The sequence below is a fragment of the Siniperca chuatsi genome, linkage group LG17, assembly GCF_020085105.1.
Source record: "Siniperca chuatsi isolate FFG_IHB_CAS linkage group LG17, ASM2008510v1, whole genome shotgun sequence".
NCBI lineage: Eukaryota > Metazoa > Chordata > Actinopteri > Centrarchiformes > Sinipercidae > Siniperca > Siniperca chuatsi.
The window spans coordinates 4,170,419-4,242,507 of record NC_058058.1 but is presented as its reverse complement, the minus strand read 5'-3'; the positions used below and the strand labels follow the sequence as shown (position 1 = coordinate 4,242,507).

At 39.3% G+C, this 72,089-nt stretch overlaps 1 protein-coding gene across 1 annotated transcript; it reads left to right on the top strand.

Annotated features, from left to right (window-relative positions):
* The first annotated feature begins 37,541 nt into the window (after positions 1 to 37,541).
* On the top strand, positions 37,542 to 70,717 carry LOC122864783 (voltage-dependent calcium channel gamma-7 subunit-like). The gene is made up of 6 exons (XM_044172430.1): positions 37,542 to 37,843; positions 50,794 to 50,989; positions 53,162 to 53,248; positions 56,249 to 56,389; positions 66,471 to 66,616; positions 69,384 to 70,717. The coding sequence occupies exons 2-6, from the start codon at positions 50,794 to 50,796 to the stop codon at positions 69,903 to 69,905; spliced, it is 1,092 nt and encodes a 363-aa protein (XP_044028365.1). The 5' UTR covers positions 37,542 to 37,843; the 3' UTR covers positions 69,906 to 70,717.
* The last annotated feature ends 1,372 nt before the right edge of the window (positions 70,718 to 72,089 follow it).

The window sequence follows — 72,089 nt, the reverse complement described above, 5'->3', positions numbered from 1 at the left end:
TTGAAAAATGTATTCTGCGTTCAGGATGTTCATTGGCTCAACGTATCCTCATACAGCGGTTCGTATGATATCTTACGAAAATGTATGCACCATTTTTTGTGTATAATCCTACAAATGTCCAGCAACCAGCAACAGGTGTACCGGACCTTCGTCGTCATGGTAACAATAAACATGTGGTTAACGTTTTGATACGGTCGTAGTTTGGTTAGGTTTAGGAACCAGAACTACTTGGTTCAGGAAAAGATCATGGCTTGAGTTAAAAATTACGTTAGTAACAATAAACACGTGGTTAACGTTTTGATACGGTCGTAGTTTGGTTAGGTTTAGGAACCAGAACTACTTGGTTCAGGAAAAGATCATGGCTTGAGTTAAAAATTACGTCAGTAACAATAAACACGTGGTTAACGTTTTGATACGGTCGTAGTTTGGTTAGGTTTAGGAACCAGAACTACTTGGTTCAGGAAAAGATCATGGCTTGAGTTAAAAATTACGTTAGTAACTCACAGTAAGTCACATGACGTAAATCACTTACGTAGGTTATGTAACTTACCTACGTAACTTAAAACAAATAAGCGTAACTTAAAGTAAGTCAAGTTTAATTTTGATTTCACACAGGACACAAACCCCAGTCTCCCGAGTGAATGTCCTATGTTCAACTCATCCACCCACCCTGTCCACCTCCCAACTTGGACTTTAACGCCTTTTATACTTCCTCATCTGACTTCCACAATAAATGTAACTGCCTCGTTGCTCCCAATTATGTGGGTTATATACAAATTTTTCAATTAATTTTTTTTTATATAGCGCCAATTCATAACAGAAGTTATCTCATTGCACTTTTCCTATAGAGCAGGTCTAGACCATACTCATACAGAGACCCAACAAATCTCACCATGAGCAAGCACTTGGCGACAGTGGCAAGGAAAAACTTCATTTAAGAGGCAGAAACCTCAAGCAGAACCAGACTCAGGGTGGGCAGCCATCCGCCGCTGCCGGTTGGGTTGAGGGGGGGCACAATGCAAATTCCACCTAGAATTTTAAAATAATAATAATGTAATGGTAGTGGTAATATTAATATTAATAAAATAATAATAGGAATGATAGTGAAATAATGATGATAATAATAATAATAAGAAGAAGAAGAAGAAGAAGAAGAAGAAGAAGAACAGCAGTTGTCGAGCAGGAACACAGAGGCAGCAGGTGGCCCACAATCACAGATCCAGACTCTGCAGCTCCAGAGGCAGAAATACCTGCTGAAAGCGACAGAAGGAGAGAGGAGAGAGACGAGAAAGCACAAAACTACGGGAGAGAGAATGTCGAGTTAGTAGCATGCATTAATGGGATAAAAAGGGATACAGATGGAGAGAGAGAGGAGGAGAGAGGAGCTCAGCGCATCATGGGAAGTCTCCCAGCAGTCTAGGCCTATAGCATCATAACTAAGGGATGGTTCAGGACTTACCTGAGCCAGCCCTAACTATAAGCCTTATCAGTCTTAAGCCTACTCTTAAATGTGGAGATGGTGTCTGCCTCCCGAACCCACACTGGGACCTGACTCTGGCTCCCATTCTACTTTTGGAAACTCTAGGAACCACAAGTAAGCCTGCATAATGGGAGCGCAGTGTTCTAGTGGGGTAACAAGGTATTACAAGTTCTTTAAGATACGATGGTGCCTGACCATTAAGAACTTTGTAGGTGAGTAGAAGGATTTTAAATTCTATTCTGGATTTTACAGGGAGCCAGGGCAGAGAAGCTAATATTGGAGAAATATGATCTCTTTTCCTAGTTCTTGTCAGTACACGTGCCGCAGCATTCTGGATCAATTGGAGAGTCTTAAGGGACTTATTCGGGCAGCCTGATAATAAGGAATTGCAATAACCAGCCTAGAAGTAACAAATGCATGGACTAGTTTTTCGGCATGATTTTGAGACAGGAAATGCCTGATTTTTGCAATGTTACATAGGTGATTTGTATAATAAACATTGTATTATTATACTGTACATACTTATCATCAACCAGTAAATCCACTTTGGTAAATCCACTTTCTACTTTACACTTATTTTAATTTTATACTTATAACCACTTTGTACTTAATTTATCTTGCCTGTATTATAGTGTATTATATTCTGATTTGCTTAGAACTTCTATCCCTGTGTGCACTGACGTGTTAGTGAGCTGCTGTAACAAAAGAGTTTCCCCTCAGGGATCAATAAAGTATTTGTGATTCTGATTCTGAAAGAATGCAGTCCTTGAAGTTTGTTTCATGTAGGAGTTACAGAATAAATCCTGATCAAAGATAACTCCGAGGTTCCTTACGGTGGTGCTGGAGGCCAGGGTAATGCCATCTAGAGTAACTATATCTTTAGATAATGTGTCTCGCAGGTGTTTGGGGCCAAGTACAATAACTTTAGTTTTGTCAGAGTTTAACATCAGAAAATTGCAGGTCATCCAGGTTTTTATGTCCTTAAGGCATGCCTGAAGTTTAGCTACTGATTGTTTTCATCTGGCTTGATTGATAGATATAATTGGGTATCATCTGCATAACAGTGAAGGTTTATGGAGTGTTTCCTAATAATATTGCCTAAAGGAAGCATATGTAAGGTGAATAGAATTGGTCCAAGCACAGAACCTTTTGGAACTCCGTGACTAACTTAGGCATGCACAGAGGACTCACCGTTAACATGTACAAACTGAGGTCTGATTGATAGGATTTAAACCAGCTTAGTGCAGTTCCTTTAATGCCAATTAAATGTTCCAGTCATCTAGGATGTGATGATCAATGGTGTCGAATGCAACATCTTACAAGACAAGTACAGAGACAACTCCATTGTCCGATGTAATTAAAAGGTCATTTGTAATTTTCACCAGTGCTGTCTCTGTACTATGATTCACTTTAAATCCTGACTGAAAATCCTATCCCATAACTATTGTTATTTAGAAAGTCACACAACTGATTGGCGACTGCTTTCTCAAGGATCTTAGAGAAAAGGTAGGTAGGTATAACTACCAAAAGTGAATGAGAACAGTTTGAGTGGCTAATGTTGATCGTAATCATTATCATTTTCCTCAAGAAAAAACATGTTTTGTTGAGATCACAAAGCAACTTTCTACAGTATCACAAAAACAAACCTTTACCCGTGTAGCTCTGTAGTTCTGCTTATAAAATAACTGTTGTATAACTACATTTGTTTCTTCCCAAATTTTCCTCAACACATACTGTATACTGGATGTGATGATGGCTATATTTATCTCAGTAAACCATTGTAAAATATGATTGTCAGTTTTGTCACATACTCTCTGAGACTCCTGCCACTGTGGCTCTACCTGCCAATGACAATGTGTGCCACTGTGACAGGTACTGTGCTGCACTTTTTTTCTGTGAGAGTATGAATGCTGTTTTGAGATTGTATTCCTGGTGAAGATATATTTATGTATTCTTTGAATATGGTTTGGTGCCATAGCGAAGAATAAAACACAAAGAAAACATGCTGTTCTTTGTTTCTATCGCTGGTAGACAAAGTGGAGTGGAAATCAGGCCAAGGTAGAGACAGAGAGAGAGACTCAGTGAGATAGATCGACAGAGAATGACGGGAGAAAAGGGAATAACAGAAATAAAGAGACCAAGATAGACCTGGAGAGTTAGGGGGAAGTGAGAAGAGATATTTTTGATTGTGAGAAATGGCTGATCGACAGATAGGCTGAGGCAAAGTGAGAGGGAAGACAGGTAAAGAGAGAAAGGAAAACTAAGGACTACAGAAAGAAAAAGGAAAGGGCTAATGGAATAAGATGTGTATTTTCTCCTCATCACCTTTTTAAAGACCTTTTTCCACTATTGCTATTATCTGTCCTTATCTTTGCCCTTCCTCTCATCTTTTCCCTTATGTCTCTGTCTATTTGTCTTGCTGTATTTCATTTCTTTACACTTTATTATTAATGAGATGTCAACTTTGACTTTGAAAGTGTCCACTGTTTTTGACCTTTTTTATGACAAAAGAGTTGGAAACGTCGCACCTTGGGACTTGTATTGTGACTTTTCATTGCCATCCGTTTTGATAGTAATTAACTTGGTGTGTAAAATATTATCATCTGGGGATTCTGCCACGTCAACCCCCTGTTGCTCCATATTATTTAAACCAGTGATTCCCTTTAAAGGGGTCGCAAGAGAAATCTGACGGGTTGGTGAGATGATTAATAGGATAGAAAATTATATAATAGAAAATGATATTTATTTCTTCAGACTTTTTTCTAATCTTTGCTTTTTTATATGTGAATTACTGGATCATTTTACATTTTCAGAGTTGGACTTGTAAGTACAATGTTGAACTGAACACTGAAAAAGATTAAAGACAGTAATTAAGACAATATATTCCTGCATCCACAAATCTACTGTGTTTGTTTCTTGCTTGTGTTTGCATTGGTATGCAGTTGCATTGTTTTCATAGTGTGACTGGGAAAATTAATATTTTTTATTATTATAACTTTATTTCACAGCACTTTTCAAAACTAAGTTACAAAGTGCTTTACATGGACTGCAATGAGGCAAATAAAATCAGACAATTAAAAATACAAAAATAAAATGGAATGAAATACCCAACAATAGTATAAGATAAAACAATAAAAACAATGATAACAATAAAAAGGATAAGACATGTTTGAAATAAAACAGCGTGCTAGCATTAAGAAAAGGCTTTTTTAAAAAGGTAAGTTTTAAGCAGTGATTTAAAAGATGTCACTGGGACTGGGACATATTCCTGGGATCCTCAAGAATGTGAAAGGATTTCATTTGTTTACAGTACAAGGTAAATTCTTAGCTTTGACTGGCACCCCATCTAATAATAGCTACCACTATATGAGAAAAATGGTGTCTAGTGTGAAGCAGCGAGAAGTGCTGGTCCAATAGGCAGATCTCAGGATTGAAGATGTTCCAGCTTGAGACATGTCTTTGAACCGCTTGAACTAGAGGACCTGTCGTGACGTATACGAATGTGGATTCCTTGTTGACTTGAGGGGTTTTGTCTCAGATCTAAGAAATGTGTCAAAGACAGGTAAATTGTGGCAGATGTCTTGTAGTCTGCATTAGCAACCAGGCCCCTGAACAAGGAAGAAACTATATGTACCACCAAAATGAGTGTAGTTATCTGGTTATTAAAGTTGTAAATCTAACACACACACACGCACACACAAACAAAAGATTACACACAACTGACAGTGAGTCTTTTAAAAAATAATTTGTTTAAAAAAATATTTTGTCTCAAATTTGTCTCTAAAATTCAAGAATTTCATTATAATATTGAGTTGGATAATAAATATAATTATTAGCCAGGTCTACATTTTCAAAGAAACCTAGGAAAGGTAAACACTGGTATCTTAATAATCTTAATTTCTAATTTTTATAATATTTCTTTTGTCTTGGTGATCTCATTAACCATCTCATTATCATTGATTGTTTTCTGGGTAGAGCAGATGTAATATTTGGCGCTCATTGGGTAAATATTAAAGATGCTTTGTGTTCTAAAACAGAAGCACAGTTGTGAATTACTAACAAAGTGATTTCTGGTTGAAGCTATCAGTCAACGTGACCCAGTGTCACAAAAATGTACAATGTACATAAAATGTACACAATTAGTGACATTGTATTTATACTGTACTTCACCATCTACCAGTAAACCCACTTGGTACTCGACACTTAGTTTATCTTATACTTATACCAACATGTTACTTAATTTATTTATTTCTGACCTGTTTATAGTGTATAATATCGTTTTCTCCTGTGTGAACTGACGTAAAGGCGAGCTACTGTAACAAAGAGTTTCCCTACGGGGATCAATAAAGTATTTCTGATTCTGATTCTGAAGTGGAGCAAACATGTAATGATTCAAGGATGTAAAGTATTACTCAGTTTTACTCAGTTTTCAACAAAAAAGACAAGACCTCAAAGATGTATTGAACTTACTGCATGAGAGGAGATGAGACGTTGAAGGGTCAGTGAGTGCTGTAGGTCTGGTGAATAAGATGAATGTAGCAAAGAAAACTGGATGGGATGAAAGAAGGAATGAGTAGGAGAGTGAAAATGTTAAGCTTCAGAGAGAGAGAGAGAGAGAGAGAGAGATGGGTTCAATGCTCTCTTTCAGCCTCATTGGATTTTCATCATTTTAGTCGTCATAGTCTCTATGGTAACTCTCTCAACCAGGACCTAATCTGAACATTTAACAGCGCCACGGACAGCGTCAAACATCTCCAACTCAGGCACATTTGAAAGCAACATTTAAGACTTCAAATAGTGGCATGGATTTCCAAAATATACATATAATATACATATGACAGGCAGTTCAGATCATTTGAATGATGTTTTTACCAGATATTTTTCTTAGGAGTATGTGGAAACCAAAATAGAGCCAAAAAGGAGAGTGAATATGAGACTTACATTCATCAGGTGGTCAGAAGCATAACTCCAAATGAATGCTTTGTGTCTGCTGGATGTGTAAATAGGCTAATGTTTGCTAACATGTTAGCAATATCAACTTTTTAAGGTGATAATACATCAGTGTTGTTTACAGCTTGTTCCACTGCCCCAAGTGGCTTTCAGTATTTTTCCCATCAGAAAATGATGACTGAAAGCATCTTGGTTAAAAATGAAAAAGAAGAGCTTGTTCTGACTCAGAATCTTTGATGTCTCACCACTGTATAGCTCCTCTGAGGACTGGACAACCAGCAATCAGAGCAAGACTTCACTTGACAGTAGAGCAGAAACATATCAGTCATACGACACCAGAACACAATACACAGTGATACATGGTGAGGGAATGACAGGACCTCACATTGTGGCAGCTGGCTGACGATAAGCAGAGGAGATCATACATCAAGCACTGAACTGGAAAGGTACATGGTCAAATAAAGGTGTTGATATTCTATAAATGGTGAGTTTTTTCGTGGTGCCTGGAGGGGCATAGATGCCCAGAGCTAATAAAAAACGTTAAATGACAAGTGACATCTCATACACATTGTTGGATTGTGTGTTAAATGCATTCCAGGAATTATTATGTTAAAATTATTGTGTGTGGGTGGAGAAAATGTTCTCCTATGATGGATTTCTTCTTCTAGGGGTGTTGAATGTCTTTATGAAAGTCTCAAGATTAGAAAGAATAATTTATTTATTATTTATTATTGATGTTTCAGATATCTGCATGTAAGAAATTTTGGCAATCACTGTATAATACAAGTGAGAAGAGTGACTTTAAACACAAATTGTGGTACTGTATTTGTAAACATGTCCATATGGAAAAGGATATGTAGGAAAAACATCAAGAGAACTCAAACAAAGAATTGCAGAACATAGAAGTACTAAGATGTAGTAAGATGTAAAAAACAACAACATATCTATCCTGTGGCAGCACTTTTATGGAAGTTAATCATCCAACTTCTTCCCTTAGATATATTGGAATTCAGAAGGTATGTTTGTCAAAGAGAAGGCGAGATTTAGAGAAGTTGTTCCTTAAGAGGGAGACATTCTGGATTCCTAAATTGTGCAGTTTGAGTCAGAGAGGGTTAAATGAGGAACTAGACTTAAAGCAATTTTTGTTCAGTCTGCTGGATTATATTTGTTCTAAACGAACAATGAATTTCATGAGAATAATTGTAAATGTAGTTAAGGTTTACCGCATTGACTTTGAAATTAGTTTATGACGTCTATTGCCTACTGTATTTTGACTCACTTTTAACATCCTACAGTCATTTTAGTTCCGGCCAGATGAACATCTGGTATTTCATGCACTTTAACACCTAGCATGATTACACAAGTCATATAATTTTAAACCCCATGTCCCTGGATTACTGCGTTCATCTAGTAAATTACTTTATCACCTGCATGACAGTTTGTAATTTTTAATGTGCGTGACCCAAACCAACTGGCTGACCTCTCCTGATAATACTAATGATGTCTGGAGAGTGCTTTTGTCAGTGCAGCCTCTACCTGAGTCTATTAACACTAACATTGTGAACCTGACATAGGAAGCTTTTTATTTCATGATGGTTCTACAACAGCTGATTTCAATGATTCGATCCTACTTTCTGTTACAGTCGTTCTCACAGAAATAAGCTGCAATGATGTTTGGTTCAAATGACAATCTGCAGACTCTTGAGACAATAATTGGAAAATAGCTGTAAACTACACATTGGCACTGTGTTTCTTTGAGCTAAATGGTATGAGCATTCAGGTAGCATAAAGTACAATATGCAGGAAAACTTCCCAGGATTGTGAGGTCAGAGCAACAACAAATGTTGTATATCAAAGCCCATTAAAAGTTTATATCCTAACATATTTGTAGTAAGGAAGTTTTTTTTGAGTGAATTTAATACTTTATTCTTAATTAAAAAACAGCCTAAGGCTATTGATCTATTGAAGGTATCGCTTTCTCAAGTTCATGGCGCAGGTTTTGTTCTAAAGTGTTTTAAGTATTTATTCAGCAAAACTCTCAAGATAACTCAAACAAGTTTCAGTTTCATAGCAGCAACTGCAAGTGTTACATTTGTCAGATAGAAGATCGCTCATTTTGGAACAAAAGCTGTCAAACTGTGTCAGTTCCCGGTGTTCTTGTTGAGTTCCCTTCCTGAAAAACATCTAACTTTACTCTGTGTCAGGGATTCTGTGAAGGCGATAATTCCTTTAATTTTGTTAAGGTCATGAAACAAGAAAGCGCTCTGGAGAGTAAATTAATCCACCAATCCCCTCAATTTACCGCCTCTTCTCCTTCCTTTCCTCAGTTTTTTCTGTCACTTGGCATTGGATCTCTCATTACTGAAAATATACAAAACCTGTCTGTGTCTGTGCACTGGTGGGCAAATATACTTAAAGTAGAAACTAGCTGGCTTATATTTGTATTGGCTGACTTGACTCTCAACACCTGAATAAACGACTAAGTTGTGTGATTGATGGACTGACTGGTGGATTGAATTAATGAACACATATCACTCCAAATCTCTGCAAATCTCCCGATTGTATTAATGCTGTGAATTGAGCTACTATGGCCGCTAAGTAAATTGACTTTTTTTGACTTCGCATATTTTTAATTTGCACACAGACACACTTTAATGTAGCCAAAATGTTTTTTTTTTGTAATTGGTTTTGGTGTGAAGTTATACAGTGTAAATCAGTGCTAAAAGATTAGTAAACTGTGCAGAAAATGATATCTTTTTACGTGTGCCTAAAGAACAGACTATTAACAATATTTGGACATATAATGTTTGCATTAACTATCAAAGAAAAATGTAACCGTTCTGGAAGTCAAATTGTCGCCACAAGCGCACAACTTTACTGAGTGCACTTTTCTTCTAAATTAATATTTTTTTGTCCTCACACACTTCACAAACTGTGTGCTCATTTCACCACATCAGTATTTTAAATGTTGCTACCATGGAGGCTGTTCTCATTCACTTTTCGTAGGTATACCTACGAAAAGCGGGTCAGGATTATCACCTGGGAGATTGGGGTTTGTGTCCCGTGTGAAACCAAAAGTCAATGTTGAGAGAGTCAAGTTACTCTTACTTATGTTAACATTAACTATGTTAACTATGTTACTCTTACTTATGTTAACATGCGTAAGTTAAGTCATGTGATTTACTTCACGTAACTAACTTATTTTAACCATAACTGTGAGCTTTTCCTAAACCTAACCAGTAGTTTTGGTGCTTAAACCTAACCAAACTATGACCGTTTCACAACGTTAACCATGTGTTTATTGTTACCATGACAATAAAGGTCCAGTACGCCTGTTGCAGGTTGCTGGACATTAGGATTATACGCGATGCATTACTTTTCGTAAGATATCTACGAACCGTTGCATGAGGATACGTTGGAGTACCATGACACCTGTGGGGCTCAGAATGAAGTTATTTGATAGAGAGAAGATAGAGAGAGTTAAAAGGCCAATGGAAACTCATTTTCAAATATATAATGGGATTTATTTAATTTTTATTTTATTTTATTAGTTTGACATGGACAGTGATCATTGATCAACAGAAAAAAACTGTAAATGAGCCAGAGTTTACAAAAAAATTCATTGTCATCTGTTTTCCATGGCTAGATTTGAAATGTGTTCCATGTGTATATTATATTGTTTGTATGTTTATTATTATTGTAACTGTCACTCCCAGTCAGTCCAGCAGTAGCCCTTAGTGTGGTCCCACCTCTTCCACTCACCTTTGCCTGATGCCCACAGCCACCTGCACACCTGCTCTTCAGTTGCTCATTAGTCCCTTATACCAGCTGTCTCTCACCAGCACCTTGCCCAATCATTTATTGCGCAGGTTATAGCCATTGTGTTCCAGCCAGTTCTTGTTTGCGTGTTTTCAGTTTTCAACTTCCCTCTCTGGATTTGTTTGCTTTCTCTGGCGTGCATGTTGCCAACCTGCCTTAAATCTAGACCAAGTAAACTTAATTCAACCTCCCCCTGCTCTCTCTCTGAGTCGCATTCGTGAGTCCAAACATCTACTAAATATATTATATGTGGAGCAACAAACAAATGAAAAGATGTACAAGGTGTTGGGCTCTCACAGCCCTAACGGATGGTGTTGTCCGATTGTCTTTTATAAATCGACTAATCAAGCCAATTAAAACAGACATCAGGAATAAACTATAAAGAAGTTTCCTGAGAGTAGTTTTGTTTTTATTCCAACATGGACAATAAACCATAGAGAGCAGTTTAAAAGCCAGAACTCTCAGCACCCACAAGTCATTTGTATTGATCAATAAACCTATCAAGCTGCTGCAGATATAATATTATGGTCATTGTGAACTTTGGTGTAATAGAGACCTTACTTTTTGCCCCTGTAGCTGGGCAGACCAAATAATAATCTCCCCACTGACCAGAGGAGGGCAGCCTGGTTGGAGTTCACGCTCCCTATCAGCTCCTCGCTGGCCTCCGGGTGACTGCACAGATCTGCAGACAGAGATACAAAATGAAAAGGAGCATCTAGTGACATACTCATCATTTACCACACACACACACACCAGCCCATGTCCTGTATATGAACCTCATATGTGACATCCACCTACAAACACTGACATACCTATAATTGAAATCCTTCGATGATACACTTCTACATGCACACACATGCATAATAGCCTTGAATGTACCATGAATGATCCATCTCTAATTACAGTGAGGCAAAGTGAAAAGAACATGTGTTGATGGAGAGGCCGGAGCCAACAGGAGAGAAACAAAAAAAAGAACAAATAGGGAGGCAGAAAGTATTACCATGAACATGGATCTATTGATATGACAGCCTCTTCTGGTTTCAGCCTTTCCATCAGATGTTGGACCCTGGCTGCAGGGATTTGCTCCCATTCAGCCACAAGCGCATCGGTGAAGGCCAACACTGATGTTGGGTGATAAGGTCTGGCGGTGTTCCAGGTCATTTCAAAAGTGTTGGATCAGGTTGAGGTCAGAGGATTGTGCAGGCCAGTCAACCTTGTGGAGAGTAATCTTTGCATCTTTTTGTCTTGAACAAAAAAACAAAAACAATGAGCAACGCATAAGCATTGCTTGCTTAACAACCAGCAAAACAGCTGCAATTAAACCTTGTATATACTTCTGACAACTGATAATTTTATGGTTTCACTTTATTTTCATCAGTAAAGTCACCATCTCTTGACTCGTAAGGATTCCTTATATTGTCTGAGTTGATACCTCTTAATCGTTTGTCTTTCAATAACAACAAAACAGAGAAAAGTGGAGGGCTTTTGTTTTTCAAGTAGCTTTTCTTTTCTGATTTTACTAGTTTTAGATTTGGGGAAGGTTCTTTGGGGTGACAAAAACATGCATCTGGTATCAAAACCACAACATGAACCAGATCACTTTGGGGAAGGCTGGTGACATCTGTAAGAAACAAATGCATGCTCTTTGTGTGTATATGTACCGTTGGTTTATTCTTGTATATTTTTCTACTATTTTGATTCCTGATTTTGGATTCTGTTTTCTTGCACACACATAATCTTTTTGCCTGATGAGTCCTTCACTATTTACTGCTGCGAGGACTCATCTTCCTCACTCAGATCAGTAATCAACAAGCTTCATCACCTAACCAAAAAAGTCATATTTCAGCTAATGCAGCAGATAAAGTATATTTTATGACTATGTTCCAGTACTTGCAGTTCAGTATTTCATCCACTAGAGGGTGCCAGATGCAGTGCTTTTCAGAGGAGGGGGGGAGAGGAATCCTTTCTTGCACTGCCTTTCTGACTACCTGCCTGAGTGACTTACTCACTGCTTCAGCCTGACCTAATAAATCACATTACCGGGGCCAGCAGTGTAATTACTGGCCAGCTGTCACGCCTCTTTTTTAATTTTGGGCTGGACTGTGTAGACTGGACTGCATGAGAGTCAGCACAGTGGAATGGACAGAAATCTATGGAGTGGACTGAGCTGGACTCATGTGAGTTACAATGAAGAGAGAATGAGATAGGAAGCGCCATGATCCAGATCAGCGCACCTCCACATCCAAGATGACAACTCTACTGTGCTGTCAGAGGCTGGTAGGTTTCATTTGTGTGTGTGTGTGTGTGTGTGTGTGTGTGTCAGACCTGCAGTATTTTGGGATCCTTTTTGAAGACAGAAGATGCCGTTTCAAAGGTGTAACAAGTACTTTCCCACGGCACAAAGTAACCACAATATACAATATCTGCGAGGCTTTGACAGCTTGGTTGAGACTCATACAATAGTTTATATTTCCTTGCTGCATCCTATTACTTTGGTAGTTGTAATGACTCAGCTGAGTCATACACCAACAGAGAGGAAGACACTCAGACAGGCAGAGAAGAGTCTCAGAGAGGTTAAGGGAAAATTACTGTTTATTACAACTTGGTTATATTTTCTGTAAAACAGTGTGGGTTGTAATTTTACTGTTCGCCTTTGTTTTCACTATTTAACCTCTGTGATTATCTGACTTGTGTTTGTTGCTCCATTGAACCTATTTTTAGCAATGTTGTCTCAAACATTGTAATAAACCATTGTTTTTCTTGCCTGAAAATGCCTTCTCTGCTCTGGCTGTACTGATGTGTCAAGTAGACAGACAGGTTTAGGTCAATTTCCCTGCTACATAGACAGAGTTCTCTGTTAAATATGCTTCTAATGCTTATTTCCACTACAAAAAAGACTGTAGGTGTAACAGCAGGAGTTGAACTTAGAATGTGTGCAGTTCAAAGAAAAACAGACCACATTGAGTTTCCTTGCAGAACCTGTGAGTCACGGCATTAATATGATAACATCACAAACTTCTGAACCTGCTTCAAATTTACTCAGGAACATTTTCAACATGGAAAATTCTTCTAGAAACATAAAAGCAGCAACTATAACAAAATATATGCAAAAGTATAGTTGAAAACAAAGCTTGGCATGTTTCACGTCTGAAAAAGCTTTGATGTAATGGTACAGACAAACAGCTCTGCTTGTTTGGCTGATTATTCAGAAATTTTCTACCAAGATCAGTTTCTAAAGCAAAGACCAATGTGAGCCAAGCGAGTACTGCATTTGTCCAATCACACAGAAGGGCTCTTGCTGATGTCTCAGTTTAAGGACAGGGAGTCTCAGTTTAAGGACAGGGAGTGCCTTATCATGTGTTTCTTGAAATGAGGTCTGTCCCAAACAGATGCCCACTGAGCCTGTCCAGACCAAGATAAGTGAAGTGTGTCTGCCATTACAAGGCCTTTATTATGAGGAGCTACTGTCATTTTTCAATTCATTTTCATTCATAACTGATGTTTAAAATATGCAGAGGTTCAGACAGCAAAGTCAAACTGAGATCAGGACTTTAAGGACCTTGAAGAGAAAGGGACAATAAACTTCCTTTAATCTGATCTCATGGTGTGGTAATAAAGTCAGAGCTGGCTGCCTAATATTGGCATCTGCAGGAGGGCAAGAGAGAGACACAGTGTGTTTACTGTGTGTGTATGCGCATGTCCATGGTTGTCTGTGCATGGATGCAGAGTTTTGTGTGTGTGTGTGTGTGTGTGTGTAGGTGAAGCCTTGGCTGATGACAGGCAGCAGGAGATCCAGCACCCCCTCTGAGCTCGACTCCATCAGAGAGAGAAGAGAAGACGGGCAGCAATGAGGACGATGGAGGGGGGTGAAAATGTGATTCTGTGACTGTGTGTGTGTGTGTGTGTGTGTGAAAGAGACAGAGATGTAGCCAAAAAACAGAATAAATGGTTCTGTTTGTCAGTCATGATTATATAACTATGTATATACATAAAATAGGAATATGACGTACAATGTGTGGCTTGTCTCTGTGTGAGGCCGTCAGCGTGTGTGTGGTTGGGCAGACTCTCTCATAAGAAGTTAAACGGCAAAATAAATTTGTATTTGCCCTCCACAATGACACATATAAGCATTTTCTGATCTGACTCCACTATGGATAAGTTTTGTTTAGGTGTAGGCACAAAAATGACTTGCTTAATGTCAGGACAAACCTTCTTTTGGGTTAAAATAACTACTTGGTTAAGGTTAGGGAATGATCATTGTCATGGTTAAAAGAAACCAACATTGACTGTCTGAGATGGGAGAAAGCTGTTTGCTTCCTCTTTCCTACTAAGTCTTGACCTCCTCGCTCTGCTGACAATAACAACATGATACTACTTCCTCCTTTGCTCCCGACTGACGAGTCATAATTCCTCCGGCCCCTAGAGATCTTTGTTACTTGAACATAAACACACGTCATTTTGGGGTATTTGCTGAAATGACTGATGCTGTTGTTTTTCTCGTAAGGACAGTCTCGAGCTAGCATTTAGAAAACAATAATGTGCTAGAAGTGGCTGCGATTTAAAGCATCACTGCGATGACTTACAACTTTAGTCTTGCTTTTTTAGTTTTGACCTTCATCATCAGTTCTGATGACATTGTACTCACCAGATTATTTGTTGGGATTTGAGAACAGAGTGACATCGCTACAATGAAGTCTGACAGGACAAGAAACACAAGCAGGCAGACAATCAGACAGGTTGGACGCATGTGACTTTGACATGGGAGACGTCTCATTTCCCATTCCATTTCAACCTATGCTGTCATTTTTCTTGGAGGAAAGTCTCGAAAAAAAGAAGGAAGAAAGGAAGGAGGGAAACAAGAAAAAAGAAAGAAAACTGAAGATGGGGAAACAAACTTTGAAAGATTTGTTTGTCCTTGGAAATAAATGCAATCCAATTTGGCACAGTCAGAAATAATGTCACAGTATAATAATCACACACTCAGTCACAAAGGGTCAAGATGAACTGAGGCTTTATAGTTCTGTTTGAATTTTGATAAACTTTCACGCTAAAAAAAAAAAGACTTTTGGAAGACAAATTCCCTTGAAATTCTTCACATAAAAGATGCCACTTCCAAACATTTTATTGACAGACTGACTTCAAAATGCTAGGACGTTAAAGCAGCATCTAATTAATACCATTTCAAGTTGACTGTAATGTTTTATTATACAAAACTGAATGAGAATAGAGCTGAGACTTTCTCCTGTGAATGTGGTGGATGGAAAAAAACACTCCCAATGCAAAACGATGCCAAATCTGAAGCAACAACAACTATAAAAATAACTATCAACTATCTGTGTGACAGAGACAACTCATCATCGCCTAGCTGTTGCTGATGCTGATGCACCATGTAGCTAACTAATAAATGAATGTTCCCCTGAAAATTAATAATCTCAAAGGGCAGGCCTGCCTTTTAGGTGTGTGACACTGCCATACATCACTGCAGCAATTAAAACATGCAAATTAATGGACGAGTTAATGAGCTCTGAGTTTCATATCAGGGTCGTTAACTGGCCTCGCCTGGCCGGTAAAAACGTACGGACTGAATATTTCCCTGTCTCATCTCTGGGATTGCTGTTTTAGTGTGTGTTTGTTTGTGTGTGTGTGTGTGTGTGCGTGTTAACGGGTGTAAAGGTCGTTAGGGGGATAAGACGGCCACCTTGTACACACTGCATCATACATGAGCACCTCCACCTGGAGCAGCAGATGGTGGCAGCTCGTAGTGACACCTGACAGAAGGTAAAGTGTTGTGGGCTCTGACCACCAGGGGACACAGTCTGGACCTGCAAACGATTAATTTCACTGTCTGCGAACTTTTAAATTTTAAAATATACAGCTGACAAAGGTGGACAGATTGATGAGGTATTTCTTTAATTCACTCATTAACTAAATCAACAATTTTTTTGTCAAAACTATGAAACAGAGATACCAAGAGATACCAGTGTGCAAACATCCTGAGGGGAAATATGATGCAGGAATAATGTTTTGGGGTACAACAGTGAGGGTCTCTGTAAATCTTCTGCCTGTGAGGACTTTGTTCAGTACGCAGTACATTTCTTTGCAAATCATCATTACAACCACTCTTTCACTAAAGATAATTCCATGAATTCCATCAATGAAAAAAGAAAATAAAAAGATGAGGTTGAGAAAAACACTCTCACCACTAGGGCCCTTCAGCTGTCCTGAAGGTTTCGATCATCTTCATCAGCAGATGGACTTTGCCCAGTTGTTATGGAATTGTAAATGTTAAAATTTCCATTTTTTTTCTGAGCGCTTTATGACTCCTCGTTCACGTTGTCTTAAAAGACGAGTTTCAAAGTTCATTCTTGACCCTGGAAACAGCAGCTGATCATGTCACATGGTCTTCACAAGAGGATGCACATTGGTCATGGAAGAACACTTTCAGATAAAAAGAATATTAAGGAAGACAAAAACATAACTTGTCCTGTTTTCAAAATCTAAAAATATAATAAAATTTAATTGTACTTTATTGATCTCTTTGCTTAAACTGTCTTTTGCGAGGGTGATGGGCTTCTACTATAGGTGACGGTTGTGCTTTGTCTTGCTGTGAGACAGACTACTGAACACTGTACATAATGAGCACATCACTAGGAAAATAGTTTGCTGCCAGCTAGTGGTAACACACTGCCACTACAACTTTATTCTCCTAATACTTGTGTTCTTGTGAATCGTGAATGATAGTGCATGTTTCTGATTGCAAGGACAAAACAAACACACACACACACACACACACACACACACACAGTGTTCAGAAACAGAAACGGTGAATATTCAGCTGTTTTAAAAAATGACATGCATAAATTACTTTAAACACTCACATAAGTAAATGTACACATAGGGGACATGAGTTCACATAAGTTCAAGTTCAGACACACACACACACTCGAGGTCCAGCCTCCAGTCCTGCAGTCCATCACAGATGTGCCTGAGCTGAGTAGCCGAAGGCTAAAAAACATTCAGCCGCTCAGACATTCAGTCTCTCATCTGGCTGAGCAGGAGACCCTAAATGGGTCAGAGGCATCATAGACCTGAACACACACACACACACACTCACTTTCTCTCTGAACACACACACACGCAGTGAAGCAGCCATATTTGAGTATTCATAGGTCTCATTTCATAATTTTCTTTGGGAGGTAACCTTGGAAAACATGTCATTTAAAAAGTTAGAATTGAAAACTCTGTAGGTAATAGTAAGTATGAGTGTTAGCATTAGCAAGCTTAGTTTTATTTATGTGTCTAAAAGAGCATATGAATAGATGATGTTGATCTGTCTTTCTGTGTTTATGTGTACACTGCTATAAGTGTGTGTGTGTGTGTGTGTGTGTGTGTGTGTGTGTGTGTGTGTGTGTGTGTGTGTGTGTGAGAGAGAGAGAGAGAGAGAGAGAGAGAGAGAGTGAGTAAGGGGTAAATATAGTCAGTGTGGAGGGAACAAGTCAGTTCAGAGCTCCAGGTCCCTTCAGGCTTTGGCAGCGTCTGCCGACTGAACATGGCTCCCGGCGTTTATCAGACTTCTCTTTTCATGGACATCAAAACACTTCCACTAATGTAAGTACAAACACTGACATCTGTTTACTTTTGTTAGCTTTCATGGGATATGATGAATACACATTTGTTGGTCAGTTTAACCTTGAAGTCAGAATGCTTTAAGACATTTTATCAATTATTTGAAATGCTCACCTTTAGACTGAATTGGCCTTTCATTACAACCGACTCATCAGTTTAACAGTTTTATTTTAGCTCCTTTTTTGTCAGCAGCGGGGTTATTTTGACTAATCACTGTGATTGACATATTCATCAACTGAAGTAATTTTCATCTGATAAAGATGCTGCTTTAGTATTGGCTAGGAGTTAGCCTACCATTTATCATGTCCATTATTAAAGGGAAAATTCGGCACCTTTTCCTTGGAAGTCAAGTACTTGCTGTATTGACCGACTAAGCAGAGTTTTCCTGCTCGTGGAGCCATGCCGGCAGTGCCTACATGTACCAGGATGGAACCAAAGTTACACAACGTTGCCAACCGTTTGACCATTTCTTTTTCACACGTAGGTGTATCGTTACCGCCAGGGCATGTCTATCAGTTAAATTTACATACAGCAGCAATACACACACAAACACACACACACACACAGGTGTCGGGCTTCCTTATAACAACAAAGCTAACGCTAGCTGAGCTAGTGGTGCATTACAACGTTCCACAAAAAGCAGCAACATGAAAAAAGTTACCGGCATCCAAGCTACTCTCGTTATTTAGTTGGCTTCAAATGAGGCTTAACGTTCACACAGTTTCTCTTAACTGTCCCTCAATATTACATTAGTCCAACATAGTTCCTGAGTCCAGGATGGAAACTAAGGGGGACAGAGCTTTTGCCATCAGGGCCCTGAGGCTCTGGAACAACTTGCCCAAAGAAATTAGGTTGTCTGAGTCAGCGTCGTCTTTTCTTCTCAAAACGCATTTTTATCGGAAAGCAGATCCTGATCTTACCTGAGCCGTTTATTTTATTGTTTTTATGTATTGTATGTATTTTATCATTTGCTGTGGTATTTTATTTCTCTCTCTGTGAAGAACTTTGTACTTTGTTTTGATAAGATAAGATTAGATTCAACTTTATTAACATTACACATGTACAAGTACAAGTGCTCTATAAATAAAGTTTTATTATTAGTATTATCACCCCAGCCTGTGGGAGTAAGTTACCCTCGTAGCCTATAACGTTAGCTATTACTTTGTTGGCCAAAACATAGCATTTGGTGACAAAGATACTCACTCAAAGGTCATCTGCCCTCTCGGCCCTGCTGGTCTTGGTTGCCTTTTCCAGTTTATCTGCAGGATCCTGAAGAAGGTCTCCAGCACACCTCTGTCCAAGTGAGATGTAAAACTTTCATGCATAGTAACGCACACAAAACTGCCCATGCTGAAATTCATTGTAGCTGAATGATTAAGTTTCTGTTGGCATTGGAGGGCAATTTGAGCTAAGGCACCACCAGTCTGTGTTTGCTCTCGGCAGCTCAGGTTCTGGAGGGTCTCCGCCAGCCATATCCTCTTGCACTTCTAATGCAGCCGCAGCCTCAGCCTCTCTCCGCTGCATTTCTTCGGCGTATACTCTGGCTCGAACAAATACGAAACACTGTAAAATGTGTCCTCGCCATTTTTGCGCCATTGGAAATGCAGCTAGTTTGCAGTACAAAGAGAACAAGTAAGTACGTTTTTGAGCAGCATCTAGAGCTCGTCTGGCTACCCAGGTGCGGGAGCTAGAAATCCAAGCTGAAGTAGCCTGTAGTTCTTCATTGCCTCCAACTACGTCACATCAAATAACGGCCCTGGATGCAGGAAGAACGACTTGGCAAACTCAGCCTTCTCGGCCAATATAGCATACACTGAGGAGTTTATTGCTTCAACTGACTGCATTTGCCATCAACACTGATTGAATATCCACATAAAATGCCCCAAATTTTTTGCTCTAATTGCAATGTCCACTTAACATTTATCACTTTTTTAAAATCATTTATCATCAATTTAATATAGTTGCCGTCACTTTTCTTTATCATTTATTATCAATTTAATGTAGTTAATGTCACTTTTTTATCATTTATTATCAATTTAATATAGTTCACGTCACTTTTTTATCATTTACTATCAATTTAATATAGTTAATTAATTAATATAGTTGATGTCACTAGATTTATTTAATTTTGGATTTGAGGTGAGCAACCATGTATTCAGCTGCTGTGCAGTGATTATTAGCAGTGCACAGGCTCACCTTCACCTCCTATGGAGAGCCTAATGTCACTCAACATACAGTATAGCATACTGTTACCTTATCGAGCAAGTTCTCACAGGAAATTCCATTTACATTTGTTTGGATGAATATAAATGTCAAGTATCATGCACTCAATCATGTTTTGTAATGTAAAAGATAAACTGTAAAGCATGATTTTCTTTTGGTACTCAGTAGTGTCCCTAAATACGCAAAATTTCTTCCCAGTTCACTGTTGATGATTTGAGACAGTGTTCAGCTGAGTTTCAAAAGCTGAGCTGGTAGGAAATGTGGGCACGTTGTTGGGTAAGAAAACAGAATCAAGGAGTACATCATCAAAGTGATGAAACCCTAAGCAAAAACCAACAAAAATAATAATTTTGCATAATTTTATCCATCACCCCCAAAAAAAGATCTTAAACTTCAGTAAATAGGTGTGGTGGCAATTTTATTATTTATCCATTAATAATCATTATTTATCGAAGGATATGTTGCAGTTTTCAGAGAATATGTACAGACTGCAGATGGATGTGTCTGTCACTGGACATTGATTTTTGAAAACTGTTACCTTGGATCACCAGGCAATGATTGGCACTATTACTATCACTGCAAATACTCCGGAGTCATTGAAAACACTTGGGGACAGGGGGCAGTGTCACTTCTTATGTAACTACGACCACGTCAGTGCGCCTCTTTTCTGCCTCTAGTCTGATCGCTGCCATATTTCACTTCAAGTGTTTGCAAGCTCTTGGACAGAGGCAGCCTGAGGCGGGTGCTGCTGTCTCTGACAACATTTCCTCACACATACCCAAAGTTCAAATCAGTTTGCATATTAAAGCTCCAACATCAGCGTATCTTACATGCTACATGCTTTGATTGGGCACTTTTGACTTCTTCACTTGTAACATCTCACCATTTTACTGCTGTTGACACTTTTCCTATTAATCGTTCTTCTTGCTGCTTTATCAGCGAGGCTCCAAATTTATGCGATAAGAGGCACTAACGCCATAGTGGGAATAAATTAAGAGGATCCTGACTGTTGTTTCTGCAGAGACTTCCCTGCTGCGATACAGTACATGGAAGTTGGAAGGATTAAGAGAAAGAGAAAAGCCTGAGCCAAGACATAATGCCTCTTTGAAATCCTCCGCACCCTCTGCAGACGACTAATTTCCCTCTCTTCTTAAATCCACTCTCCCTCTCTCCTTCTCTTCCTCCATCTCCCTGTCCATCTTTCTCCCACGGCGGGTCCCTCTCTTTGCCTTCTTGTCTCCTTGCATCTTCTCTACGCTGCTTTAATGTCAATGCTAAATTGTGTTCATATCATGTATATGATGTTTGTGTGACTAAGCTGACCTCGCCGATTGATTTCTTTCATTTAAACTGTACAGAAATGTTCTGCTCAGTGAATAGACAGGAAATTTGTCCAGCGAAGTTGGAGCGGAAACATACCGACAGCTAAGATATCTTTATATATCACCACATTTAATGCAATTATCACTTTGCTCTGTCAAAAGGCATCATATCCTGTATCTGTTTGATACAACTTACTATGAGTGAAACTAAAATTTTCACATCATAAAGACTTTTTAGACATATAGAGAAAAATGAAAAATGACTAAAGGCTGTTCTGCCAATTTGAGAAACAGATTTTTGGAGGGTTTAGCCTCCACCTCATCTCTGCCTTAATTTTCCCTCTCTCTTGGCAGCCATTCTGCCGTCTGTTCTTATTGTTCTCTCTGTCCTTCGCCACCTCCATTCCCTCTCTCCTCTCGTTCACCTCTCCTTCATCCTCCCTCGTCTCCCGTCCTCTCCTTCACTCTACAGCAACAATCATAATTGGTGCAAAGACGTACAATGCAGTATTGACAGCTCACGCAGCAGCAACAATAATGCACATGCTGACACACATTTTTCAAGGACAGCCGGGCCTCACACACAGTGCGGCAGTACACAGGTTACATATGGATGTATCCATATAATTGACATTCAATAAAGGGGCATCAATAAGGCTTATACTTTACCAATGTGCATAAAATGACAAGTCGTATTGATTTTCTTTCATTTCTACTAGTACCAGTTAAGGTTGACAAAGGCTGTATGGAGAGCCAAAGTCCTGACGTCACTTCAGGGCTAGCCGCTAGCTTTCAATAGCTCTTGTGACCCAGTACAATCTTCATGCATAGATATTCTTCTACACGACTTGCTGTTAGATTTTTAACCCTTTTGTAATTTGAATAAAGTTAAACAGCAATGGAGCGGCTGTGACTGAGGTGGTAGAGCGGGTAGTCTAGTAATCGATGGCTGTGCCATCGGTGTGTGAGTGTGTGTGTATGGGTAATCTTAGTATCATCGTGAACGCTTTGGATAGGAAGCGCTGTATCACTCCTGATGAACAGTTGGTACCTTGGATGGCAGCCTCTGATATCAGTGTGTGAATGAAATGAAGGGTTGTAAAGTGGTCGGTAGACCAGAAAGGCGCTGTCCATCCATTTACCAATTAATTCGTTACATTAAAAAAACTATAGCTTTAACAAAGTTTTACCACTGATTTTGCACATGCTATACATTATTGCAACAGTTTCTTCCTTCCATGTCTGTAAAGATTTGCAGTTATTCAGGCCATAGGATGTTTGCCTGGTAATTTCTGGTGTCAAAAATACATCTACACCATTCGGCCTTCTCTTTGTCAGCATGCTTTATTTGCTTTAAATGTCAATGTGATTTAGAATTTTTTTAAAACTTTTTTACTGTCTCACTTCTTGAGCAACATGGAAGTTCTGTCAACTTAAAGTAACTGGGAAACCATAACTCTTCCAAACAATACATTTAAATCACACGGAAGGCTCTCTAGTTTCTCATTTGCATTCGTATTATGAGCATCACACTAGAGGCTAACCCGAGCATAGTTTAGCTAACACCTGTCCCACTGTCAAAGCTTTATGGATGGAACTTGTGCACTTTAGAATTTATAATATGTTCCACACTAATTAGAGCATATTAGGCAAATTCTAGAGTAATTATTTGTTTTGTGGTGTACCAAACCAAAGAAAGACTTGTCAAGTCAAGTCTATTTTATTTATATAGTCCAATATCACAAATCACAAATCTGGGGATTTTCAATCTGTCCAGCATACAACACCCTCTGTCTTTAAACCCTTGATTTGGATAAGGAAAAACTCCTCCCCAAAAATGGAAGAAACCTCAGAAAGAGCAACAGAGGAGGGATCCCTCTCCCAGGACAGACAGACAATAGACGTCGTGTGTACAAAATAGACCAACATAATAAAGTGACAGTATGGACAATCACGATGACAAAGTTATGAATTTACTGTGGGTATTGTAATGGAAATGACAAAAACAAGTGACCGTCATTTTACTTACCAGTTCCGACTTGTGTTGATTAAAGGATAAAATGGCAATAATAAAAATGTATTATTCCACATACTTTACGTCTCTGTGATTGATCCACCAGAAAGCATAATCATTATACAAGTAAATCATTATCCCTGTAAATACCAGATCTGGTTATAATATTCCTAATCAGATTACATTCCATTTTTTTGTGCATGTAAACATGGCATGCGTTGAACTACAGCCCTCTCCTGTACCTCTATACTTCTTATAATCTATCTTGTCTCTATCCCGTTTCTTACCTTTCATTTTTCCTGACTGTCCTGAAGATGCTGACCTTCCTGTTTGAGACTGTCGAAACAGCAAAATCACTCTTTATTCTTCTCTTCCACCTTGATCCTGTCTCTCTGTCCTGTGGCTTAGCCCAGTTCACTTTATTTGCCAGTTCATGAAGTACAATGCAAGAGCATATGCTTTTATATTTTAAAAAGCAGGATGATGTGAAGCCTTTTTCAATATCAGTATTTCATTAGTTGTGATTCTGTAATAAGGAGCATTATCCCAGTGTGTGTTAGTGTTAAGGCTTTAGTATGCTTCAAAAGAACTGGGTTGTACGACACATGTTTAAAGGCAAACATGTTTATACCTGATCAAATAGCCACACTGAAAAGTGGGACAAAGACTACTGTCAAACAGGGGGGGCAAGGCGCACAGGACTGTCTCTCCTCAAAGGCATTCGTGGTGATGGACTCAGTAGTACACGAGAAAAGTAACAGAAGGAGTTCTGTGAAGAATGTGAAGAAGAGTTGAGAGAAAAGCTGAAATCCTGCCTACTTTCATACCTCCACACACCCTGCCAGTCCCTGCGTAAATGGGTGTTATTGTCAGATTGTCGGTTTCAGAAAATTACAAAAGTGATTCTTTCATTTCATTAACCATAAAGCAGTTTGTAAGCTACAGTATACGTATAAATAAAGTTTTCTTAACTCCCTTTGACCCTTTGTCTCCTGTTGTAAAGACAGTGTTGCTTCCTCACTCAAAGGTTTTCACTTTGTCCTTACTGAAGAATAGTGCTTGAACTGGGTCACTCCCCACTGGTACAGAGAAGTGGCACGTTAGAAATCTGTCTTACTGGGTTACATTTCTTTTTAATACTAGCATTTCGTATTGTGAATTTGTCATTTGAACCTTCAAATAAATAATCCGTGCCCCCCAAATACTGCCTGGGCGCGCTATGCAGGCTAATTTTTTAATACTGGCGCTTTTAAATTGGCCTTTCGCTAAACTCCGCCCCCAAACAGTGATTCTTCAATCATAGCTTAGCAACTGTAACCATGCTGGGTCTGTCAAGCTTTGGATTTCTTCACATGCTGAAAGAGTGTGCATGGGGGTGTGGTAATAGGGTGCTTACAAAACTCAAGAGCACAAGTGTAAGGAGGGGATTATTTGCTAAGATGCGAACACTATCATGCCCGGCTAACTGGACCACTACTACGTACAGACTATTAGCATTAGCATTAGCTACGCTAGCTACCTACAGTAAAGTCCTAATTTCAGGTGACAAAATCCACAGTCATTAGGACTAGGAATGAGATGTCCATCAATGAGACCCATTGTTTAAAGAATTACAGGCGAATTTCAAGTGTTAAATCTGCGTTTGTTATCAGTGTAACTGCATACAGTATGTGCAGTTCTAGGGTGGAACGCTTGACAGGCTTAGCAATAGTAACTAAGGGGGCAGAGCTTAGTGAATGGTCAATTCAAATTCAAGTACTGCTGAAGAGGATAAACATGTTGGGGTGATTTTACCTCAATCAAAAAGAAGCTTTGAAAACTTTTAGCTGTGTTTCCTCTGAGAGAACAGCATCATCCCCAGCAACAGTAACAGTATTAGCCTGTTTTCAATGTTTTGCACTAGAAAAACATGCTTTTTTCCATTTTTCCATCATTCAGTTCCTTTCTGCATCTTTCTTCTAGTCTGTCTCTGTCTGTCAGTCAGGCTCAGTCATGTCTAATAAACATAATTAATTCGTCTGTTAGTATTCGACTCATGTTTTCATCTCAGTGTTTTGTTGAACATTTTTTCTGTCCCTTCCCGCTGCTCTTCTCTCTGCTCCAACTGCTCCTCATCAGCCTCCTCTTGTCCTTGCATCACCCCTGCTTTCTTCCTTTAATTTGTTCATCTTTTCTTAATTCTGTTTCCTCCCTCCCTTCCTGTCTACCTTCTCATTTCTTTTTTTGCTGTCTTCCTCCATCCCATCTTTGTTCTTTACCATCCTCTCTTTCCTATGCCTCCTCCTACTCTCTCTTAATTATTTACTTCCCTTTTTGTTTTGCATCATTTTCTCCTCCCTCTCCCTAATCACATCAACACCTCTTTCGCTCACTGTCAGACCTCTCCCTCTGATTTTATAATCGCGCTGCCTCCTTCCCTCCATTCTTCACCTCTTCCACCCCATGTTATTTTCCTGGTGGAATTTCTCTGAAATCACCGTTGTCACAGCAACAAGATAATGACTCCGAAAGTATTCAAAACAAGCTTTCACAGAAGCAAAGGTGGCAGTTTCCAACCAGGTTTACTACTGTTCTATAATACATAAGTGCTATTTTCCAACATCTACCATATGTTCCTGTGGTGGTGTGGTATGCATTTTCTCATTTCTGGACATGTCTTGTACAATACCCCAGAGTTTTAAACCTGAATCAATAGATTTGTTTGTCCACTGGAAGGCAAGGGACATGATAACTTGTAAAAGACAAACATCTGACATGTCTCCCATCACATCACAAGTTGTTAGGGATAATGTGTTAGCAAGGAATTGTTTACAGATTCAGCAGGCACAGAGAACCATGAACAGTCATCTGGAGCTGTGTTTGTGTTCACCTGATAAATATAAGTTTACTCTCCTTTTTAGCTCTGTTTTGGTCTCCATCAACGCCTGAGAAAATTATTTAGCTTATTGTTACACTTTCTTTACCAGCTAGTTGCTAACTTTGTCCGTCTGCTGTTTGGTGCTGAACAGGTACCATACAGTGAAGTCATCCAAGCTTTCTAGCTGAAAACAGCTGCCGGCTGCTCCTAAAAATGGGGTTTATAAGGGTGCTGAGACTGAATTCTACAGTAAATGTGCTTTAAAACACAAACGATTTGCGTAAAGAGGCTAAAAACCTCTTTAGAGTTGTTTGATAATATATTTGGTTTGTTACGGGCAACACCTTTCACATTAGCCTAAAAATAGTCACTTGATTTAATGTTAACATAAAAACTGATTAGGGGAGCTTTAAAGTGCTATTGCAGCCATTTTGCATTGACATTCAAGACGAAACAAGATTAATTTCTACCCCAACAGAAGCCTCAATAGACAAGAATGCAATGCAGGGTTTTTTGTGACACGTTTGGCTATTGCTTGCTTGGCTATTGAAAACCTCTCAGCATTGCTTTCTGCATCACCATATAAACCCATAGCTGAATGCTTCAAACCCTTTTTTCTTTTAACTGTTTCTAAAAGCATTTTGGGAAATGTATGACATCTAACAGAAGTAAAACTGTTCAAGGCTGGGTGGTTTAACATAAGGATCTAATGCATTTTGTTCCACTTGAATACAGTCAGATCACCCAGGGTGCCTGTTAATGCCACGTGAAGGCAGTCAAATACATGCACACACAAACATGAAAGTACAAGCATGCATACAGCGACCAGACATCCTGGTTTGTCTGGGATTGTCCCAGTTTCAAGCTGGGTGTCCCGAGTCCCGACAAACATCTGTAAAACACTAGAATGTTCCTGTTTTCAACATTCACTACCAACTTTTCTCGGCTTTCACCACAATTAAAATACTAATTATAATATTTTGCTAGTTTTCAGCACTTACATAGACGTTTATCATGTTCTGTCCCACTCATTATTACAAAAACAAGAAAAAACCCACGCGTCTGAATGAAACACTGATTTGTCTGTATGTGTGTCAGTCAAGGCTGTTGCTAGCCTATGAGTCGTAGGCAAGCATCATAGGTATGTACACGGGCAGATTACACACATGCAAAACGACAATCACACTTGAGTCATTTGACATTTACGCAGCTTATAATATAGTGAAATTCTGCTCCTGTCTTTGTTTTGGATGTTTGTTTGAACAGTTCTGTGCATGTAGCTTAATGTGACATTTGTATATACAGTGGTGTGCAAAAGTGTTTGCCCCCTTCCTGATTTCTTATTTTTTTGCATGTTTGTCACACTTAAATGTTTCCTAATCTTGAATCTTGACTAATGTTTAAATTTGTTTGATGATCTGAAACATTTAAGTGTGACAAACATGCAAAAAAATAAGAAATCAGGAAGGGGGCAAACACTTTTACACACCACTGTATGTACTGAGGTACCAAACTGCTGTACAAATGGCCCAGAAGTGTTAGCAATGCCACATTTATGTGTAGTTAACGTTATTTATTCTTAATAATTCTAAGGGGATGATGTGCCTATTTGTTGTTTGCTTTTGCGATGATTACATGCTCCAATGGAAATGTTATCTTTCTTGCATGGATATCTTCAAACTGTTCATCACATTTGCACTTTAAAAAGGGTATTCCAAGATGGTTAGGGTGAAATGAATAAAAATAAATTGACTGAATAACGAGACTGAAAACAAGATAGACAAAATAAAACAAGAAAATAACAGTTCAGAGTAAAGCTTCATTGTGTTGTGGAATTATTTGTATCCACCATTACTATAACATATCCACTAATGGAAAGTGTGGATGGCATAGACATATAACTCAATGATAAGCAGAGATGAGTCCAGCCTTGAAATTAACTCTCCAACCAGTTCATTAAAAACTAAATTATACTTCATTGAGTGTGCTGTAATCACCTTTGTTCCTGTTTTAAATATGTGATTAGGGACAAACAGTTATCTGTTTGTTGAACTCGGTAATGCTTTGCAAACAAAGCTTGAAATCCACAGAACCAGTGTAAATCAGCTTTCATTGCCGCACCACCAGCCTCTGCAATCCATTGATGTAGAAATCCCTCATTTCTATGTTATTGCTCACATGTGTAGATCAATGTACAGCTGGCTATATATAGCACTGCACATGCATTGGATTTCCCTGGCAGGGAGCTAAAAATAGAGTGAGGGGTGAGGAAAGAGGGGGCGAGAGGGACCCCAAAGGAATAAGACAAACACAGAAGGGTAAAGGAGGAGGAGGAGGATCTATATGGACTCTGCTTACTGTACTTGCTATGCAGCTTTTATTTCACTTATTTCACAAGGCAAAATACCCTGTAACACAAATGTATCAACATCAAAACTCGGCAGGGAGGAAAAAGGTAAAATAACTGTACATAACTGCCTCTCTGTCATAGATGTTTTTATGTGTATAAACAACAAAATTCTTAATGACAGGGATGGTAAATCCTGGACAGCGTTACATTTGTGGATCAGTGCCCACTTATCCCTTTAGCACCTTGGTGCCAAGGGACTTTTACTTCAGTTACTCCACAGTGGAGCTCTTAAAGGATGCCTCAGGCAGAAGTAGTAGGTTTCCGTGTCCACTGGGAGGTTTTTACGAGCTGTGCTAAGCAGAAGCTTGTGTTCAGTGCTGCTGCATGGAGCTGCTGCTGCTGCAAGGAGGATCCCTGTCTGCCAGCCGAGGCTGCCAGCTTCATGTTGTACATCTGAACATCAGGTTGATTGTGATTCATGAAAGGTGGTAGTAATCCTTCTATCATTTCTTTGCGATAAATTCTTTTGTTCAGAGTTGACTTGAAAATAGGTGTTGAGATTAAGGCTGTTACTAATTAGTTTAATTTTCCATCATTCTATAGATTATTTTCTTGACTATAATTCATTTAGCCTATTACATTTCATTCCAATCATTGCATTGACAATACAAAAGAACATCCATTAAATTTGGGTTTAATTACACTGAACAACGGACTTTGGCTGATGTGAGGCATCCATATTTGTTTGGTTTTCAGGCACTTCTGCATTATTAAGTGCCAAGTCAGATATATCAGCGATTTCAGAAAAATCTGTGTTTCCCAGTCATAATTACAATTTGGATGTTGACGTGAATGCCATTAAGAAGTTGGAAACTAGTAATTATTATTATTCAAATATGACATGAACATTCCATGAGTTACTTCCATTTCTGTATCTGTTGTGATGACCAGCTTGTAGTCCATGGTAAATAAACACAAAACCTATGCTTATCTTAACTATTTTATTTTAAAAAATACAGCTTTAAACTGTAAAAAGATATGAGATGTGGAAATTACTTCAGTAGTATATTGTAGGTGAGTTGATGTCTGAGAAATGTGCTGTGTGGCTGTTAGAGAAAAAAAATCAAGGGCCCAAATGCTGCTCATGGAGAGAGCCTCTCCAAGGGAAATGAGGTGGCAGTTTTTATAGTGGTTGAGGAGGATTGGGTCCAGGTGCTGCCATTTGCAGTGAATGGACAGAAAGGCCAAACCAACCACGTACACTCAAGCAGGCCATCAGCAGAGGGCCATCACACTGTGATTTAGGCTGTATTTACACCAAATAAGGCACTGCGGTGACATGGCCTATTTGTGTGACGTGTGCAGCGTGACATTGGGTTGCGTTTCGCCAAAAGTTGATTCTGTTTCAACTTTTCACTGCAGGGCCACTGCGTCTTTTTGGCACCCCCTGCGGTCCCCAACGCCTCAGCATTCAAATGAATGTGAGGACTGGCGTTTTCGCCACAATGCCTTAGACCCAGATTCTATCTTGAGCACCCAGGCAAGTATAGGTTTCAACTTGGCTAAAGTTGGGTGAAAAGTGAAGGTTTTCTGAATGTCTAGATCAAATACTACTACTGTTTGAACAGCATTTCAATGACTATATTTCCATTTACAGCAGGATCTAGCCATTGAAATATACTGTTGATGCTGTTACTTGCTGTTACAAAACAAGGTTACATGTAAACACGTTCAGAAATTCGACCCAGTTTTAATTGAGACATCTATACTTATTATATTATCTTTTTACCTGCAAATCATCAATGTTTACAAGTACTGTTCTCTACAAATATCAAAAAGACAAATGAAAGACAGAGAGAAAGTAGTCCAAATATACTTTTTAGTGATGTCGCTAAAATGTATATTCGTCAATAAAATATATTCGATAATTGATAAATATTGATTTTAGAATATACTACCATACACAGGTTAACATTTAGGCCATTTATTTTTTCATCCCAGTGTGGGTCACTTTCTTGCCAGAAACCAGTTTGTCAGATGCATGTTAGTTACCTTGCTCATGTAACATTTCTGATTTTATTAGGATTGGATCAATGAACATATTGATTGTGAATGGCCATTTTAAGATTCCCTCTGAGCCAATACAGTGTCCTTGTCTGAACTCTACCCTTTGTATAATTATTGATTATCGCTCTGTCTTTTAAAATAGACTTCTGCCTCTCTGAAGGGGTATTAGTATTGATTTAGGTATATTTACTGTTGCCCTCAGAGCCCCTTTCTTTAACTGTACAATATAAAGTCTGAGGAAAGTAAAAAGGAAGTATTTTACACTACAGGGTCTTTACTCCTGTGTTGAAACAGAAAATAAGTCTAAAGGGGAGATAAGTACTCTCATTTTCAAGCAATCAGTGACAAACAGTCAGTGCTATGCATTGACACAGCAAACAGTAGAACATCTTGCATGTAGGAGAAACTATGGTGGCCATGAAACCTGCGAAAAACACAAACAGCCCTAACTAGAGCCAGTGTTTGGTTTGTCCGTTCTGGGCTACTGTAGAAACATGGCGGTGCAACATGGCGATCTCCGTGGAAGGGGACCCCCTCCCTCTGTATATATAAACGGCTCATTCTAAGGTAACGAAAACATGATTCTTATTTTCAGGTGATTATACACTAATGAAAACATACTTATGAATATTATATTCCATTTCCACCAGTAGCTCCTCCTAAATATTACATATTGGACTTTTAAAAAGCAAAGAAGTGCTCAGTCCAGAGACAGGTATACCCACCTCCAACAGCTGAGCTCTCAACCCTAGAAACTAAAAGACTCTAAAAACAGAACACAGTTTAATGACACCACTGTCTGTGATTTCTTCATATTTAAGTCCCCAACTTTCAATCAGTTACTTCTCACTTCCATTTCTGGCTCCCAGTTTGCAAAATTGCTTGCAAACAGCTGGGAACTATACCTCACAGTGGCTAAAAGTGTAAAATCTGATATACAGATACATTGGATTTGGAGCAGTTGTGAAACAGTAAGACAGCAGCAAAGTCTGATGGCTGCATCAGTAGTTATTTTTTCCCTGATCTGTGCAGCAGCAGAAGGCAATTTGACTCAGGACCAGTTGGTCTGACTCGGGAATAACCAGTTAAATAGGCCATGTGCTCCCTCGCTATTACTATGTTTGTGATTATGAGTCACACATTACTCCATAAATGGCAGGAGGTTCCTTAACCCTCTGCTTTTCTGGGCCGCATTAGAAGTGTTTTCACTGGGAAGCCAAATGTCACTTTATATTGAACTGTGTTTGAGCTTTCCACCATGGAAGCAAAAAATAACTGAAGTTTAGAACAATGTAATCCATTGAGTTTTACATTGTTTAAAATTGTGTATCTTCTGCTCCTATTCAAAGCAGGTTATAATGACAGGACACTGGGTTGTCTCAAAAAAATAAATAAAAGGATGTAAAGCTACCAGAATAGGAGAAAATATTTTAATATTTGATAGTTTCGAGATAGAAGTTACTGTTTACTTTATTCATGAGTTCATTTGTAAAATTGTCAAATTAAAAAAAATACACATTGATGTGAGAACCCAACCCCAAGAATGTTTATTTAACAGCTGATGGGAATCTATGGGGCTAAAAAGTGATGACGTCAGTCTTACTCTCATTCAGTCTGAGAATGTTTTTTTGCCATTTGACATTGAACTTCATCAAGGTGATCAACAGAGGACTTAAAACATCGGCTTCACCCAGTTTCAGTGGAATGTACAGCAGAGTATCATCAGTGTAACAGATAAGGGATGTTGTGTTTTCTAAAAAGAGAGCATAGTGATTAAAGATAATTAAATAGGACCTAAAATGGAACCTTGTGTTACTCCATAGTAGAAAAATTACCAATCTTAACATATTCTCTTGGATGGCCAACAAATACAAAAGTCTCTAATGATCGTTTGGTAATCATGACTTCTGTCAAAACTCTCTTTTGACACAGTCTAAAGATACCTACAAATCATTGGTCAAAGAAAATAAAACACTTTTGCAATAACTATAGACAACACTTTCCATATACCCTGAGCTGTGCAGATGATGAAGCTATCTTCCCTCCAGCTCACACACTTTCTCAGCCCTGGATAAGAAGTTTAGTTTTCCTCTGGGAACAGGACTTATGGAAGCAGATTGCTCGTCCTGTAACTCTGAGGGATGAGAGCCCACCTGAAGTGGAGACGACCCATTTTGAGGCTGAACTAATCATATTTTCTGAAGGCAGGTCCTATTGAAACATGTGTGAGAATGTAGGCCAGTGGCTGTGAAGTGTCACCATGTACTGAGGGATGTGATTACCATTGACTTTGTACCCTATAGAGAACACATGACACATGTCAGCTCACATCAGGGTCTCTTTGCACTTGAAAGGATGATGATATACAGACCCAAGCATGCAAGATTTTTAAGATGATATAGATCTTTCCTTATGGTATTTGCCACTGCATCACTGGCTCCTGTGTTTCAAATGGGTCTTATTACAGGAGTCCTCCTACTGCATCCATGCTGCATTAGTCCTGCAAGAAATGTTCTTCAATGTAGAACATTGAGCACTGCAGCAAAATGGATCACAATGCATCTCTTCATCTGGTTATCAAAAGTTCAACTTTTTACAAAATGAAATTAAAGCTGTTTCCATATCCTTGTTCCATTTTGTTGACTGATGGTTTGTTTTGCGTCCATCGTCCTTATGTCCATTGTTCATGTTTATTACCAATCCAGGAAGTAGTGTGTCCTTATAGCAAGGCAGAAGATAAGGGTGTGGAGTTTGGGGTGATGGATGCACATGTAGCACCCCATTCTAATTTTGGACACTCTAGGAACCATAAGCAACCCTGCATTATGGGATTGCAGTGTTCTAATGGGGTAGTAAGGTGCCTGACCATTAAGAGCTTTGTAGGTGAAAGAAGGATTTTAAATTCTATTCTGGATTTTACAGGGAGCCAGTGCAGAGAAGCTAATATTGGAGAAATATGATCTCTTTTCCTAGTTCTTGTTAGTACACGTGCCACAGCATTCTGGATCAATTGGAGAGTCTTAAGGAACTTATTCGGGCAGCCTGATAAAAAGGAATTGCAATAATCCAGATTTTTGCAATGTTATGTAGGTGAAAGAAGGCAATCCTTGAAGTTTGTTTCATGTGGAAGTTAAAGGATAAATCCTGATCAAAGATAACTCTGATATTCCTTACTGTGGTGCTGGAGGCCAGGGCAATGCCATCGAGAGTGATTATATCTTTAGATAATGTGTCTCAGAGGTGTTTGGGGCCAAGAACAATAACTTCAGTTTTGTCAAAGTTTAACATCAGAAAATTGCAGGTCTTCCAGGTTTTTATGTCCCTAAGGCATGCTTGAAGTTTAGCTAACTGATTAGTTTCATTTGGTTTGATCGATAGATATAATTGGGTATCATCCGCATAACAATGAAAGTTTATGGAGTGTTTCCTAATAATATTGCCTAAAAGAAGCATATTTAAGGTGAATGTCTCATCAGAGGGTCATCGTAGGGTCAAAAACTCTTGACTGTTAAGAAACCAAGAATCCCACCCAGCATCACTCATAACAGTTAGGTTAAGGTTTGAAAATTATGTAGAAAAGCCATCCTGGTTGAGTCCACATGATCCCTACTCTTTGGGTCCTATCAATTTCAAACAAGTGCATTACCTGCCTTTTTTGTGTTTAACTTAAAGCTTAAACTGTAACTGAATATGTATTTAACATCCCATAATTGAATTGGCATGATGGTGCTCCAGTAGAGTATGATTATTATTCTGTTCTATAATCAGCCAATCACAGTTTTAGCCCAGGATGTTGCTTAAATTGGCAACAACAAAGAAACCAGCAAATATCTTTGTCTAGGTACAAATAGTAGGCCATCTTGTGTGTGTGTGTGTGTGTGTGTATGTGTGTGTGTGTGTGAGAGAGAGAGAGAGAGAGAGAGAGAGAGAATTAGTGTTGGCAGGTGGGATGAATTCCCTTGTTACCCACACATGTACCCATGCATTTACACACAAAACACACACACACACACACAGAGAGTGAGTCACAGGGCAACACAACCTACTGTATCAGTCTGTGGGTTGCCAGGGGCTGATGGGGCCACTCAACCATGAAAAAGGGTATGGAGGCATAACAGACAAGCACACAAACACACACACACTTACACAATATCACATGCAAAAGCACAGGGAGACACATGCACACATTTTTTTTCCTGCACAAGGAAATATGTGACATCCTGCTCTCTCTCTCTCTCTCTCTCTCTCTCTCTCTCTCTCTCTCTCTCTCTCTCTCTCTCTCTCTCTCCACTTATGTCAGTGGTTAGGTTTAAGTTATTGCATTTTTCCCTGGCAATTAAAGCGTAGTGATAATTTTAATAGTTATGTTTAGGCACATCAAAGCACTTGGTTAAGGTTAGGGAAAGACTGGGGCCTTGGTTAAATACTGAAAAAGTCAACACTGGCTTGAAACACAAGACAGGATTTGTTCACTTTTCCAATAATTATCCAGTAGCACCATCTTTCCTTAACCTTATAAGTGCTCTGAGTTGCCTAAACCTAACAACACATGAGATGCAGGATGCAGGAGAATCCTGGTCTCTGGTATCAAAGTCCTCCATCCCGACCTTATGACTTTAGACCCTATGACTTTAGTGCAGATGTCACATTTCCTGCATTGGAAGAAAACTTTGGCAGTAAGCTTTATCCAGGCAGCAATAATTTGGCAAAGCATATTAGTAGCAAACAAACAAATTTTGTAGATGGGGTTGTCCAGTCGGATCGGTCTGAGGCACTTTACCTGGAAATTCTCCATTGCTGCTGTTGGCCAGTCACGGTCAAAGACTGCCAGGACTCTTCTGCAGTCTTCAGTCTTAAATCTTATCCTTCAAATCAAACTCTCTTAGTATTTCATACATCCATTCTCTCTGGTTATACAGTGGGCCGACTGGGTTTCACTTGTACCTACAGTAACTGGACCAGATTAATCCCCATTAAAAATGAGCTATGGGCCAGTAGTGAGATTGGTTGCCTGCTTTGCCCGGTTGCTCATTAGATAGTTCTGAGGTCCCTTAAATTCCAGATAATCCCATAATCATAAACTATTCTTTCATACATGTTTTAAACTGATGATGTAATTATGACATTCACCAATGTAAGTTATTATTTTCAGCCTATTGTTACACAATATTACATTACTGCTTATCATTATTACATCATCATCACTTAAAACATGTAAAACACTTGATTACATAACAGTCCCCAGTTTTCTAATCTTACATTTTAACATGTTTATACATAACACATTGACATTTTCATTGGATCCATGTTGATATAAAGCAATTCCTGCACTCATAAAGCAATAATACCTCTGGTCCTCCATGTAGATTATTCTGCAATCATTTTCTTTAGAACAGATTGATCTTTTATCATAAGGTAAATTAAATTACATGTGTATGTTTAGATGTTTTGATGATTAATTAGTTACACTATGCTAATTAATGCTGTTCCTTTCAAACAGCCATGATGCTAGTGTGCTGCAAAGCAATGATTAACTGTATTATCAGAACCAGCCAGAACCCTCTGATTTCCATTTAAAGAAGCAGTGTGTAGGATTTAGTGGCATCTAGCGATGAAATTGCAGATTGCAACCATTTGAATACTGCTCGCCCCACCCTTCCATTCCAAGCAGAGAAGGAGAAAATAGGAGAAACTACGGTGGTCACGAAACCTGTGAAAAATGCAAAAAGCCCTATCTAGAGCCAGTGTTTAGTTTGTCTTTTCTGGTGCAACATGGCAGCCTCCATGGAAGGGCGTCGTGTCTACATGGTAACCCTGGATTTGCAAAACTCTTGCGAGATTTGTACATGTTGTTTCTTCATTGTGAGCATTCCTAAACCTAGCCAAGCAGTTGTGTTGCCTAAACCTAACCAATTACTTTTGTTGCCTAAACCTAAATCTCGTGAGAGTTTCTGCAAATCTAGGGTTACCATCTAGACACGACCATGGAAGGGGACCCGCTCCCTCTGTAGATATTAACGGCTTATTCTAAGGTAACAAAAACACAACAATTCTTATTTTCAGGTGATTATACACTAATGAAAACATACTTATAAATATTATATTCCATTTCTGCCAATAGCTCCTCTTAAATGTTACACACTGGACCTTTAAAATAAAGTCAATAAAATAACCAAATAACTAACAATTATTCCTCCATGTTAGATTTCAACTTATCATGTAATTATAAACTAATTAGGGATGTAAGTTATAACATTGCTCATTGATTAACATTACATCACATTATTGGTCACTATTATTATTATTACATCATCCTATGTTACATCACTTTTTAAGTAACAATTTAATGTCACAATATCCACACATTTATTACAACTAAACAGTTTAAATGACTTTTTTTTTACTCATGCAGAGGGACATTTTCCAACATTATGTCAAGTTTTGATTTTAGTGGCTCCATACAGAAACAAAACTGTAAAATCAAACCGTTTGAGTTCGTTTCATTCCTGTGGCTCCCTACTGTAGATGTATTCACTGCTGTCAATCATTTTCCTCAGTTATTATGTCGGAAAAAATAATGCACACTCACTACAGATCCATGTTTGGGTGTTTTGATCATTAATGAGTTACTATATGCTAAGTGTTGCTGTATGTTTGAATCAGTCATGTTGTCAGCTTGCATGATGTGTCCTCAATTCCAGCCAGCACGCTCTTATGCCATGCTGTCTGTGTGCGTGTGGGTGCGCGCGCGTGTCTTCTTCTCCCTCTAGCCTACATCACTGTAACCCCCCCACCCCCACCCCACCTCTCTCCTTCACACATGCACACACCAGTCCCACCTCCCTATACCCAACTACAGTGAAGCCCATTCAACCGATTCTCCGCAGTGCTAAAAGAGCAGAGAGAAGTAAAGAAGGAGAAGAAGGAGGAGTGAAAGAGGGGGAGAAAAGAGAGGAGAAGAGGGGAGATACGGGGTAACACGAAAAAGATAGAGCGTGTATGCGGCGAGAGCAGGAAAGAGGGGAAGCGAGAGAGAGAGAGAGAAGGGGGAAACTGCAAATTTGGTGGCCAGGCTTCCCAGTGCGCACAGATCTCTCGTCGGCTGCACCGTCCGACCAGCTCTCCGCTCTGCAGGGTGAGTAAAGCTTCTGCTGCCTCATTTTTAACTGCGCCTTATAAAACACTTCATTCCACCCTTGTATCCCTCATCATTTCACCTCACCTCACTCTAACCTCCCGCGTCTCACATCTGTTTTAAAGCCTCTCGCACTCTTTGGGCTTGTTGAGGCGAGCTCCGCTTCTTTGGCTGCGCACGTCAAGACTTCTGTTTCGGCTGCAGGGATGAGAAATGATGCTTATGCATGTGACTGTGTTTTGACATTAAATTTTAGCCTTCCTTTAAAAAAGCCAGGGGTGTTGTATATGAGAGGAGCCTCAAGTCTCTCTGCTCACCTCGGTTTGAGGGAAGAGGAGATGTACGCTGTTTTGTTGACAGCCGCTGATGAGTGTGTCTGCGCGGCTGTTTCCTGGCGGAGGAATGTACTGTACAGTGATTAGTGTGGCGCATTTGGAGCGCGCGCTGTAACACTGTACAGTCAATACAGAGTCTGGAGAAGAGCACAGTAAAGCCGCTTCGCTCACAGCAGCGCGTGGAGGAGAGAAGAGCGGGGGGGCAAAGTGTGTGTGGATGATGTGTGATTGTGTCATTGTGTCACTACAGTACATGTCTGTGTGTCAGAGAGAGAAAGAGGAAAGACCAGGAGTGAGGCAAACATGTGTTAGGGTGAGACTGTGTGCACGTGTGTGTGTGTGTGTGTGTGTGTGTGTGCTCTAAAAACTCTTGGCTCTTTCTTGGGGAACCCATCCTGTAATACTGTTCCAGCAGACTGCAGCACTTCTTATTGGGTCCTCTCTCTCTCTCTCTCTCTCTCTCTCTCTCTCTCTCTCTCTCTCTACTTACATATGCATAATATGTGTGTAAGGAAGGAAAAAGGATGAAGAGTAGAGTGAGAGACAAAGGAACTCCTTTTTTCTTTTTAATTTCCAGTCTGCATGCTGGTAATTAAAGTGAACAACTGTATACTACTCTGTTAAAGACTGCAGAGATGTTCCTCCTGAAAGGAAAAAACAGTGCAACATATAATGAAATGTAATATAGAGTATTTGTTTAAAGTATACATTAAAATGACATGTGCTAATGTCTCTCACAGATGTATATCACAATGGAGAGACCTTTAGCTAGTATGTGAAAGCTTTTGCATTAGCTGTCCGAATGCTGCATTCATGTAATGTGGAATGGAAGGCAGTGACAGAAAAGATTCCCCATGGTTACAACTTGCAATCGACATAGAATATGGAGATTGCCAATGTTACCAGTAATAAGTATTTTACAAACACAGTTGAATAGTAACCTATAGTGTTGAGATGTGGTTCTATGATGTGAGCTGGTGTGAAATAGTGTGCATTTACCACATTAGCATTAAATATGGTGCAGTTGCCTTGATCGGTGTACTTAAGCTGATTGAGAAACCCATGTTTGTTTGCTCTGTAGACAGATTTGGATATATCAGAGCTTTTATAATGTGAGACTCCTCAGTCATAATTACCACTCAGATGTTGACATGTACAGTTTTTACAAGTCCGGGTAGATACGGTGACTTCCAATATGACATGAATGCAGCATAAACAGCCACGTTTTTGAGAAAATCCTCTGCTGCACAATTATTTGAATGATTTTTCTTTGACTTTCTAGCTGACTGCATAAAAAAATTTCTAGACCTCTTTTGGGACTTGCGTAAAAAAAAAAAAATAAGCGCAATTAATCCATTAAGAAAGGTAAGCCCAAGTTTTAAACTTGGCTGGCTAAGAGGGAGACCTTGCTTGAGTGGCCATGGAGGATTATTTGACTTCCTGGTGTGCGTGCGTGTTATGTTTCTGGCAGCAGCAACATCAGTTTGTTTGGAATAAGCTGTAGAGCACGATAGTTAGCAGGAACAGTAATAGCAACCAACCATAGATGAACATGTTACAGTCCTGCTCACATTGTTGAGAGGTGATCTCTTGGAAATGCTTTGCACCATGGCCACTTGCCCTTTACTATAAAGAAAACACTTGCTTTGCTTTAACCATAGAACATGTCCAAAAGAAAATGTTTCAGCCATCGAAGACCTCAACTATAAACATCAGGGATTGATGTCAGTCCCCCAGAATCAAATGCCAATTGGTTCTTAATACTGCTGCCATTTTGCAACAATCTTCCAACAATCCAACAAGAAGAAATCCATCTGAGAGGCTCAGTTCTGTTTTTCTTGACTAGAAAAACTCTTTCCGTCCTGCTATTCATTATCAGAACTGTGGCTTTCTATTGCTACACCTCAAGTATAATGCCTGGCTACAGTAAATGCACAATGACAGCACAAGTACAATTTAGGAAATGTAGGAAACCATAAACTGTGGTAGAATTAGACAAGGTAGGTTGAGGGAAAGTGGGTTTACCTTTAAGACCTATGCTTACAATGTAGTAGAATATGCCTTTCAGTTAAATTAGTTCCTCTTGAAAATAAGAGCGGGGCATTTGTGAATTCATGCAAACTCAAATGCCCTATAGAGTCGGTTAGAAGGTCAGGTATAACATACCTACACTATAACCGTGTAGTTCACTGCAGAGATGTTTACAGATCTGTACACTGGTTGTATAAGACGTGAAGTATCATCATTGTCCGTTGGCGTGCAGCTCTTTGAGTTGAACGGAAATAAATCACACACTAACTTCAGTTGTTTAAACGGCTGATTGATAGTGTGAGTCACCAACAATGGCAGGGTCAGTGCTTCATTTCCCACCGGGGTTACTCAAGGTACTATAAAGTCCTTGAGATACATTTGTCCACCAGAGAGATAACAACATGTCTCTGCTGTCATGTTAATACCTTGTGACTCCAGATTTCATGTTTTACTGCAACTTCAGCAACAGGATGCTTTGGTTGTGACAAATTATCGACTCAATGGCTGATGAAACCTTATCGAAGAATTTAAGGAGTTTAAATTGGGCCTATAACCACATTTTAACCAACATTGGTTCTGTTTTTAATCTTGATCTTGTCAAGGTCAAGGAGGTCTAGGGCACACCTCATCAAAAAAAAAAAAGTCTGGCTCTGACTTGTTTTAGCCCAAACATCCAAACTTTCACCATAACCCTGACTTGCTACTGAAAAATCTGTTAAATGTAGATTCCATATTTCTGTACGTTAATTACTGAGAGCAGTCAGGTATCAAAAACAAGCTTTAATGTTAATAATGAGACTATTAGGTGAATTATACCATTGTCAAATGGTACTTTCAAAACAGAAAGAAATAAATAGACCCAAATTAAGAATATCGTGGCACAGTGCAGCTAAGAATAAAATAGAAAGCAACACAGAGACAAAACCTCGGGAGCAATTTGGGGTTCAGTATCTTGCCCAAGAATACTTCGACATTTTGGCTGGGGGAAGCTGTGCACCACCGACCTTCCGATTAGTGGATGACCAGCTCTACCTCTAAGCCACAGCCGCCCCTTTTGCAATTTGCAACCATTGAATTCCGCTCGCATCACCCTCCCGTTTCAAGCGTGTAGGAGAAACTACGGTGGCCACGAAACTGGCAAAAAATGCGAAAGGCCCTGTTTAGAGCCAATGTTTGGTTTGTCCGTTCTGGGCTAAAGTAGAAACATGGCGGTGCAACATGGCAGCCTCCGTGGAAGGGGGCCCGCTCCCATGCAGATAAAAATGGCTTATTCTAAGGTAACGAAAACACAACGACTCTTATATTCAGGTCATTATACAATAATGAAAACATACTTATAAATATTATATTCCATTTCTGCCAAAAGCTCCTCCTAAGTGTTACACACTGGACTGTCAGATTACAGAGTGGTTGACCATTTGTTAGAAGTAGGTAATAGTCAAAATCCACCTAATACATACAACCTGGCTCAGATTCACCTGTTGGGTCGGGTCCTTTCAGGTTCAAGCCGAGAATCAAAACCTAAACTAAAGAAAATCAGTGCAGTCAAGTGGAAAACAAGGCTGTTTTTCCTGACAAGCGGACATTTTGGAGATGTTTTCAGTGTGTGTATCATGCACAGTTAAGGTTGATTCCCCCTCTGGCCCAAGCCAAATGTGACCTCGAACTCAAATTATACAACATTCAAACTGAGTGAAGGTGAATGAAGACGTGTGTGTGTGTGACTGGGTGGTGGAGGGTTTTTTAGGCTTTTGTGAATACTGCTCTGCACATGTACAGGCATGTAGGATGTGTGACAATTAACACTGCCTGCCTGCCAGCCTTGGTGCATGTGTGTGGGTGTGACGTACAGTATGTGTGTGTGGTACAAGGACTTTCCTCTGTTCTTGGGCCAAGGTCTTTCCCTGTAAGCTCCCTTTCCTTTTCTTCTCCTTTCCTCTGTTATTCTCCCACGGTATCTCTGCTTATCTCTCCCTCTATTTTATCTACATCTCCTCAGCACATTAACAGGCCTTCCCTCGTTTTCTCCAGCGTGTGAGTGTGTGTCTGTGTTTTCTTACCCGCCGCATAAGCTAATTATCTTTATCAGTCCAGCAGTCGTTCTACAGACTATAGGACGAGGGTTTGTTTCCCAAAGCTTTCATCGTCTTAAGTACCGCTTTGAGAAATGAGAATCTTCCTGCAGCTCCCAGAGACATGAATGTGGTTCAGCATCGTTCCTAGGAATGTCTCGCCTAGAGAATTTTGATGCTATTTTTAAAAGATAAGTTGTTTTGGGCATTGTAGAAGCAAATGGCTTTTCTTGAATATCACATACCCTCTCTTTCACTCTTCTTTCTCTGCTTGTCCTTTTTCCTCCTCCGTTTCTTCCTTTCTTTCCTCATTCCTTACCAACTTATCTGTTTTCAGCATTCAGTTCATTTCACTCTATTCTTACTTTCCATAATCCCTTTAAACAGGTTTTATGTCTCATTGCATTCACCGTCCTACCCCTTCCTGCCTTCCTTATTCCCTTTTACAAATTAATCGGGAGTTCTTTCATCCCTAATGTATATGACCTTCTGACCCTCCCCATTCCTTTATCTTCTGTTTCCCTCTTTCCTTCTTTATTTATTCCTTCTGCCCTTCCTGTCATCATCCCCTCCTCCTCTCTTAATCTTGTCTTCCATTCTTCCCATCTTTAAATACCCATCTATTTTCCTGCCAGTTGGCAGAAGCCCTTCACTGCTAACAGAGGGACATATTGCCTTCTCAACAGAAAACAACCCCCCACCCCAACGCTAGCAAGCTAACCTGGGAACACCATCTGTGGAGCCCCGCCCAGCACCATGGGACGTGTAGTTTCGTGATGCTCAGCAGTTGCTTTGCCCTGCTCCATATTGACCCGCCGTTGCTGCAAAGTCTTTCATCTCTGTATCTCTGTTTTATCTGATTCCCTTTTTTTATTTCTTCGCAACTTCTTAATTTTGGGAACCAAGATTTCCATCCTCTCAGGGTGCCTGCTATAACTAGAAGTTTCCTAGAAGTCATAGGTGGCAGGGTTTTTGTTTTAGGAAAACTGTAGTCAAGATTTTAGAAATAGTGAGGTCATCAGTCCAAATTCACTGAGCACAAGCCCACCCAAACACCACCAAAAAACTATTTTTGAAAACGCATTAAGAGCTATGTAATTTTAGTATTGAATATGAAATCCTTTTTAATTTATTTAGCTTTCTCCTAAAACAGTCAAATTTTAAGATATTTAGTCTAAAAAGTCAATCAAGTCAATCAGAGATAGCTTATAAAAAATCCTCATATGCTGCTTTTCTTCAACCAAATTTGACCAACCTTTTTAGCAGAACTGAAATGAAAGTTAAATGAAAGTACTTCTCTATAACATTAAAATGTTCATGACTAAATAAGCAAAAGTAAAAAAAGAATTTTCAAAGAGTTTAACACTCAAAATCTCTATTTTTCTTCGTTTGGTGTGGTTTGATCAGATTTGATTGACAGTGACCAAACAACCCAACTGTCAGATCAGATTCTGATTCAAACGTTGCTTAATCTTGGTTGTTGCACAGAAGTATGTGACAACTTTTTCCAACTGAGCCCCATCAACTTCAAAGCAAGAAGCTGATTGATAATAAAGTTTGCGAGGGCCCTTTAGAGTTTTAGTTTTAACAGACTGAGAGTTAAAATTTATACAGTGATCTTTTTCTTAAAATGACTCATTCACCACCTTTATATCCTATATTAATCCTTTATTATTGCCCCATTTTTATCTGATCACCAATTTAGTTCAGTCCACCTTTTTGGGTCCCTCAGAGAGGGCTACAATTGCGTCTTTATTCATTAAATGAGAATTACCAACACAAACCTGTCACAATAATCACCAATAAAGAGGCTTGTTGATAGTAGATAAAAAACCGTCTCTCATACTGTACTGCACAATGAGCCCTTTATTAAGTAAAGGGCCTATTTCCGGAAATTAATTCATATGTACAAAGCTCCTGATTAAGGGAACTTATTACCACTCCTACACTGACAACCCTGCTTTAATGCCTTAATTAGCAACGAACACTCATTCATTAAGTTGGACTTCATTGAGGATGCTTCTAAGCCTCCGCTAAAATTAAGCAGAATTAATAATGAATCCATATAAAAATTTGAATTGTGCTGAACCTGTTGCTTTGTAATGAAGAAGCTAGGAAGTGAATTAAATTTAACCATCAGCAATGTTCATTTTTACTTTTGGAAACTATGCTGAAAGGGCACAGCTGACTGGCTAACAATGCTTCAAGTCTGTGATTATGTAAAGTCATTCAATGTACCGTTTATTTGGTCAGTTAGCAGAGAAAACAGATATTCAGATGCTGATATATGACAGGCAGCAGCCGGAATAAAGATAAATCAAATGAAATCAGTGACAGTGAGCATTTGCCCTCCTGAAGTGAAGTTGACCTCCCCTTCCCTCCTGAAGGGAAACTCACCTTCAGGAAAAGAGTGTATCACAGAACTAAGTCAGTAAATAACAGATGTATAGTTCTAAAAAAATATGTGGTACAGCAGTCTCTCGTGTTAAAGTCTGCAGGTTTGTCGACCTAGCTATCCACCCCGACCTCCTTCCTAAAAGGTTTTGTGGTGGTGTAACAACATCATGCTACTTCCTCCTGTTTCTTTTCAGAGTCAACACTCACACGGCTACAAGAGGTCCTTGTGAGGTGAAGGTAAACAGGTCTTTTATCTGTTTGAACGAACAAGGATAGTATCAACATCATACAGAAACTGGGTCGAGGAAACATCAAGAGGGGAAGAGGAGGAGAGCTGATATATTCCATTTTCAAGATCTAAAAAAGTGATCGCCACCTGGCCCTACCAGTTTTAAACACAATTTATTCATGACACAATTATAATGGTGTCATGACAGTCATCAAAACCAAGCACATACAGACAGTATAATGTAACGTTAACACATAGAGCTAAATAGTTTCTTTAAGTTTGATAATTAGGCATGCTATGGCATGTTTGTGACAGTTTATGTTTTCTTGGTTAATGTCAAGTTGTCATGACAAAGACATTTTTCATCTCAAACAATGTCAACTTTGCATTAAAAGTGACATAATGTCATAGTGACCGAATGACACTTAATGGCAACAGTCATAAACCTTCATTAAGACTCCTTCATGGTTATGACGGTGTCATGTCAGTCTTATGAACCCACCTTCAAATAAAGCGTTGCCATTTTGATTAACCGAAATGGTAATTCAGTTTGTTAATCCACTGAACCAGGCAGTAGGCATTTGTTTAGGGAGAAACTTAAAAAGAAGACATTATAACCTGTCTGTGTTCCATAGTTTACAGCCTGACAACTTTAAACCCTTTTTTCCTCAACATCACTGCTTCTGCCTTTGCAGGGCAGCACCGTTTTGTGCATTTCAGAGAAGTACAGTAGTTAAATGAACAACTGGATCTTAAAATTTAACAAATCAAACAAAACAACCACCTTCAGTTATCTGAGTCCTGCAGGTACTCAGCTCTGTCTCTTCTTTTCTAAGTGGAGGATGAATTTGTGTGTTTTGACTCTGCAGCACAGAACGTCTGACTGCCTCTCATGTTGAACCTGACATTTCCAGCTCTAAGACTGATGCTTATTTACACGAGCCAAGCACAAATCATCTTTGTCTTATTCAGAGGATGTGACTTTCTGAGACGCTGACGTCTCTCGACGTGTCGGACGTCTTTCAGCGACGTCTTCATGTTTGACTCTGCAGACAGGAGAAAATCTCTCTGCTTTCTACACTTTTTATAAAATTCAAACTATGTTATGCTGCAGTTTTGATATATATATATATTGATAGAGATTGTATCGTGTCGAAGGCCCTGCTTTAAGATTCATGTGTTGAAATTCATGCCTGAAAAAGTAATACACTGGCTCCCACCACAAACACACACATACCCTTCTTACGAGTTTTAAATGTTTACAACTTATCCACACGCTCAAGTTTTTGAGACTTTTACATGGTCCTTGGTTGAGGTCATACCAGAAAGCTCAGCTATTTTTAGGACCTTCAGAGAGTTTAAGTGAGGGATCAGACCTCCTCTTTGCACATACACCACCACATACCTGACGTGTCTGCCATTATCTCTGCAGGAGATTGCGATTGGCTGGGTTCACCCGAGGCGAGGGGTGTTTTACCATATCAAATATTTGTATTGTGTGACTCATGTCTTAGTGAGCGAATCCTCTCTGACACCGCTGAATGTGCTCTGCAGCGCTTTGCTTGAGTGATGAGGTCACTCCTCACTCTCTTCCTGCCTGACAGCGACTTTCTTTTTGCTTCGTATCTGTTCGGTTCTGATCTTGTCTGCTGAGTTCATTTTGTTCTTGGCTGTTTTCTTATCGGCTTTGCTCCTCTCTTTCTTAGCCTCGTAAACAGCATTTAAAAGTCAGTGAAGCTCCTTCAGCATCCTGTTTTGAATGCCATTTATTGGTATTAACACATAAGAATTAGTTTAACTGTAAATGTCCTTTTAAACAGGCAACTGTAAAAAAAAAAAAAATAATGGTTACAACCATCTGTCGGCAGGCTGTTTATCTATGCTTACATATTAATTGTTAATTAAAGAGAGGACAGTTGATGTTAATTTGTTAATTGTATAACACAAATATTTCTGTTACACAACAGCAGGTGTGCTTCTTTACAAAATTACATCATGTAAGTTATGACCTGAAGCACTTGGGCTGCTGGAGTTTCTCTGACTCTGACTCTTCCCACACAGTTAAGTTCAAGTCAACAAGTTAGTTTGCCAACAAGGAAGCCCATTTCTGGCCAATGTGATGAAAAAAAAAAGATCCTGTAAGTCATTATAATGAGAAGCTTTTTGAAATATTGACTTACTTATCTCAAAAAAATGAGTTAGTCCCTCAAATTAATGAGAAACCTTCTCAAAATAATGACGTAGTACCTCAAAGTATGTCAAAATAATGAGATTAATGAGGTTCTCATTATTTAGATACCAAGTATTTAGATACGAACTCATTATTTTGAGATAAGTAAGTCATAATTTTGAGATACCAAGTTATTATTTCCAAAACGTTTTTCATTTTACTGACTTACAGGATCTTATTTTTTTTTTAAATGGCATTGGCGGAAATGGGCTTCCATACAGGTTGATCTGTATGCTCTGTCTAGAGAACACTTGTTCTTCAATGTTAATCTTTTTAAGCTCTTTAGAGTCTGAACACATCCTGGACAAAAGGTCCAAATTTGCAACTTAAGTTCCATGATGTTAGACAATAAACAAGTGTGTGCTGCCTGGCATATCATGGCTAAAGGAACACTCCTGTAATTCACTATAATAATAACAAAAAGAAACTGTATTTCTATAGCACAAGTCTTGCAAAACGAGAGCTATAAGGATCATGGCATTTACCGAAAACCAAGGATTACTGTAATAAAATAGTTTAGATGGTAAAACACATTAAGAGAAAGCAATGTTAAAAAGGTGTGTCTTAAGATTTCATTTAAAAGTGTCTACAGATGTGGAGACTGTAAAGTCACATAAAGCCTCCCCTAAAACCTTAAAAAAACGAAAATCACAGCTCATCTTAGGCATAACAAATGATATTGATAACATATTGACACCCTATTTGTTTTGTCATGTGTTGCCAAAAGTAGCTCAAACTGTATATGTGTCAGTATTTCTGTAAATCTTGTTTAATCACAGCACTGCAGACAATTTGTATTTTATAAATGCACATTAAGCCCACGGCATGTTTTACTGAACTGCATTAACATGGTTGAACTTCAGCTTTAGTTATTAGTTTGCACTGTGGCTGCAGGTGATGTGCATGTGGCCTGCTTGTTAATATAATTATATACAGGCTCATAGCAGAGACAGGCAGGTTATTTGACTGAGACTATAATGTATGTTCATATGAAAATAGTTTTATTGCACATATAATTTCAGACAATAATGTACAAAGCAGATGGTCTGAGGGAAGAGTTTTCAGATTTAGGGAGACCCATGCCTGTGTTTGACCAGTGTAGAGCAGCATTTTGGCTCTGTGTTTACAGTTTTTGGTTAGCACTCGAGCAGTCCATGATGTTTCACGCCTGCTTCACTTACAAAGACCACAGCATGGTGAATGTGACCTCCATTTTGACTGGATGGATGAGGCGCTGTGTGTGTGTGTGTGTGACAGAGAGTGGATGTTTCTCAGTGTGTGAACAGCTGAAATGATGCATAGCAGAGGCAGCGTTTCTGCCACCAAGTGAGTGTCAAACTGCACTGCATGTCACCTGTGGAAGCCTGACAAACTGGTCTGGAATGCTGGATTCCAGCAGGGGCTCATTAGATGATCACCAGAGACACCAGGTCTGTGATCATGGCCAAAGTGGTTTTGGTTTTTAGAATCTACAAAACCAAAAGCACTCCCAAAGGTTTAAAACATTTTATGTACTTACCAGAATTCATTTATGATTTAGCACGTTTAACAAAATGAAAAATTACCATTTACCAACAAACAGTACAGTTTTACATTTTTAATGTGTTTTTCTCATCTTTGTTGTTGTTCTTTGGTTTTTTTGTCACAGATGTTTTTCTCTGTCTCTGGATTACACACTGATTTAACTATAAACACGATGCTTTTGTCATTTTTCAAAGATTCTTGCTGTTTTTAGCAAACAGGGATTGATTATTGATTAATGCCTGCACCCAGAGTTAAATATTTTCCTTTTGGGAGACACAAGTAGATTAGATTAGATAGAAACTTCAGTTTATTCGTGCCTGCACTGTTGAGTTATATTCTGTCATTATATAGCCAGCAGGACTCCCATTCAGTGTAGGTTTAAAGTAAATACTCATTCTTCTTTGCCCACCGTATAATGTCATTTGCTGTTGGCATCCAACTCAATGTTTACCATTTTGTCTGATTTTATTCTTGGAGGATTCAAACCCTACACCTCCCAAACGTCCTGTCGAATGCTGGGCTTGATCTGGCTCAAGGCCTGTTTTCTTCTTAAAACCTTTTCTTGAATTCCCAGAATTTCTTAAATTCAGAGCATCATTTATCGTCTCATGGCCTCCTTCTCTGCCTTGTTGATTTTCATGTTTTCTATCTCCCAGTCCTTGAATTTTACTGGCACCTCATGCTTTTTACACATCTACACATGTAAATTACTTCACGCCCTGCTTTGGGATTTTGCCAAAATATGGTAACAATGACATTAAGAATTATAAAAAAATATAGTATTATAAAATACCTGTCTGCCTAGTATATGCTGACTGACAGGGGATGTTTAGTTAGCTAGCGTTAGCTTACCTGCTCCCTGAAAGCTGTAACATTATTCAGTGTAACTTCACATCATCGCCGATGCCATGTCAACTACGTTTTGTCATTCGCATCAATTTAATCCTGCCAGCGGTGGAAAAATGTATATAATAAAAACTCGAAAGGCATCATGTTTCAAGTTATCCCACAACAATCAAGTAGCCATGAGAGCGATCACTTTCTTTGTCTAATAACATGAATAACATCTTCATTTTCTTCATAATCATTCACAGTGATGTCCATCAGGAAGATATTGTCCATATGTTGCTCATTTCAGTAGTATCCCAACACGTTTACTGATATTTAAATGCAGATAATGTAACAATCTGCCCCGCGTCAAAGAAGTGTAACAGCGGGATAGAGAGATAGTGAAGCCTGGCTGTGTGTGCAGTTTGTGTGTTAACAGAGTCTCTAAACACCATCTAGTGGTCAGAAATCGGAATCAAATCAAACATAATATAAAAGCTGAAAGAAAACAACATAATTGTAGTTACTGCACTTTGCTTTTGCATTGCTATTAGAACCATTTGAGGCAATTCAAAGGCACAGTAGCTACATTTTTGGGGTCAAAGGTTTTGCCGTCATGGTTTTTGGACCTAAAAATTACCTCATGAATACATGTACAATTAGTGCGATATCATTTATATAAATATAACCCATTTGGCTGGCCAGTTAAAACACTTTAAAGCCAAGCAAGTAGTTACTGCAGTTAGGCTTTGTAGGGCAGCATAATTCCTTGATATGTGTGAGGAGCTGTTCAATGCTCTTAATACTTTAAATGAACTTAACTGAACTGGATAATTTTGTTGACATTGGAGTGAATTTGATATTTTCAACATGAAATATGAGTTCATCCAAGGTTGTTCTCCTCTCCTTTCCTCTCTTCTTTCATCTCCTCTCCTGTCCAATATCACATACATATTTAACAGCTGAAGTCAATGAAAGTCAAGAAAGATTTAAATCAGAGGCTCCTCGCCCTAATTTTCGTACCTCCATGGTCTGCTTGTGCATAGTTTAAAATGTAAAAATCAATAAATTAAATCAATCTTTGTCTGTTCTCTCGTCACCTCTTCTTTCCCACATCTTGACATGTTTTTTTTGTTTGTTTTTGAATTCCTCCACCTCTCTAATCCTTAAATAAAATCCCTTTCTATCCATTCCTTATGTTTAATCATTTAAATCCAACACATTTTTGAATGTTCTCTCCTCCTCTTCAGCATGCAGGCTGAGCCCATATCTGATCAGTACAACTGTTGTCTTTTTCTCCGCAGATGAGTTCATTCAGTACGAGGGCTCTGACGCTGCTCTCGTCGGTTTTCGGGGCCTGCGGTTTGCTGTTGGTGGGTGTCGCCGTGTCAACAGACTACTGGCTGCTGATGGAGGAGGGAATCGTCTTGCAGCAGAACCAGACCACCGAGGTCAAGATGGCGCTGCACTCCGGCCTCTGGAGGGTCTGCTTCGTGGCAGGTTGGTAACAATTTCATGAAACTGCTGATAATAATAATCTGCTGATTATATTAGTTGTTTCGCATGGCATTTTGAATTATTTATTGTCATTTTCTATGTTGATTTATCTTCATCAGGTACTAATGCAAAACAATTCAAACTTTTTTTTTAATTTTGTATCTCAAAAATAAAAACAGTTCATACTAACCAGAAAAACCCTCTTTGCAGGGTAGGAAAACCTCTGAAACAGTATAGGCTAAAACCATTTTCACAATGAGTTTGTTTGTCTGAGTCCCTCTTCCCCATACTGTAGACCCACTTGTCCTCCTTCACACTGTTTATTGTTATTTCAATCTACAATCGACTTAAAGTGTGACTGTTTACCACCGTTGCCAGGAGACAAGATTGACACCCGTTTCATCGCACGTGGGCAAAACGTAGAACAATGTATGGGCAGGTGGAGAGTCCAAAAGAAGGGAAGCTATCATATTATCTGTGTGTGAGATCACCCAATTTTACATGCATACAGCCATGCTCTTCCAGCGACAGACTGCTCCACAAAGAGATGCTGCATGGTTGCAAGCAGCCATGAGACAGGAGTCAATAGGACGAATATGTTCGCTCGAATTAACTTAATGTCCAGTTAGCAACCGTGTCAACATACCAAAGAGATCAAATATTTGTTTGTTAAAACAATAATGTCTTCTATAAAGTAGTTATTGAGTAGTTGCCAGTGTGTGCTTTTTATTTATTTAGTTACTTTTTTATGTGTTTATCTACTTCTTTATTGTTTTGTATTTGTCCAGTGTTTAATTTCAATTACTAGGCAATAGGTGTCACTGTCCATTTACTTTATTTTTGTTTTCATACATGTGTAACTATGTCGACTAACCTCCTCTAGGGGTCATTGCAATAAAGAAGTCCAGCACCACCCATTTTGCAAAAACGTGCTAATTAGCGTCACTGTGCTACTCGTTGTGGCCAGGCACAGTGCAAGAAACACACGAGCACATCGATTTACTCTGGTGAGAGTATAGATTGCATTGCTGACTGACAGGAACTAATCAGGAAGACTCAAAGGGTCATATTAAAGCACTGTTTTCAACAGCTATTCATTTCAGGGTGACACTACTGATTTACAACAGTACGCGCTTGTTGGTGTCACTCACTGGCATTAGATGACCATTATAACCCCTGACCCTAACATCAGATCTAATGTTGGATGATTCATAGCCAAACGTTATGTTTAAATTTAACTTTTTACATTTTCAATAAAGAGTGCACAGACATTGAGAGAGAGTCAGTGACGAAGTGAGTCACCTTTGGTTGAATTTTGCCTTCAAACATCATGGTGCCCCAACAACAAAAAAAGATAAGTGTTCATTCATGCATGCATTCAAACACACAGGGTGGACACCGCAGAAATGACTGTCCTTATTGCAGTAGCTGTCTCTGTGTCTCGGGTCATGATGGTGTTGCTCTGGGGAGGCGGCCATGTTTGTGTTTCCCTGTTGTCTGACGCCTGGTACAAAAGGTCAGAGGAGGAAAACGCTGGTGGCATTTGGAACGGCCGCGTGCGTGTGTGTGTGAGTGTGTGTGAGAGTGAATGTGTGGGTGGGTGAGAGAGGAAAGAAATCATGTTTGTCTGTATCTGTATGCATCATTTTGTTGACATATTTTCGTGTATATATAGATGTCTGTTTTGTGTGTGTGTGTGTGTGTGTGTGTGTGTGTGTGTGTCCTCTCTCTCTGTGCCTATAGTTTGAGGTTAATCGTCGTGTCTGTATTCAGCTCCTCTTTCTCTCAGCTCAGATCTTGTTTTCTCCTGAACCTCCTGACCTCCATCTGTCTCTACCTCTAATTCACTTTTTCTCTCACTTCCATTCTCTGCCTCTCTGTTTCTCTCTTTTCGTCATCTCTTTTGGGGTCTCACTATCCTCTCTCACCTCTCTTTTCAGTCGTCCTTTCTAAATTTCTTTGTTTGTCTCTGCCGTCGCTCAGTCTCAGTCTCTCTGTCTGCCCTTTCTCTGTGTTTTTTATCTCTGTTTGTTTGTATATTCTAGTTTTCTTTCCATATGCAAATATTTCCATATTGTTTGTGACCCAAAGAAGACCCAAAATACCTCCCACTCATCTCTCTCCTTTCCTTTCTTCATTCATTTTCTCAATTCGTTCCCCTTTCTTCTCTCTCAGGACCAGAGAAGGGCAGATGTGTGGCAGCAGAGTATTTCACCGAGCCAGAGATAGAGATCACGACAGAAAATACAGCCAACATACTCAGTAAGTCACATCCCCACATACATGCACATGTAGATGAAATATTACTCAACTGAAGTATTTTACTATTATCATTACCATCATTACCTTTCACTGGAAAAAACAGATTAACAGATTTCACTCAGAGAAGCCAAAAAAATAAAAGTCATTTATTTAATGTTATTATAACAAGGTCCATCTAAAATGTCAAACAAGACCGCAAGCACACAAAATCAAAAGTTGAAGGTCTTAGAAGACATGCATTCATCTGCTGCCCTTTAACACTGTTTGTATCATTACTGTTTTTAGCGAAGTGTGGTTTATTCATCATAAAGCTTTATGTGTATGGTCAAAGTTAAAAAGCTACAAAGTTAGACTTACAAAACCCTTTGTGTGTAGTGTCTAATATGTAACTAAATCTGATATGTGGCAGTGTTTGTTGTAGAAATATTGGTCCAATATAGAAATCTGCTTTTGTTTGCCTCCAAAAGGGGTAGAAATATTCTTATTTCTTGAACTATTTCAGTAAGGTTCTTGATGCTTTCGTGATCCACTGCTCAACTGGCTGAAAAAGCTTTACTAGGTGCTGGACGGACAATCACATGTAAATACAAAAAAAAACTTTGGCACACTAAAATCTGCACACAGTTTCATACAAGCTTTCATACAACTTCTTCAGGTATACAAGGCAAACAGAATGAAAGAACAATGCATACAGATATTCCAGTAATTAGCGGCAATGTAAAACATCTGTTTATCACTAACACAAGATCATACACATGGTTATTGTATTCACATGGCATGTATGGTCAAAACAATTTGAAGATAAGAAAAAAGATTGAGGATCTTGATATCTAAAACCACTTTATGAGCTTTATGAAAATTAAAAATACCAAATAAACAAGATCTATTTCTGTTTTACTCCCAGTCTCTCTTCTACCTACTGACAGGACAAGACAGCTGTGAACTTCGCATATAGTAGGTGAGACTTAATAGGGATCAGGTGTCATTGATTGTCTAATCAGGCTGCCAACAAATACTCCAGCCCTGTTTGTGAGTCTAGTAAGATTGACTTAAAATCTCAGTATTGGTGGACAAAGTCAGAATAGAACTATTTTCCATATAATCTACTTTTTTCATTCAACCTTTCACAGTCCACTCCAGAATAATTAATACAGAACCTGTGTTGCTATCTAGTGAAAATCTCCAAAAGATTGGTGATTTTGAATTTTTTGGCCAAACGTAAGGAATAGATTGAGTAAATTGTTCTGCTTCTAAAGAAATTATATAGAAAAGCTTATTTTCACTACCAAAAGGTTACCTAAAGTCCCAATGCTGGCCAAAGAACCTGTCAAGAACCATATTTATTTGTAAAGAACCCTGTGTATACTGAACATATTTTTTTTTTTGGTCAAACAGTAAATGAATGTCGAGAGCTCGCTGAAGTTCCCCATGGAGCTATTTTGTCTCTGAGCTGCTTTAATGATTTAAGATGTTGACACTGTGAACTGGCTTCAAAGTGCTCTCCCCGCCGCAGTTTGTTTGTCTCTTTGAAGTACAGCACACACTGTTGTCGGGGACACCAGGGGGTTAGGGTTAGGGTTTGGTCTGTTTAATATTAGATAAATGTCCTCAGGTAGACACACAAGTCATAATACTGTAGTGGAACTGTAGGAGAGGTTGCTGAATAAATCACGCACTGCCCCGCTCAGCATATCCCTGAGTGAGCTCCAGCAGACCTCTATGGTTATAAGTATGCAGTGAACATTTGTACAAACCTGGATATTTCTCAACACAGGAAACACTTGGTGTCAGCATTTCCAAATTCTTGTTCTAGTAAACTAAAATGCACATTGCAATAATAGCTGACAAAGTTAACAACTACCTCTTTAACATAGTGGAGCATTTAGCAGCCAGATATTTCTCTTAGGAGTTGGTGGATACCAAAACAGAGTGAAAAGAAGAGTGTACATTGAACTGGGAACACGACTCCAAATGAATGATAATGTTGATCTGTGTCTGCTGGACGTGTAAATAGGCAGCTGCTTGCTAACATATTTACCATAAATTTACAAGTTGATATATGTCGTCGTCATATTCATAGCTTGCCCAAGTGAGCAAAAAAAACAGAATTGTTGCTGCTTTAAGAACTCAGCTCCAACTATTTCAATAGAGGCTGAAGTGACTTCCAGTGCTTCAATAGTTTCCTTGCAAGAAGTTAAAATTCTCTGAAGTTTGGAATAGGAACCAAACCATCTAATAAGTGCAATAACAAGGTTATTTGCATACAAACTCATTACAAATTTAAAAGGCTGAAAATGCCAATTGTGGACCAGACAAACTGCAAAGGATGATTTCCTCTGGTATATGGCCTACTAGTGGTTTTGATCATTGATGAAGGTAAATCATTTTAAACCCAGCGACATTGTAAAAAATAAAGCACCTACCACAAACACAAATAACCATCTTGATGCCTTTTAAAAAAAATAATAAATAAAAGAGTAAAAGAAAAATGTCTTACATGTTACTTTGTTGGCTGGTTTCATTGCACATGGATGAACGAGACTCATACTCTTCTCACTAACACGGGAACATTTAATATTCAGAGTTTGCACATATCAAATTACTCACAACTTTGCCTACAACAGTTTTAGCACCGTAGAAATAACTCAAGAATCAAGTTGATAACATTTTGAATTATTTATTATTTGAATTATTTAAACTTTCTCAAGGTTTCAAGATTGTTATGTTTGCTGCATTTTAGACTTACAGTAACAAAGCTGACTCTTCAAAGGGGGGAAATCCTTTCAATTAAATCATTAAAACACGTTTTTAAAACACATGCCAGAATTAAACGAATTTTGGCATCAGTCTACAACGTAAAGCATTCTGTCACTCCTTCCTGAAGTGAATTCACATCTTCATTCATACATATTTTTCTCCTGCTGATCTCTGCATGATCTTGTTTTTAATCTAGTCTGTCCTTCTCTTCGTCCTTCTCCCACAATCCTCCCTGTCCTCCAGAAATGGTCCGAACTGCCACTCCCTTCCCCATGGTCTCCCTGCTCTTCGTCTTCACCGCCTTCGTCATCAGCAACATTGGACACATCCGGCCACAGCGCACCATCCTCGCCTTTGTTTCTGGAATATTCTTCATACTGTCAGGTACCGTGCACATGGAAGGAACACGTACACTACAAACCTGTTTGTCAAAGAAACGTGTGGGTGTGAGGGTATTATATGTGTTCAGTTGGAAGTTTGAAGTCATAAAAGAAGTCTTGTTCATAAAGTGGAATTGTTCATACAGACCTTGTTTTTGTGCACGGAAACAAGGTTTGTAAACAATCAAAAACTCACAGAACACAAATGTTATACCCTTGTGGAACAACTACAGACTCCAGGCTGTTCTTGTCATGGTTTGTTTCCATATTTTCCAATTATTCTGCTGTGTGTGCAAAGCAGCCTAGGAGACAAACCCCAGTACACAGCTGTCGGAGAGTCTGTGGATGGTAGGTCTTTTCTAGGAATGCAAAATGCGACTTCCACAGTGTATTTATGCCAAAAGTAAAATAAAGTGAGCTTCGTCCGACTAGTGGGACAGACGCACCTCCTGTGAGGAACATTTTTCTGTCTTTTGGCCGGACATCCCCCAGCACTTCTCAAAGGTTTATAATCAAGTGATTAAATCCGACTGTGAACTCTCCTCGGCTGCTCTCAGGTCACTCTTTCCTTGCCTCCCTTTAAATTGCAGGCTTTTCAGTTTGGCACAATGATGATGAAGACTTAAAACTCGTCCCGTTACTACAGATAAAAGGGCTTTAGGAATAACGTTATTTCAGAGATTTAAGAATGGCTGAGGTTACAGTTTCTGGTATTATGTTTTGACCTTCCTGTCCACAAACAGCTTTGTTGAAAAAAGTATTTTATTTTACGTTCCGCAGCAACACAAACAGTTTGGAACACTTCAACTTTGTTGCTGGTTTTCCTTAAAGAACAGGATATATTTGTTAAAGTACAACCAGATTACATCACAGCTACACATGTTATAATACTCCAATATGTGTGCAAAGATGTGCTCTAGTAATCCTACTATATTGTAATAAATTGAATCAGTGCAAAGTGCAGAAAACAAGGTTTGTGATATAAACAGTGTCCAGTCAGTGTCTGCAGATTAAAAAGTAAGCATTAAACAGCACAGTGAAGCTTTACATTGATGATTAGTAAGTCACAAGACATCTAGGTAAAGGAAAAGGTAAAAATGGGCTAAATTTGACATCTAATAATTTGCATCATCAAATACATTTTGTGGTCTTGGTTATTATATAACCAATAATGTTGCAAAAATATATTTGCATTCCCAATCCTTTTTCATTTTACATGGACATAAAGTGTCAATCTGAATAGGACTATTTGTGGTTGAAAAAAACCCTTTTTGGGAACAAGATTGCAGCGTTTGGGTATTTTTTCATCTTTTTTGTGCAGATTACTGTTACCCAGCACCTGCAAAGAATTTATGGATGCCCATGTGCTAACTTGAAGGATGAAATGGGATGTGTTGACTTTTAGTATCTAACAAAACAGCAACCTCTTTTATAATGTTCACCAAATTGTTTCAGGAATCTACACACAACATTATGTGGGATGCAGTATCCAAACCCTGGTCTGTGCTTTGTACGTCCAACCATCCAACCCCATCTCCTCTTTATCGCTTCTACGCAGTATAGTGTGTCACACTTTCTTGATTTGAAAAACGTTGATATATAAATGTATTTTGTAGGAGACAGAGTTGGCCATGCATGAGAAAAGAAAGCTTGCCTGGATCGAATCCTGTCTGTCTGAGTGATGAACACTCTCTGTTACCTAAACAACTATCGCTGCAGGATCTTTGGGAAAGCTAATGGACCCTAGTTGATCAGCAGAAGCAGGCAAAAAGTATGGTATAATACCTGTGTGAAAGTGTCAAACTCCTCCCTCACCTGTCGGCTTAAATAACATGTTAAAAAGCAGCAGAGCAGAAGAAGAGAAGTGAGCTTGTTAAAAGTCAACATTCTTCAAGGTTAATGATAAAAAGACAGCTCAGTGGTTGGAAGACTCACTCTGCAGCTCTTCTTTCCTTTTCCCAGTTGACAGCTTGTCAGACCTTACCTTGTTCTTGCTGCTGGCTGAACAGTGAATAGGATTTAATTCCAAATAATTGCTCTCTGCTGTGGAAGCTGCAGGGCAGCAGTGATTTGATGTTTCGCTGCAGGCTTTTGGTAAAAAGTTTCAACTTAAACCAAATAGTCTGGAAAGCGACTTTGTTGTAGTTTGACATTTCAATCAGAAAGTCGGTAATGAGGAGGCTGGTTTTCTTCAGGATGACACCTTTTTGGTCTGAGCCAAAAATCTCCCATTATCTCACTGCAGTAAGTGGACTGGACACCAACCTTCGGTGCAGTCAAATTCTATTCCAGCCACGTAGCTGAAAGCCTAAGTGAGTGAAAAGTTACTGAATGAAATGTTAATCACACGTATTCTCTTCATAGACCCACATGGCAGTCTATAAAAAAAGAGAGACTCACCTTCCAGTGTATTAAATTCAATCAAATTACACAGTATGGCCATATACATACTTTGCACACTTTTGGTCTGGGGCAATTTTTAATGTTTTTGTTAGGTCCCTTAGTTCCAATGAAGGGAAATCTTAATGTTAAAGCACACAATGATATTTTAAACAATAGTGGGGCAACAGTTTGGGGAAGACCCTTTCCCGTTTCAACATGACAGTGCCCCCGTGCACAAAGCCAGCTCCACCACCAGTTTGGTGTGGAAGAAGTTGACTGTCCTGCACAGAGCCCTGACCTCAACCCAATCCAGCTCAAATCCAACACTTTGGGGATGAACTGGAACACCGAATGTGAGCCGGGCCTGATCACCAAACATCAGTGTCGGAGCTCACTAACATTCTTGTGGCTGAACGGGAGCAAATCTCGGCAGCCAGGTTCGAAAATCCGGTGGAAAGACTGAAACCAGAAGAGTGGAGGCTGTTGTAGCAGCTGATTAATGCATATGGTTTTGGAATGACATGTTCAGCAATCACATATGGATGTAATGTTTAGATGTCTACATATGCTGTTCGGGTGTTCACATACTTTTGGCCACAGAGTATATTTTGTCACAACAACAACCTGCTGGAATTAAAGGTACTCTGTGAATTTTATGACAACTAGTAGAGGTATGGATCACTGTTTTTGTGAGCAGGTCATGTTTTTATCTTGTACATGCATGAGGGAACATACAGTATATACACGCACCCTAGTTCATCAGGACTGTAGAAGCAGGCAAAAAGATATGAGTGTGCAAGTGGCACAATATTTTTCTGCCAGTGGTTTCCACGAAACGACAGCCTGTGGCGGTAACGTGCCAAAAAACATAGTAATGGGCCAGCAAGAGAGAAGATGCAGGTTTCGAAATAGGCTTGCAAATAAAACTAACCCAAAACTAGACACCAAAATCGGCAGACAAAGGGCATAAAATAATTGTTACGGACAAACAAACAATATTCCTTATCGGTTAACATAAATGGCAAACCAAATATTGTTGACACATTTCTAAGAGTATGCGGAAGTACACAAAGGCCAGAAAAGGCATTGTAGTGCAAACATTACAGCATAATAAAAGAAACATTTTAACAGAAAAACATCTCAAGATCTCAACATCAGCAACAATTTAACATTGTTTCACCATTGTGCAATTGTTCCATTTGGTCAATTTTGACAAAAGTAGTGTATTTAGCCAGATTCAGGCAAAAACAATGCGTGTTTATGAGAAGTGGATTGTGCTACCGCTGTGCTTTAAGAGATTTCTCTAGATATTATGATGCTGTTACTACTGGAAATGATTGTAGCTGACATGAAGTTTACCACAGCCACTGTTTAGTAAAGGAGCCGACTACAAACTATTCTCAGCCACCTTTCAAGACTACGCGGGGGGAGTGTTTTAGAGATTTTAGGTGGAGTACCACCTTCGCTATCACTGTCAGAATTGGTCCACCACAGTAGTCCTACTCCATCAGTTGGCTTGGAGACAGGCCTGGCTCACATAATGTGATGTGATTTTAGTCTTGTCATGATGGGTTGGAATTTTGTAATTCCTGAAGTATGTTGCCAACAATAAAAGTGGTCACTAAAACTCCAGCTACGTATAAAGCTATGTGACTTTGTTCGCCTGGTGTGCTTCGAATTAAGTGAAAAAGAAAAAAGAAAAAGAGATCTCTCAATGAGCCTTGTGTTTCATTGGCTCCTGTTGGGAAGGAGAGTCAGTGTAGCCAACAGGGTGACATCCCTTCCTTGTGTCGCTGCAGGACAGCTGGGTGACGGTTCTGGTCGGTTACCTCGAGTGCAGGGTCGAGCGTTCAGCTGATGAAGCGATTGTTGGGATTTTTTTTGGACCTTGTTAGTCTCTCTCTCTTTCTCTGAGCTGACAGGATGACATCACCTTCCTGTTTCATCCTGTTTTGCATGAGGGAGCTTTACCTCACAGATGCTAGCTTAGCATGGTGGACTGCTGACTGGACATTTGAACAGACATGACAACCATGGCGTCACAGGGTACAATAAGTTAAGTCCATTTGCAATTATTTTCTTTTTTATATTGTATTTATTTTGTTACATATTTTACATAGTTTATATATTATATTGATATTTTATTTATAATACTTATTTTATTAAATGTGAATGTATGATTATACATACGCTGTGATTCACATAGAGGCACATGTGATTTTCATGTCACATGTGAAAACATTGATTTCAATAATAATATTATGAAAAACCATTTCACATGTGATAAAATCAATTTACATATAGACATAGGGTATGTGGTTTTTGGACGTTTCACATTTCATGACAAGTCTTATGATATAGGGACATTTTTGTTTCACATTGTGAAAGGCAGTTTTGAGAAAACATGACTACATTTCTACATTTGTTTAAGTATTTATGACAAAAATGTTATTAGCATGACAAAACTATTTACCACTTAAATTAATAACTATGCACACAGAGAGAAACACACAAGAACAACTTTGGCAACAGCATCTTACAAAGATGTAAGAGCATTATTCTTTTTTTTTGAGAAAAGATTAAGTGCAAAAACAGAATCAGAGAATAAACCTGAAATGCTTTATATTTATATGTGTATACATATCTGTCATGTCTCTCTCAATTAATTTCAACAAGTAGTAATTGCTGGCCGGCTTCTGAGAGGAATAAAAACATGTTTCCTGTCAGAAATAGTCAGAGATTTCTGTCTGATTGTTCATAGCACAAAGAAAATTGAGCCCAGAAAATGATGATTGCCATTTTCACTTCTGAAACAGCAAAATTACACTTACTGTAAACTGTCTTTTTGTTCCATAGTTGTGTTTTTTCCTGCCGTTTACCATAAAAGAAAATGTTTTTCAAAGGAAGCCCTGCAATTATTTCCCACACAGCAGGGGAGAAAAACACAGACATCAGTTGTATTTTAGATTGATTTGGCAGCAAAAACAGCACTCGTTTTCTCAGTCAGCATGTGTGTACTTTTATTATGAACACTGCCCATCATGGAAACTGCTGGTCCACAGTGCACCCTGAGGTTACAACATGGTGGCTGCGAACCAGCTGTTTCCTCCCCTTTCTCCTGTCTGTCCTTCCTCCAGTAATTTCTCTCCTCCAATTCTGTCTCTTTTTTCCCCTTTCTGGTGATTTTCCCCTCTGTGAATGTGTGTGTGCACGTTCATACGCATCTGGTGACCACATAAGTCAGTCCAGGAGGCTGTTGCTGAGACGAGCATTCAGCCACAACACTGCCATCTGATGGCCAACAGACAGAATTACAGCTCTGTCTAATTTTTCTCTCCCCTTCTCACAATTAAATCTACCAGTTTGACTCACTGTCCATGTTTACTTTAATGGAAACGACTGATAACACTGAATATCAGTAGACATAAAATGGAGACTATGTTTCCAGTCTTTGATTTTTATAAAGACTAAAAAGTTTTTAATCCATCTTTTATTTTATTTTTTTCAGTCTCTTTCTGCACTGCACTCTCCAGAGATCACCTGTCAGTCAAACAGGATGTGACAATCATTCCCTTATATTGTCTTTTTATGCCTATTGACTTTCTATAGGTGGCGCACTTGTCATTGTCTGGTCACCCATCTGTCTAGCTGTGACTATTCATACCAACCAGTCACTTTTACCTCTTCCCCAATTTTCAGCTTTTCTTGGAGCCAATTAAATTGAAATTATGTAGATATAAAATAGTGTTTACGATTACATAGATAAGTCCATTTGCTCAGTGATATATCTATAGTTTAAAACAAAAGGCAATTAAAGAAAAAATAATAATAAAAGGATTTTATATTGGTTCCTAGTGGTTCATTGTAGAGAGGCTGGGAGCTGTCCCACTTCTTCTTTTGTTATTCCAAAGTCTTAAATTACAAAACTTTCTGTGCAAAGGATTTAAATTCTTCCAGGAAATATGAAAACCTTTTTTAACTGCATATCACTTCAGTGTTTTTCAATACATCATATTGTCTGGAAATAGAGCAGTAAAACAGAAATGTGCCCATATTAAAATCACAGGTTATTACTGTAACTGCAGCCTGTGAGCACCTCAGTGTTCTGCCTCGTTTCCTCGAAGCATCTTAACTCACAGGACATGTTTGTTCCAACACTTCTATCCAAGAAATCTCCAGCATGCCTCCTTAAGGACTTTGTCTCCCCTGCTTTGATTAGTCCCATTTTATACAGCTTTGACACCAAACAATCTCACAGGTATTTCCAATCCAATTTCCAATTTTGAAATACAACTATGCTGCCCAAAAACACATTTTTTTTGGGAGTGGAGCGCTATTGACCACCAATCTGCGTTCACTAGAGTGCACAAGTGCTCATCAAGCACAGTGCACACAGCTTTATTTTTCCTAGAGCCCCAGAAGCCAGCTAGTTCTACTACTACTGAAATATTACCTGGCCCCAGGTTTGCTGTGTGTCAATTAGCTGGTGGTTGCTAAACACACATGTATATCGGAATATGCACCACTTAACTGAAATAATAAAGGTTTTAGACTAGATTTGTGCCCCCCCCCCGCTTACCACACAATCGATATGGAACAGATGTACTTCTTCATATGCCCTATCCTTGAAAATGAACTATGACTTAATTTTGAGCAATTTCTAGAAGCATGTGTCACTCTTTGAAATGGTACATCCAGTATTTAATTCAGATTAATGTTTCTCCATCGAGATGTTCTAGCCTGGTTCCAGACCTCTCAAGTGCTGCTGACATTGCTGATTTGTTGGACTTCAAATACTGTAGGTCTGGGGTTGTGCCCATTGACGGCTATTTCTGCTGGTTGGTGAAACAATCGAAAATCAGAGTTGTGTAGGTGGGATTAAGAATGGTGGCTTCTTCTTCCTGCTGGTACTGTAACTACCAACATATAGTGACTGAAAAATGGCCCCAAAAAGGTTGCAAACATACATGACATTGACACAGCTGTACAGGTTGTTATAAGTTGACTTACATAAGTAACTCAAACAGCATTTCTTAACTGCTCCTAGCATTCGCTACCACCACCACTGCAACATTAGCTAGTGAAAAAGGTTATTCAGTTCATAATAGAGAGCGACATGCGGTGAGGAAGAGTTTGCACTGGAAATGCCTTTGCCGGATCACAAAATATAATTCACAGTGCATCTACTAGCAGTACAGGCTGACCAATCACTGTTCTTGTGCTTAACATGTTGTAGCTCCTCAGCCCTGACATGTAGCTACATTTTTAAGGAGGAGCTCTGCAGAGCCACAGAGCCTCTGCAACACCCTGACGCAGAAGCCTTAATCCGGCTTAACATATTTTCAAATGAAAGTGTTTAGTGGCTATTGTTTATTTATTTTATTTCTGTTTAGTATCGAGTTGAATGTTAACTTATCGCTGATCTTTTTTGAGAGAAAATGAGCTGTAAGGTGATTTGTAAAGAAAAGCATCTTTGCCGTGTTTAGTTTCACTGCTGCAGGATTTTGGAGGTCAGCTGCAGTGGTTAGTCTGTCGACAGGGGAGGAAGCACTGACACACTCCTAATGAGAGTTCACTGTGTGTGTATGTGTGTGTGTGTGCACGCTCTGTAGCTGGAATAGCTAATGATAACGTGTCCTCATTGTACTGTAAATAGGCTGAGAAAACCCCAACAACAGGCTGTGCTGTGGTAAAGAGATAAACAAGGACAGTCACACACAAACACACACACATATAGACAAATATAAAGAGACTAAAGCCCCATTCAAATGGGATTTGTATTACAGGGTAACAAGGGTAATGCAACATTAGCCTTGTACTTCCTGGTTTTTGTAGTTTGTAGGGTTGTTAAACATTTGTGAGGGATGGAACAAACAAAAATAACTAAATGTTATAATCTCTTCCACTTCCTCCTCAATTGGTTGATCTGGTCTGGCATCTCTAGTGGCCTGAACTGTTTAGTCTTTATAGCATTAAACCTCTTTCACTCTGGAAAATGCACCTATGACGCACTTTTAGTGAACACATATTGAACCTACATTTGACCCTGTTCAGGTGTCAGGGACCCATTCAGAACAACTGCCGACACGTCACTCTCATTTCGGGAAAGCATATTAGAATCTGACCCTAAACACTGAGAAGAGTTGGTAGTTTAAAGTGTAACTACAGTCATTTAATTAAAAGTTTCTGCATGAATTTATCTTCTGTCTTCCTTGACGGAGATCTGGCTGTTAGCTAAGATTTAAATCAGGTGTGTAAACAACTAGAGAGTGAAGCTTAGCTGACCAGATCCTGCTATTTGCATGCAAAGAAAGACAAAATCAATTAGATGCATAAGAGACGGAATTATCAGTTAGTATCATTTAGCTTAATGACAAAAGTCCAAAAACAACCAAGTCTGTTGAATACTGTTGAAACGGCACACTCACACACATTTTGACTTGTAAAAGCAACGCACGGGTGTAAATAATAACATTAACAATAGCTCATTAAATGTCCCAGTAAGCCATGTCAGTGAGTGAGCTCTGGACTGGCTGGACTGGCTCGCCTAAAATCAATGTCTTTTTCTCTCTCGCTCTCAAAACCTAACACGGCAGCAGCGGATGGCCGCCCACCACCGAGTCTGGTTCTGTCCAAGGTTTCTGCCTCTTAAAGGAAGTTTTTTCTTGCCACTGTCGCCAAATGCTTGCTCATGGTGGGATTTGCTGGGTCTCTGTAAATAATATTATAAAGAGTACGGTCTCGATCTGCTCCATAGGAAAAGTGCAATGAGATAACTTCTGTTATGATTTGGCGCTATATAAATAAAATTGAATTGAAAATGAATGTTATCAATTCCATCCATCCATCCATTTTCTACCACTTGGTCCCGTTAGGGGTCGCGGGTGACTGGAGCCTATCCCAGTGACTTTGGGCCTTAGGCAGGGTACACCCTGGACAGTGGCCAACTCGTCGCAGGGCTAACACAGACACAGACAAGGACAGACAACCATTCACTCTCACATTCATTACGGGCAATTTAGAGATCAATTAACCCACACATGCATGTCTTTGGACGGTGGGAGGAAGCCGGAGAACCCGGAGAGAACCCACGGTAACACGGGGAGGACATGCAGACTCCACCCAGAGAGATTGTGTGATGTTGGTCTGGTCCGGGAATCGATCCCACGAACCCACGATCTCCTTATTGGGAGGCAGGAGCTTTAGCCGCTCTGCCACCGTGCACCCATGTGTTATCAATTCCACCTGTGCTTAAAATGTCTGCAGTGAAAAGGGTCTATAGTGACCAAGTTCCATGGCAAAGCTACTTATTTATCCACCTGCATGCTCAGTATTTTCCAAATGTTCATATTTTTGTCAAAATATAGATAAAGAGACTTCTTCTGTTTCAATTCTCATACACAACTCAGTTAGAGTCACAAACATCATATCTCAAGCAGGGGATCTCAAGACTCAGTAGATTGTAGAGAGAGCACAGAGTTTATATAGTGTGCACGCAGATTCCTAAGGCCTGAGCACCGGTGTCTGCTGTGGGCCACACAGCAGGATGAGCATCATGGATAGAGCTTGTGCCACCTTTTACATCTGCAAGAGGTGAAAGTTCGATAATCAAATTGGAGAAAGGCCCTCCTGAGGTTAAAACCCTCTGTATTTGTAGTAATAACAGTATGAATACATGTGTATGTGTGTTTGTGTGTCTGCAGGTCTCAGTCTGGTGGTTGGTCTGGTCTTGTATATCTCCAGTATTAATGACGAGGTGATGAACCGACCCAGAGAGCCAGAGCAGTTCTTCCACTACCGCTACGGCTGGTCCTTTGCCTTCGCCGCCTCCTCCTTCCTGCTTAAAGAGGTGATCGAATAACAATACACTAAAACACACACACACACACACACACACACACACACACACACACTCAGATGTAGTCAAGCATGAACACATTTGGAAATGCACAAAGGCGGAAGCCTGCATGCATGCGACACATTTAAGTAATCACACACTGAATGTGCATATGGACAAAATACACACACAAACACACACACTGCAGATGTGTTCAAGTAAACACACAAACACACACTGAGCAGTTCACAGTGACACTAATATGCACTGATGCTTAACATTTACTGACGCTACGTAACTGACAAAATAGTTAATGTGCACAGACACACACACGCACACACAGATTGTTTGGAATCTGTCTTGGATGTCGACCAACAAACGTTTAGCTAAAGACACTCAGATGTGTACAAACACACACACACACACACACACACACACACACACAAAAATTGCTTGTAGCTTGCTGAAATGCAGACTTATTCAGCTAAACACACAAATACAAACACACACACATTTAAAAAGTGCCTGCGTAGGAGCCCGTCACCCTGCCTGCATCAATATTCATAAATGTTAATAGCTTGAATACTTGAGGGCAGCAGCTCTGTCGCAGCACAGCTTCATATGCATAAGAATATTCCTCGCTGGGGGGGGGGCTCTGCTACTCCTTTTTCTCGATCCTTCACTCCTCTCTTTTCATCTCTTTCCTCCTCCTCACTCCTCTTTTCTCCTCCAGTCTCTTCTCTCTCTGTGTCCTCTACTTTTATCTTGTCTCTTCTTTTTTTCTTTTATCTTCAGTTCTTTAATCCTCTGTCTTCTCTTATCTCCTCTGCTCTCCTCCCCTCTCCTCTTGCCTTCTGTCCTTTCATCTTATCTCCTCTTTGTCTCTCTTCTTCTTTTCTTTCCTCCTCTCCTCTACCACTTCATCTTCATCTCCCCTTCTCTCTTCTTCTTTGCCTGCTTTTTCTTTTATCTTATTTCTTCCTCCTCTCTTGTCCTCTACTTTTATCTTCTCTGCTTTCATTTTTCCCTCTCTAATCCTCTATTATCTCTTTCCTTCTCTTTTCTTCTTCTCTTATCTCCTCTGTTCTTCCATCCTATCTCCCCTCCTTTTCTTTTCTTTTGTGTCTTCCCTCCTCTCCCATTCTCTTCCACTTGTTTCATTTCTTCCCTCCTGTCTTCTCTTGTCTTCTCCCCTCTTTTCCTCCTCCTTTTTTCTGTTTTTTGTCACTGTTCTTCTTCTTCTAATCTGCACTGGAGCTGCAAAACATGGTATTTGTGACAAACACACTATTTCTCTCACACACACAAACACATTTATCAGCATTCTAAAGTTTAAAGGCGGTTGTAGCGATGATGCTGTGGATGAATAGTGAATGAGTTGTGAATGCTCAGTGGATGCTCGAGTGAAAACATGAATGGCTCATTCCACTGAGGAGCGCCAAGCCTTTTTGTCAACTCTTTGCAAAATTATTATGGATTCATTAAATTTTTTCCCCTCCTGGTGGCGGTGTCTTGCTGTTTACGGAGGAGGATGGAGCTGATTCTGATGTTTTATAAAAGCTTTTTGCATCAGCTCGTTTTGATTCCCGGTAATACAGATGCTGAGTTTTCATGGATGGAAATAATAGGAGTCTCTTCTCTGTCCATCTCAATTTCTGTTTCCCAAAAGACACTCTCAGTACTGTTTGATGTATTTATTTATCTATCAGATCCACTTTATTTACATGATTGTCTAAATCATTGTTAAACTATATAACCAGAGCTGTTTATAAAATGTCCAATTACAAACAAAGTTGCAGCCAGTAGGTAATAGGGGTCAAACTATTTATTTAACTTAAAAACATGTAGAATGTTTAGAAATTTTAAGAAGAAAACTTCATGGTTCCCAGTGGGGAATTTGTCTTGTATATCCACCCAATATACTGTCAATATAATAATATACATAAAACAATAACATAAAACAAAATAAGAGCAAAATAGAACAATAAATGTTTTGTAAAACAGTGCCTACAGGAGTAATAAAATACAAGAGAGATAAAACCAAATACACACACATTCAGTGCATAAAAGCAACATAAAAACAGTAATAAAAGCTAGAAAGAACCCACACCTTCTCCAGGGTTGCACCCTGGTTGCTTCTCACCTTGCAGTGAAGTAGAAGTATACTGCAGGGTGTGTCAGTGCGCCATAACATAACTGTTGGGTGTGGTTACAGCCTAACCACACCACACCCATTAGGGATGCTGGGTGTAGTCAGAGGTGCAACAAACTTTGAGAGGGCAGTGAAACACTGCTTTTCAGCTGGTATTGAAGTAGTCTCTAAAGAGTAACTACACACTAGATTTTGGAAGGAGGAAAAGCAAAGATGTGTTGGTCTCTGTGGTTTGAAAGTCACATCCAACATCACAGCGGTGATGTGGTCTGGTGATGTCTGTTGTACTTGTAACCACACCCAGGGGTGATGCGATGTGGTACTATAGTGCCATGCTACATCACTGCTGCATAGGGTGTAGAAAAGCACTTTATCAACACTGGTTTGCAGGCCCAGTCAGATTATTAGGAAGGGTGCAGTTATTTAAAAAATCCTGAATCCTGAACAACACCAACGTTAACTAACCATTTTATCCCGGTATCTAACAGTTAGAAAGGAAAACAAATTGGACCAAAAACAAAAACTACTCCAGTGGAGGAATCTACAGAAGATGTACTTGATAAAGTACATATATGACATTGCAGTAACCATTGTATCTTTGTATGTATCGATGTGTCTCTGTCCCAGGGTGCAGGAGTGATGTCCGTTTACCTCTTCATGAAGCGTTATGCTGAGGAGGAGCTGTACAGGCCTCATCCCGCCCTGTACCGCCCCCGCATGTCCGACTGCAGCGACTACAGCGGTCAGTTCCTCCATCCAGACTCCTGGCCTCCACCACAGCGGGGCCGCAGCGCGTCTGAAGTCTCCTCCGACATCTCCATCCAGCTCAACCAGACTCCACCTCCGCAGCAGCCACCCAAGGGGGGCAGCAGCTCCCAGCCGACGCCCTCTTCCTCTGGGCCTTCATCAGCGGCCAGCTACCAGCTCCAGCCGGCCTCCTCCTCCTCCACCTCCTCCTCTTACCCACACCCCCTACACCTGGCTGCCACATCCACCCTACCCAGAGCATCCCATGCCCACGCCTACCCTCAGCCGCACCCCCACCCGAGCGGGCCCCCTCCCCAGTCCCTGCCCATGGCCGCGCCACCCTCAGCCGTGCCTCCTCCCCGCTATCACACACACATGCGAATGAGCGCCTCACCATGCTAGGATACATACGCAGGGAAGGGGAGGGAAAACACAACTGGGGGGATTAGATTGGCTTAGATTGAAGACAACACACATACAAACACAAATCCTGTATGCTCAAATTGTGTGGGAGGAGGGATGCAGCAGAGTGGATGAAGGAGGGAGGTTTAAGGAGATCAAAAAGAGAAGAGAGGAGGAAAGAAAAGAGGGGAGGAGGGGAGGGGAGGAGAGGCAGGTGGGCGGAGGGACGACTCACTGCTGATGCCGAGCCCGAGACGAAGAGAGACACTTAACAAAACTTTTAACACGCTGGGAGGGAACATGGGAGGAGAGGAGTGAGGGATACGATGATTAGTAGCAACAAGACGTTTGTGGGGTTTCTGACGGGTACATTTATCATCAGGGCCGTGATACACAGGCAACAGTGTGAAGCAGCACAGGAAACAGGAAGCTGAATCATTTCCAAAACGCTGTTCACAAAAAGAACAAAAAGTTAAACAATATATCTGGCTGTAAATGTATTATATTTTCATCAACTAAGGACTAAAGATACCTGCATTTCTTTGAAAAAACTTAGATTGAAAAAAAAAATCTATCATCTTTTTGTAATTCAGTGGATATGGTTGGGAAGGTTACTTCATCTTGATTCATCTTAAATGTTGAAACCATGAGAGCGACCCCTATAAAAACTATATATTATATTATAAATCAAAAGTAGACTGCTGTTACTGTTGCATTTATTTATGAGGGAGAGTACAGGTAGTCGGTATACAATGTAAAAACAATGTACAGTACGAGTAGCACAATCTACAATTAAACAACCCTACAACAAATACTATCTTTGTGAAGCATTGTTGTTAAGACTGTCAGACATGGACCAGTTCAACTAATTTGAGGCTGTTGCTTGTGACACATCACACAGACAACACAGTGAACACATACGAACGTGATTAACTTTTTAAACAAGTTCTGTTCTGTAGTGGAGATTTATTCAGGATGCAAAAATGTGATAAAGAAAAATATATAAAAGTCTAAATTTGATTCTGCTCATACTGTTGTAATTATGGCTGAGAGATATACAGTGGTGTGAAAAAGTGTTTGCCCCCTTCCTGATTTCTTTTTTTTTTTTTTTTTGCATGTTTGTCACACTTAAATGTTTCAGATCATCAAACAAATTTAAATATTAGTCAAAGGCTGAAGAAGAACAAAATGAAGACTTTGGAGTGGCCTAGTCAAAGTCCTGACCTGAATCCTATTGAGATGCTGTGACCTTTAAAAAGGCAGTTCATGCTCGAAAACCCTCCAATGTGGCTGAATTACAACAATTCTGCAAAGATGAGTGGGCCAAAGCTCCTCCACAGCGCTGTAAAAGACTCATTGCAAGTTATCGCAAACGCTTGATTACAGTTGTTGCTGCTAAGGGTGGCCCAACCAGTTATTAGGTTTAGGGGGCAATCACTATTTCACACAGGGCCATGTAGGTTTGGATTTTGTTTTCCCTTAATAATAATAACCTTCAGTTAAAAACTGCATTTTGTGTTTACTTGTGTTATCTTTGACTAATATTTAATTTTGTTTGATGATCTGAAACATTTAAGTGTGACAAACATGCAAAAAAAATAAGAAATCAGGAAGGGGGCAAACACTTTTTCACACTATTGTATATGATATTTCATTGCATATTCTGATTAATTGGTTTGTAGACATGGTTTCTAGCAGCTGTCACATGAAAGCCTTAGCATTAACAGTCAGATTTCACCACGTTTCTCTCATTATTGTCAAATTTTGCCAAAATCACACACTGTATAGGGGCCTCAAGATGGCAACAAACATAGACAATATGTTATCTAGTTTCCAAAAAAGCCAGCAATGTCCTCTCAGAATGATATGGGTTCAGTTTACTGTGCAACTTTGTAGAAATGATCTGTATCACAAATAAAAGTAAAAGAACACCAAACCTATTTAAGAATGACAGCAGTGTAATGTACTGCTCCAATGATAACAAACCCCCACGTATGACTAGCCAGTACAGATTTTAATAAATATGTTTGATTTTATTTATATTATTAATTTATTTAATTAATGTTAATGTTAATTAAGAAAACATTATTCACATGAAAACTGAAAATATATCAACATTTTATTTTTAGACCATATTTCCCAGCCCTATTCAATATTGTCAAATTTAATAGTTTAATTAGTAAC

Coding starts and splice junctions, on each gene's coding strand:
- LOC122864783 (XM_044172430.1), top strand. CDS start 50,794: ATGAGTTCATTCAGTACGAGGGCTCTGACGCTGCTCTCGTCGGTTTTC. Junction 50,990..53,161: donor GAGGGTCTGCTTCGTGGCAG/GTTGGTAACAAT, acceptor CTTCTCTCTCAG/GACCAGAGAAGGGCAGATGT. Junction 66,617..69,383: donor CCTCCTTCCTGCTTAAAGAG/GTGATCGAATAA, acceptor TCTCTGTCCCAG/GGTGCAGGAGTGATGTCCGT.